The 67012-nt window shown below is 41.2% G+C and overlaps 1 long non-coding RNA gene across 1 annotated transcript; it reads right to left on the bottom strand.

The window, feature by feature from the left end:
• Positions 1-32739: 32739 nt before the first annotated feature.
• LOC103356000 (uncharacterized) lies at positions 32740-49975 on the bottom strand. Its single transcript, XR_520117.1, has 4 exons — positions 49895-49975; positions 39723-39825; positions 33053-33119; positions 32740-32892 (listed from the first exon to the last, which is right to left on the bottom strand). It is a non-coding gene; the product is annotated as an uncharacterized LOC103356000 (long non-coding RNA).
• Positions 49976-67012: the final 17037 nt, after the last annotated feature.

The raw sequence follows: 67012 nt of genomic DNA, 5'->3' as shown, positions 1-67012 counted from the left end.
ATCAGAAAATATTTTGAGAAGCATAGTAGAATGGAAGTGGAGCGCTGGATTCATTTAGTGGACAGTCAAACAGTCCTGGGGGCCATCCAAAGAGAGAGTTATGGGTACCAAAGCTTTTTCGCAAACCGCGTTGGTGAGATCCAGAAGGCTGGACCAGTGGAAGACTGGTGGTGGATTCCTGGAGAACTAAATATTGCTGACATCATAACAAGAGGAAGCTCTCTTGAAGAACTCAGAGGAGATTCCACATGCAAAATGGGCCAGAGCTTCTGAGGTGGCCACTGGAAGAGTGGCCCATGAAGTCAGGTGGAGAGATTGCAGCACTGGCCAGAGATGGTGTGAACAAACTTCAGAGAAAAGCCTTCACAGCAGCAGTAACCAGAGCTCAAGCAAAGCAAAGAGAGAAGAACAGTGACCTGCAGGCCTCACAGGAAGGTTTGGAGGGGGAGATTAAAAAGGGAGTGAACTCAACCTGTATTGCTGAAACAACACCACCTGCTGGCTGGAGCAAGAACCTCGTACAGGTAGAAAGATTCAGTAGCCTGTCCAGACTGATAAACGTCATTGCCTGGGTGCATCGAGCTGCCAAGAAGTGGCTGGAGATGAAAAAACATGGCCAAAGGCAGGTGAAAGGCAAGCTAACTGTCTTGACAGTGAAGGAACGGGAAGATGCCCTCAACGACCTCTTTCTTGCTACACAAGAAGGTGTCACCTTTCCAGACACAGCTTTAAACAGGCTTGTAGTGTACAAAGATGTTTCATCTGGACTCTTAGTCTGTGGTGGCAGGATCCAACTGTTTAATGAACACAAAACCGCTGTTCCAATTATACCATACAAAGCTTGGGTGTCAACACTGATAGCACGAGAAGCCCATAAAGCTAACCATAAAGGTGTAGCAGGAACCCTTCTCAGGATGAGGAACAGAGTGGTCTTGGAAATTCCATCCTGCAGGGTCACCCCATAGATATGGGGCAGCAGAAGCAGCAGTCAAGCTTGTGAAGCGAGCCCTAAGCAACCTTGGCTATTAGGCCTCTGTGACTGAAGAGCCTCTCCACTGGTGCACTGGTGGCGGGAACAGCGAGCACTCTCATAGCCACAAGATAGATCCTCGCGAAGACTTTGGAATGCCTCTTCCAGACACCTAGGCAGTCGGTCATTTCAATGCAACCGCCTGTAAAATGACATCTCCAAATTAAAATGAATGCTGTTATTGACTCTTATGGAGTGTATATAAAGGTTGACTTTTGTTGTAAAGATAACACCCTCCAGTTTTAGCCAGAGCAATCAAAATCATTCCAGGTGCTACCAGTAAAAAGTTATTCTATTTCAATCATCACAGAATTTTATTTTATTTTTTTTTGATCCTCGCCTACGTTTTTTCTTGAAAATAAAGGAGCATAAAGCAGCATTAGGTGGTGGGAGCTAAAACACACTGTGTGCCAATAGAAAAACTTGTATTGCACTCATACTTCAAATTTGAAAACAATATCTGTAAACTGATAATCTGACACCAGGTTTTATGCTGGTATGTCCATGCGTTTTATTGAGGGACTTCTGTTTTATCCACATCTATCCAAATTGGACACCACTGAACATGTCAGGAAAAAGTGCAATATCTTTTGAATGCTTGAACCTTCAGATATCAGTGAGGGTTCTATTGAAAGCTTATACCCAGAGGAATCCATATCTGGACACAGAGTCACACTATTAGTTATAGAAATTCATATTTCATCATAAAAACTAAATAAAATGTATGTTTTTCATAAAAAGCTATAATAAGACCATATCGAAACAAGTGTTATGGGCCAGTTTAAATATATATTTACAATTCACACTAACAACAAATACTGCAAACTGTATATTTACTGTATAACTCAAACTGTACACATATTCTCAGCACTACGAGACTCACTTGTCTGAGCCGCTCGTTATAACGGCCTCTGTTTGAAGAAAACACACAGATATGCTGCTGTCTCGACTTGTGCAGCCTCCACGACTTCCCCTGTTGTGTATTTTCTCTTTTCTGTACGTGTTACCGTTTTTTTTTTTTTTTTTGCTCCAAAGCTATCCCAAAACAAAGAAGACAGAGGACTGCAGCATTTCGCACACTGTCTGCCCAACTTGTTATGAGCCACTTCTCGCGTATCCCACAGCCGACACACACAAGGAATCCTGCCTTCCGACACATCCACGTGTTCGTCTGCTCATTGGCTACAAGTTTACAGTGTCAGAGAATGTCTGCAACCCGACTGGTCGAATCTACAAGGGTGGAACTTGTCCGTACCGGGTTGACTGCCTGAGACACTCCATTGGCTCTTCAGGCTGTCACTCACCCCCCAAAGCCCTCGTATTGGCCAAACTAGGTGTCAATCAAAAGCTAATACCTCCGCTAGCTGCCTGTAGCACTTTCAGTGCGACCTAAAATAGATTCTGCCTGATTTTGCCAGAAGAAATGAATAAAACAGCCAGAGCTGATCTCAAGCTGGGAAGACATTACTGCAGAATTTGTGCCCTTGAGGCTCTAATCCGTGTTACGGACCAAATTATTTTACTGGATTATGTTCACTGGTTCTGTCCGGACAGAATGAGACCAAGCTGGTGAAGAATGACTGATGTTTGAGCTGCAGAGAGCCTTCAAAAGTAAGAAAAGTCGAATTTTAATATTTTGCTTTTCTGTACAAAAAGCTCTTTGTGTCAATGCTGTGGTTGCTGCATGTCAGAAACGTTTATATCATTGGAAAGAGGAGACTCTGAGCTTTCATTTGATGTGTATATTGTTGGGAAACGTGATTGTGAATCGTGCACAAATGGCTGTAATGTTTTTGGAAAGTGGTCACGTCCCACCGGAGGGACTTAGGAATGGTAAGGGGTTTTAAGGTCGTCAGACATTTGAGAGTTTTCCCAATGTTGATATGCCAAAATAAAAAAGAACGAAAAGAAAGGAAAGGAAAAAAGAAAACATAATGATTGTTCACGAGTCCCAAAACATGAGTCCGAGTCGAGTCTGAAGTCTTTTGAGCAGGAGTCCAAATCAAGTAGTCTCTCGGTGTGCGACTTACCCGAGTCCCCATCTGTGGTCAGAGGAGAGCTCACTCCTCACAACTTTCATTACCCCATTTGGGCGATATGCATTGAATTGCCTGCCGTTCAGGATTTGCTCAGCTCCAGAGCATTGCCAGTGTCGGATGTCACAGATGCTGGAGGGTTGCGAGGGGGTCGTGTGTCATGCTGATGACATACTCGTGTATGGAGTGGATACGCAGCAACACAGCGAGAGACTGCATCGGTTCCTGAACAGGCTGAGAGAAGAGGAGCTGATGCTGAATGAGAAATGTGAGTTTGCCAAAGAGGACATCATATTTGTGGGGCATCGGGTCACAGCCGACAGGGTAACACCGGATCCAGGCAAGGTCAAAGCGATCATGGAAATGCCTGAACCAACCGGTGCTGAAGGAGTGAGGAGAGTGATGGGAATGGCCAACTTCTTGGGCAAGTTTTTACCCCACTTTGCCTCATGCACCTGCCCAATAAAAGATCTGCTCAGTGAAAAGACCAAGTGGTGCTGGGAAGCACCACAGAAAGAGGCATTTTAAATGCTGAAAGGTGAACTGAGCTCACCACGAGTGCTGGCCCTATACTCACCAACAGCTGAGCCATGTGTATCGGCTGATGCCTCTTCTTGTGGGCTAGGAGGAGTCCTGAGCCAACAACAGACAGATAGATTGTGTTAATCTCTAGAGGGATGTGGGAGGCCGAAAAATATTACGCACAGATAGAGAAAGAGGCTTTGGCAGCCACGTGGGCTTGTGAACACCTGTCACCATAACTGCTGGGACTGAAGTTCAAGTTAGAGACGGACCACAAGCCTCTGGTGCCACTGCTGAGCACGAAAGCACTGGATGAGCTCCCGCCGCGAGTATTAAGGTTCCGGTTGAGGCTGATGAAGTTCACATTCAACATTGTGCCTGTGCCTGGAAAACAACTGGTAACAGCAGACACATTATCAAGAGCTCCTGTGAAACACACATTTACACAGGAGGACAGAGACAATGAGGCAGAGGTCAAAGTGTTTGTGGACGCAGTCATTCAAAGCCTTCCTTCGACTGAAACAAGATTGAAAGTGGTTCAAGAAAAGCAAAAAGCCAACCCTGTCTGTGCAAAGCTCATCAAATACTGTCAAAGTGAGTGACCGGAGAGACATGCACTGCTGCCAGATCTTGCCCCGTACTGGCCAGAAAGAGAAATCTTGACAGTGGCAGGTAAGCTGCTTCTCAGAGGCCAGAGAATAGTGATTCCCCACTGCATGAGACAAGAAATCCTGCACAACCTTCACAATAGCCACCAGGGCGTTGTTAAGTGCAGAGCAAGGGCACGCCAGTCTGTCTGGTGGCCAGGACTGTGTGTCCATATCAGCCAGCTCGTGGAGAATTGTCCACATGTTCACAGCACTGGGCAGAGCACAGAGAGCCTCTGCTGACCACACCGGTACAAGAGAGACCCTGGCAAAGAGGGGGCACTGATTTGTTCTTCTGGGATAAAAAGACTTATCTTCTCACAGTGAACTATTTCTCTCGCTACATTGAAGTAGCCCATCTAAACATAGCCTCTGCCAACACAGTCATCGCGGCTCTGAAAGATGTATTCAGCCGCCACGGAATACCAGAAACAGTCGTGTCAGATAACGGACCACAGTACAGCTGTGAACTCTTCAAAGACTTTGCCACAGAGTACAGGTTCACACATATTACCAGTAGCCCAAGATACCGTCAAGCGAATGACGAAGCTGAGCATGCGGTGGCTACGATAAAAGGACTGTGGAAAGGGGGAGGTGAGAAACTAAAGGCTTTGATGACATACCGAGCCACACCACTGGAAAGTTGGTTCTCTCCTGCACAACTCCTCATGGGGAGACAGCTGTGAACCATGCCGCAGCTCCCGACAACCTTTCTCCCCCGATGGCCGAATATCAGAGGTTTCAGGAAGTCTGAAAAGAGGGCAAAAGAGAACCAACAACATAAATACAACCTGAGATACAGAGCCCGTCTCTTACCACCACTGCAGTCCGGCCAAAATGTGTGGCTCCCAAGAGAGGAGAAACAAGGGACTGTCATTCTACAGGCCACAACACCCAGGTCCTACATTATACACACTGATGAAGGTCAACTAAGGAGAAACTGCGCACACATGCGCACACTACACCAGCCACAACCTCAGACAACTCCAGAGATACCTGTAGCAACCTCAGAACCAGGTAACACTGAAACACACACTCGTGTCACTAGAGAAACAAATATCCAAAAATATACTGACACAACCAACACGCCATATGTGACAACTTCAGGTAGAGTATTACGCCCTCCACATCGTCTGAACTTGTAAAAAGAGACTGTTCTGGGAAAAAGAAAAAAGAGACTGTTCGAAGAAAAGAAAATGCAACCTATGAATGTTCTGTGATATATTCTGTTCATTAATATGATACAGGTCAATTTGAGTTACCCCTGAGAGGGTTTGATAAGATATAATTTGAGTTGTTTAGTTAGTAGAGGAGGTTTTACTTAAAAGGGAAAGTGTTCTGTAAAACGGAATATACCTGAGCACTAGTGTAGGTTTCGACCAGACCTGTTTGTATGTAACACACTTCCTGTTTCTGGAGTAAACCTGCTTGCAGCGCACTGGCTTGTCTCCCGTCTCATCTTTGTTAACATTGAGTCTGAGTGATAACCTAACAATAACCTGCATGAGAGATCTGTGATGAGGAGGTGACAGTTGCCATGATGGTCGGCTCTTGGGAGGCTGATGTAGCAGCGTGAAGCGGCACAAGACAGGAATGAACGCTGCCTCGGTTATAAAACAGCTCAGCGGGTGGGCTGGACTGAAGGAGGGGATGATTGGACAGAAAAGGAGCCTTATGACTGACTCCATGTCTGTCTGAACTAATGCAAAAGCTCCGTGAAATATAACGGTACATTTTTGTATGGCTTCATAAAGTATGCAAAAGTTCATGTACATAAAAAATATATATATTAAAAAAAATCTGATTCTGAGGGTTCAGGTAAATTTTTATTTATTTTGTTTATTTATTTTTAACATATTTTGGCGATTTAGGGACATTATGTTCCATTTCTACCAATAGATCATCACCCTAAATCTTAGACAGTAGACCTGTAAATATTATTATAAGCATATAGCGAATGTGAATGTTTTCTGCTTTCCCTGTTTTCTAGAACATTTTGTTATTATATATTTTTAAGTAAAGTAATTATAATATGTTAACTTAGGCTTCAGGGACTAATATTGGGCACATTTCAATATTTTCTAACATTTTATGTTTTACCATTTGATCTAATCTTATGATTCGTTTCAACCTATTATTGAAATTTTCATATATATTGATAATGAAAATAATTGTTGGTTGTAGTTGTACAGTACGTTTTGAATATGACATGGCCCAAGAGCTTCTGTGTTTTAGTTATTTGACACAAAAAAAGACTAAAACTAGACTTTGAGATGGGTTCAAGACTGTGAGCCCAGTATGGAGGAAGGATAAGGAAAGTTAATATTCTATTTCAAAGGTACAAATTTCTAACACGTTTGTATTTACTGAACTTAAAGAGAAATAAAGACAAAACAAAACATTTTTCCCTGTCTGGTCTGAATGCAGGATCCAGCATGATTCACCGCTCACAGCTTTTCTGAAGACTCAGTGGATGGTAGCGAGCCCTGGCTGTAGGCAGTCTGGGGAGAAGACCTCAGTCTGGCACAGTTCGCCAGCCATCAGCCAGAGGGCAGCAGGCCACAGCTAGTGTTGGACCCACAGACAGAGTTTGACTTGACAAGTCCGTCCACTTTGCGCACCTCTGCTCAAACTGCAGACACATAGTAGAGATAATGATTAACATCTGAGGGGGAGTGCCAAAAATTTGCAGCATTCATCTTCTTAAATGTGCAAATTTGCTGCTTTTCCTCATCTTACATGATGGAACTTTGATCTTTTGACAGTTTTCAGACCTCATGTCAACCAAATAATCGGTTAATGGAAATGAAAATTAAATGAAATACTAGTTGCAGCTTATGTTACTTTATATTACATGATCTGCTTATTACTGCAAATACATTTCCATAAAAGCTGCATTTTAATGTTGCAGCTGGTTGAAAAGAAGCAAGTTTTAACAGATTTACATTTGGTGGCTGATCAGTTGGTCAGCAACGTAAAAGCCATCATCTGATGAAGTTGTTATTTATTTATTTATTTATTTATTTATTTATTTATTTATTATTTTTTACTTAAAATGTAATATTTCCCTGTGAAAGTAGATTGTAGTTGTATGCATGTGTTGGTGGGTGATGTATGTGTTAGGTATGCACTGTAATAATGTGTGTACATGAAGGTATTCAGGAAAATTTTGTGGAAGGAGAATGCATGAAAAAGTATTTAATGGGCATGAATAAGTATAACAATTAAAGGACAGATAATCACAGTAAAACTGGGTTTCTGTGGAATTGCCTAAAAGTTGTCAAGTCTAATCACATACAGTCTGGACAATAAATATTTGGACACTTTCTGTGCCCTGGTCAAGCTCTGTGCTTCATCACAGTTAGTTTAAAATAAAAATATTAGATATTTATGCTTTGCATATCTGTCCAATTACTTGCCAATCTATAAAATTTAAGGACGACGTATTAAATTAAGAGTTATTTCCCCCACTGGTGTTTTTATACTGACGACAATCTACTAAAATTCTGAAGCAGAGATTCACAGGAGCAAAAACTTGTCCAACTGTCTAAATACTTTGGTATGATTTAAGTGCAAACCAACAGCAGAATCAATGCTACAAAAAACAAAACACAAAGAAATATATTCTGTGCAATACAACACATTATAAGTGCTTAATGCTACAAATCATATATATATCTATATCTATATATATATATAATGTAAAATGTAATGTGTGATTATTTCTTTTACAATTTTGTAAAATAATTTTACATGAAAGATAGATAATAGTTTTGGTTGCTATAGGTGCTTTCTGAATGTTAGAGAACCTTTGTCATCATGTTTTCAGTAATTAACACTTGGGTCAAGTCTTGGTTAAAAGAAACATTGCTGACTAGTAGGCTTTGCTAAAATGACTGTTGTTGTCCTACACCACCACTAGAGGTCACTTAACACACTAACATTACTGCTGGTCAAAATAAACTGTTTGCACACAGGACCCATGGCTTCTATTTATGGAAGGACAGTGTTGAAACTAAAATCCAGATGCCTGGTCAACAGCCTGAACCACAACACTTTCGTCATCATCTTAAATTCTAGGTAGCAGCTATTTCAGCTTGATCAAATGTCAATCAGAAAGGCTGATTCTGTACATCAGCTACGCAAAAACCATCAAGAATAACAAAATACAGTGGATAGGAATTGGTAATTTCAGCAAGAACCCAAAAGCAGTGTTGACATTTAAAGATCCTCTCCTGTGACAACAGCAAAGAAAGAAGTCAGATGGTGTACTAATAGAGAATCAGTATCAACTTAGGGAGGAGGATGAGTTGATTTTAACCAAATCCATCTTTCCTGAAGTTTTTGTTTGTACCCAACTTGAACTAAACTCTTACCAATGCATTGTCACATCAATAAACATATTCATTTATCCAACAATGGTCGGAAAAGACAATTGACGTCAGGGATTGAATCTGAAAACACTTGTATGTGTCATACGAGAGGGTATTGGCAACCACACCGAATGTCAAATAACTGTTAAAACTTAAAAAAAAAAAAAAAAAAAGAAGTAGGAAACCAAATGTAGAAATTCAAAAATAAGACACAAAATAGCACCAGTTAAACTCTGTAAACTTGAAGTTTTTCACGGTAGTTGACGGGTAGATTGTTCCAGACATCCATCAGCAGCCAGTCTGTCTCAGTGTCTCTTCATGTGATCCCAGACTCCCCATGATGTTGAGATCACAGCTCAGTGGGGGCCAGATCACCTGTGACAGAACTCCTTGTTCTCCTTCTGGCTGAAGGTGGTTCCTTGTGATTCTGGCTGTGTGTTTTAGACTTACTGTAGCCCAAACCTGCATGAAACCAGGCTTCACAGATCAGGCTTCACTGTCACCAGTAGACGGTCGTCTTGGCAGGGTTTTGTCCGCTCTCTGGAAACAAAAGCTTCTGTCTTTCTGCCTTCTGTTAGAGTCAGATATGTTAAACTTGGACTCATCAGTTCTGAACGCCTGCTTCCATCTTCCTGCACCCTAGTTGTTGTGTTTTTGTGCAAAGCTGGTGTTAGGATTCAGCCTCTAGGGTCAGCTGGATGCAACAAAAGCCAGGTGTACTTGGTGGAGGTACAGCAATTTATTGCTCAGTGACGTAATTAAACACATCCCCCCTCCCAGTGATAACACAAAAAAAAAACAAGGCTGGTGGATGTTGTGTTGTTTCTTAAGTAACGATGATGTGAAGATGATGATGAAGAAACTCTCCGCTGATACCATCTTGTTGTTATATAAAAAGGTTTATTGAAACAAGTATAATATCTCAGACACCATGACTTGCCTGTGAGAGGATTCGAAGCCAAATATATAATATCCCTTCAGACCAACCCTAACCACTGACTTACATAGGGGAGTTGTTCATGTAAAACTAAGAACAGTCAAAGGCAGGGGTTGGCCATTCTCTAAACAGTTGGTGACTCTCCTTCAGCAACCTTTAACCTGGTCGCTCCAATCATAAATCTTCAAGACCCATAATTCCAAACCAGGTGCAACCGTTGACCAGGTGACCATTTCAAAACCCATGATGTGGAATACCAGATACCACAGTTGCTAAAATCAATGAACCAAATAAAACCAAACAAAGGCTAACAGCGTTAAAGAAACTAGCTAAACAAAAACAACTAAACTCCTTAGCCAAACTTAAAAATGATAGCAACACCCATAACCAACAGAAGAAACTTGCTTGGCTTTGTTTCCACATTGGAGGAGTGCGCAATATGGCCCTTTTCCAACCAGACTGCTCTGGGTTGTATTTCCACTGGTTTCCATGAGCTCTGAGCTAATGCTGTTGTCGGACATCTTTATATTGTGAGGGGAACTGCTACCAACCATTGCGTTCCCTGTCTTCAACCTTATCTCGTCTTCATTCGTCTGTTTGTGCTGCTGGCAAATGTGAATAGAAATGCATATTATTTTAGAGCTTCTTTGAGATGAAAGACTAGTAGAAGGCATCAGATTCATTTCCCTGAAAATGAAAAAAGGAGCCATAAAAGTATGGGTGCAAATAAGATTAATGATATGTTTTGAATGGGCCTGCAAACTCAGGAGAAAAACAGCAAAAGAATAACTGTGTTAGTAACCGGTCAACAGGATGAGAACAGCCTTCTCTTTTGTGCAGGCCTGGGCCAAAGTGTAATTAAACCTGCCTCAAAAGCTCACCTTGTGCTTTATGTAGTCCCTTTGCTATACCAATATACATATGTGTTTGTGCGAAGATAAGAGTGTGTGTGTGTGTGGTCTTATTGTACCTGTAAGTCCACAGTAAGCTACTTCATTTGTCCTGTAAGAATCTGGAGTCTGGTTAACCATGATTAATACCCACTGAACAGTTATCTGTGGTTTGGGCTGTGAGGCGCCAGGTCTACTGTTGTGAACCAGCACGGTATCTTCATTAATCAAAGCGGGAGCTGCTGTCTAGTTAGCATTCATCATGGGCTGTATTATGATATTCAGATGATTCAGTGAGGAAGAGTTGTGTGTGCTGAGCTGGCCTGGACGGAGAGGGAGGGAGGGAAGGCTGAAAGGGCCGGAGAAATCAATGTGTGCGGGGAAAGGCTGTTCTCAGCAGTAAGAGGTCCGGAGCTCAGTAATCGAGTCTCTCTCTGCAGAGTTAATGAGAGGGCTCTTCATAGCGTGAGGGCCGCGGAGATCTGTCGACTTCCACCCCAACACTGGCCTAACAATGGAGGTACCGGTGGTGTCGGGCCGAGCGCACGATAAAGACCAGACAAAAGAAACAGAGGAGCACGACGCAGCTCGCACAAGCATGCATGAAACAGGCACAGAGAAAGCCTGAATCAAACACTCATCTGCATAAAACAGGCCTGCAGCACGGACGGCTTGTGTGACCAGCTGGGCACAGACATGCAGGAGACCCCAACTTTAAGACATTTACTTCCTTTTTTGTGTCTCTTTTTAGTCGTTTGTCTTTTTGTTGCAGCTTGTGAATTTCAGATGGTCAGGCATGTTACGGTGCTGCTGGAGCAGATGGGGGATAAGGGCCTCGCTCAAGGGCCCAGCAGTGTTAGATTAGCGGAGCCGGTAGCGCCGGTGCTGCCAGACCCCCCCAACCTCCTGATCAGCAGCCCAGAGCCTTCCAGCTCAGTCCCCACACCCCCCTGACTTCCTATGTAGTTATGTTGCGTCTCTTTGTAGGCACTTTGTGTCTCTTTGTAGCTGTTTATTACTGTGTTTCTCTGGTCATGTCATGTTTGTTAGTGGTCATTTTGCGTTCCAGTGCAGATATTTACTTGGTCGTTTTTTTGTTGTTGTTTGTTTGTTTTTGTATCACTTCGTAGTCATTCGTTTGTGGCTATTTGTTGTGTCTTTGTGATCACTTCATTTATGTTTTTGGCAATGTTGTGTTTCACTGCAGATACTTTCTCGCTTTGTCGTTGTTTTGTATGTCTTAATAGTCATTTTATGTGACTTTGTAGTTGCTTTTTTGTGTTTGTCTCTCTCTGCGTCATTTCATGTTTGAATTCATGTTGTGTTCCAATGCAGCTATTTACTCTACTTGTTGTTTTGGCAGTTTTTTGTGTCTTTGTGATCATTTCATGTATGTTTGCGGCAATGTTGTGTTTCACTGCAGATACTGTCTCTTTGTAGTTGTTTTTCTTTTCTGTCTAGCTGTTTTGTGTGTGTGTGTGTGTGTGTGTGTGTGTGTTTCTCTGGTCATTTCATGTATATTTGTGGTAATTTTGTGTTCCAATGCAGGTATTTACTCTACTTTGTTTTTCTTTTCTTTTTTGTATCTCTTTGTAGTCATCCATTTTTGGCAGTTTTTTGTGTTTCTGGTGTCATTTCATGTATGTTTGTGGCAATTTTGTGTTTCACTGCAGATACTTTCTCTCTCTTTGTAGATGTTTTGTGTGTCTTTATAGTCATTTTGTGTCTCTTTGCATTTGCTTTTCTTTTCTTTCTAGCAGTTGTTTTGTGTGTGTGTTTCTCTGGTCATTTCATATGTTTGTGGCCATTTTGTGTTCCAATGCAGATATTTACTCTCAAAGTCATTGTTTTGTGTCTCTTTGAATTTGTGTTGCGTCTGTATATTGTTGTCCATGCCTCTTTGTAGCTGTTTTTTTTTTTTTTGTGTGTCTTTTTCATTTTATTTTTGTTTATAGTCATTTTGTGTTTCTGTAGGGCTGCAAGGTGGCGTAGTTGGTAGCACTGTTGTCTCGCAGCAAGAAGGTCACCGGTTCGCCTTTGTGTGTGGAGTCTGCATGTTCTCCCCGTGCAGCGTGGGTTCTCTCCAGCTTCCTCCCACAAGTCCAAAAACATGTTGAGGTTAATTGGTGATTCTGAATCAGGGATCGGCAACCCGCGGCTCTTTCATACCTCTGCTGGAAAATAAATGAGCATTTAATTTAATTTTTTTTTTTTTTCAGTTTGTTCGTTTTTAAAATGCAATTCTGAATTTGAAGATTATAGTGATCTTGTAACATTAAAACAAAATGTGTTTAATTTTTTTGTCGCTCAAAACCTGCGTTGCACTTGCCGATGTGCGACACCCGCTGGCACGCGCAGTGTTGCCAACTTGGTGACTTTCTCACTAAATCTAGCAACTGTCCAAATCCTCTTGGCGACTTTTTTTTGTCAAAAGTGACTAGCGACAAAGCTAGAGACTCTTTCTGGTGTTAATGGAGACTTTTCTGGTGTTTTGGAGACTCTGATGTGAAAACACATATTTTTCTGCAGTTAGTCCTCAGCCACCAGTGGTGCTGCTGTGAGCTCCTCCCATCCCAAAGCGCTCACAGGCGGTCAGGAGTCTGGTCAGCAGTCCCAGCTGCAGTCAGCAGGACAACCAGACGTCATTTTTACTTTTCTGCAGGTGGATTATTTAAGTTCGGCTATCTATTTCATAAATATGAGGAGGATTCAAATAGACATTCAGTATTGTTTTTGAAAGTAACGTTCAACCCAGTGTCTTAATTTTTCAGAGTTCAGATGTTTTTGTTCCATGCAGAAATTAAATTTTGTTTTCTCTGTAGCAGTTCGTTAATTTTATAAATGCAATTCACTATAGTTTTTTATACATTGCATTGACGTTAAAACGATATATGCTATCTGTATTATCTTAATTTTAGATGTCAAAAGGGTTTTGTGGCTCCCAGCGTTTTCTTTTCTGTGGGAAACGGGTCCAAATGGCTCTTTGGTTGCCAACCGCTGTTATAAATTGTCCATAGGTGTGAATATGAGCATGCTTGGTTGTCTGTCTCTAAGTGTAGCCCTGTGATAAACTGGCGACCTGTCCAGGGTGTCCCCTGCCTTCACCCTAAGTTGGCTGGGATAGACTCCAGCCCCCTTTGTGAGGATTAAACAATGTATAGCTAATGGATGGATGGATGTGTTTCTGTATAGCTGTTTCCTCTCTTGTTTTACGAGTCTTTTATCGTCATTTTGCATCTCTTTGTAGTTGTTTGTATTTCTTTTTGGGTATGTTTTGTATCTATGTGATAATTGTATGTTTGTTTGTTGTCACTCTGGGTGTCATTTGTGTCTCACTGTGGTCATTTTTTTTGCATTGCTATCGTGAAGTCACATGTGTTTGCTGTCATTTTAGGTGTCCTTGCAGACATTTACGATCTTTGTAGTCATTTTGTGTCTCTTTGTAGTCATGTGCGTGTGTTAGTGTCATTTGATTGACTTCAAATGTTGATAATGTCTTCAAAGAAATGTTATATCCAGAATCAGACTTTTAGATGTCTCACTTTACTATCAAAATTATACAACAAAAATGTTATTTGAGATTGAAAAAAAATAGAAAAATCGAGGTGAAAATGAAACTGTAGTGTTGCCCTCCAGCAAGTTGAGCTAAACTTGGCTTACCCAATGACTTTAAATGAATGCTAATGCTGCTATGCTTCTGAAAAATTTCCCTATGTTAACTGAAAAGACTTTTGCTTGCAAGGATATGAATGCTTCTTCCCCCGCAGCAGGCAAGCAGACACACACACACACACACACACACACACACACAGTTCCTGGTAATCAGTCATCACAGTATGGAATAAAGCCCCTCTCTCTTTACTGCTTCAGCTTTATTGTAACAGTTGGAAGTCCACTCAGGTTATTGCTCTGTCTGTGTAAAGAGGAGCTGAGGAGGCCGGGGGAAACTTAAGTGGTGGGCTTACTACAATATTTTTTATGAGAAGCAGGCACTCATGTGCATTACATGGCGTGGATAATGCACCGTGTAAAAGTGAAGAATTGCTTACAGTTGAGTGATGTAATGCTCCACAAATAATCCTGTTGGGTCTTGATGAATATCACAGTCTGAATCCATCCCAGGCATCCATCAGCTTTATTGGGCAGCTGTTGGTACAGTAGAGCAGCGTGATAATATTTACAGTATGAAAAGTGAGGAGCAGTATTTTTGAAGGCAAAGTAGAAGAAGAAGAAGAAGAAGAAGAAAGCCATGTTTACAGGATGACTTGTCCTCTCGGTCCTGATTGCGTTTGATGTCCGGGCATCTTTCATTTTAAGGAGCTGTTGAAGGAAGCTCACCAAAGGTTGGGTCACTTCTCCATGGCGAACACTAGAGGGCCCACTCTGCTCTCTCTACTGTCCTCTCCTCACTCCGTCACCCCCAGTATGAGATATTAGTTGTCCCCCTGAAAATTGCCAACGATTTCTCCCTGTTCTTAGTAATTAAAAGGCTATTACTCAGAGGAAACAGAGGATGCAGTATGTATTTGTGCGGGCTGTTTGTATCACTGCTATACACACTTCTTGACTGTTAACTGGGGGTGAGTATTATTGCTTTTACATTGATCTCAGTGACAGATAACAGCAATAGAATTGTAAATGGAGAAAGGAAGCGGAGACAATTAGCTGAGCTTGTTATGGCTTCGAGAAGTACAAAGGATGAACAGACTTTTAAACTAGAAACATGCAAAGTTGCACACTTGCCTCTGTCTGTGTCTGACTCATGCTGTATCAAACACCTGCACGACTGTCGTACTGACGCTAATTTAAGTGAGAAGGATTTCTTTAAAGTGCTCTTTTCAAAACAAATATTTCACACAGATGAAGTTTCAGTCAAAACTCTCGGTCATGTAATAATCAAATTTGTGATATTTGACAAAGCTGGAGCAGCAGGAGTAAACGTAATTGCTCAAGGTTTTTGATGTGAATAGAGCAATCCAGAAGAGTCAAATGTGACATCTACTCTTAGAGTATTACGAGTGGTCATGGAGTATTACAGAGGAAAAAAGATCTGAGATACCTGGCTTCTAAAAGAGACGAGGCAGCGCTTTAGAGCAGCAGTGTAAATATAATAAAATGACACCTTAAAAAGCCCACTGGTGCCATATAAATGGAGAAAAACCATATATAAAATGTTCCAAAGATAAATAGAACATAAATTATTGTTATCTTATTATTTTACAGGTTATTTTCTGTAAATACGAAAAAAAGAGATTAATGCATGTAGTCATCCCCAAAAAGGCACAATTAATCTATCTGAGAGTATTTGCATCAGTACAGTTTACTTATTCCAAATTTCAGACGTGCTACCAACTATAGTGACATCCACTAAAAAGCCATGAAAAAAACAGTAGCATGAGCAACTAAAATATTAAAGAGATCATTTGCTCTTGCTCACCAACAATTTGTTGAGCCTGAGAGGTGATGTGATGCCCACTTACAGGCTCCACTAAAGGGACATAGAGGACACTTTGAGGTCAGTGTGGCAGTCAGAGTAAATACACAAACCACATTGACGTGTACTTCCAGTGTATTTTGACTTGTGATTCTGTGTCTGAACATAAACTTTCTGAGTTTTCTAGTGCACCAGAAACTCCACTTCGCTCCTGTAGCCTGCTCCATCTCTGTCACCGTGGTTACTCCTCTCCTCAGCTTCGACGCACCAATAGTCAGTTAAAAAGCTCCGCACGGCTTTTGTTATATACAGCACATTTAGAACAGCAAAAAAGTTAAGATGTGATTTTACCTGAATAATCTACTTATTAGGGATTAAAAGCTGAAAAATAATTATTGTTATTAACTAATTACGGAGATTAATCTGACTAATTTTGAACTAAGGTTGTGACCACAAAAATATACATGAAAACCCAACAAATCCAAGGATTTCCTGGATGAGCAAGCTTTTTTAAAAATTGTTTCTTTTTAAATTTTATGTGGATTGCTTTGTAGCGTTTTATTATTTTGCTTTTCTTTATTGTATACTCATCTTTAATTTAATTTAATTTAATTTCTTTTTTATTGATTTCTTGTTTGCTCCCATAGACCACCTCTGGTATACTGCAAAGCACAGAGATTTATGCTGAGCTTTTTAGGCTTAATCAGCATTGCTCTCTAAATGTCTGCTTCAGTCCAGTATGTGAATAAATGTACTTAGTTACTTTCCACTACTGATTTGCGTATTTAAGCGCGTCAAACACTGCACATCCACAGCACCCTTCAGATCATCCACATGGCCTGGCTTATTAATCCAGCCGCTCTCCTTTGTTTCCCCTTCACCTCCTCTCCCCTCTGGCCGTCTCTCTTTGGTCCAGCATGGAGGTGGGACTCTCCATGACCTCCCCCAGCCTCGGCAGACACTCACCACCAGACGGTCGGTCACACAGCACAGGCTGCGCGAGGGGTCCAGCTTCGCATGGCTGCAGCCCACAACTCTGACAGTGACCCGGTGAAAAGGGAAAAGGAGGCCACAGAAAGATTATACAGGTTTGATCTTCAAACTAGCACATCAGCATCCATCTTGAAGCATTCCTTCGCAAGTGAGACACTCCTTCCAACGGCGTCAGCCAACTTCCTTAGATGTAAAATGTAAGCTATTTGACAGCCAGGTATCAGAGTGATGGATCAGACGTTTAACCGGCTTTATTGTCGGCGCACTGAGAGGGAGATCTGGCAACAGACTCCTAATGAAGACGTCCTGGGATGAATCCGCTGAGACAGAGCCCACAGAGAGGACATTGATCAGAACCACCAGACTGAAGAGACACATTTACAGAGACTGGAAAAGGCAAGAGAATAGAATGGAGGAATTCAATCGGTTGATTCAGTTCGATGACTTCTTTCAGTTTGCACAATATCTGTGCGTGTGATCTGTCCCTCCCCTCTCTGTCTGGTTCTGTGTGTGTGCAGCAGGAAGGTGGAGGTTATCCTTAAACTTATTAGAGCAGGTGCAGTGCATTGAAAATCCATTCAGTGTTGCTGTCACAGCGATTCTTTTCCATTGAATTAAGAGGGGTCAATCCCACAAATCAAGAGATTACGCTGCAGGGAGATAGAGGACTAACTGCTCTGTAGTGTACATACAACAGACACACTCTCTGTAGTGTAGGTCTGTGCATGTGTGTGTGTGTGTGTGTGTGTGTGTGTGTGTGTGTGTGTGTGTGTGTGTGTGTTTGTGTGAAGGACAGAGACAAAAAAAGAGACTCTATGTGCATGATGTTATTGCCAGTATTCAACTAGATTTTTTTTTCAACTAAAATTTAAAACTAAATGAGAAAATAAAATGGCTAAAGACTTTCATACTAGGCTCACTTGGTTACACAGTCTTTCAAGCACACACACACACACACACACACACACACACACACACACACAGCATGTCTTGTGCAGCCATGCGGCGGTTGCTCTCTTGCAGTGCTGCCAGGAGGAGACGGGGTTGTGATTGTGCTGAGTGGAAGGATCTTGATTTTGGGGACCTTTGCATTCATCACACACGCACACACATACGCTGCAGTAGCCCTGCGGCTCAACCCGCTTTAATTATTACACGGCCAGCTAATCAATAGCAAAGAGGCTAATCCTATTTCATCCCTTCATATTCATTTATGCTGGTGTCAGATTTAAACTACCGGCGCCGTGATTCCCATCATGCTGTGTAGTACGCAACCGTGTGTGTTTTTTTTTATGCATATGCACGTGTAATGCTGCGGGTGTGCATAATAGCTGTCACAAAGGTGCGTTTCTGTCTTCAACCTGCTTTTTCAAGCACAGTTAAATTGTGCTCAACAAAAAATCACATTGGAAGTGTTAAACATTTGAAAAGGAAAATACAGCAAAAAAGTTCTTGCATGGCTGAAGTGGAAGAATTATAGTTTTTTTTTTTAAATTAATGGATGCAGACAAAAATTAGCAGCAGTTGAAACCAGCAGATCTGTTTGAACTGATGAGGAGACAGTGACTTTCTACAAAGTAGTGCTAACAGAAATTCCATATTTCCACCATGTTCTTTGAATTTGTTCTCATTCTGATCTCACGGTGTCCTCTTCATATATGGTTATGGTTTGACGGCTGTTTCTCTAAATAAATCAGCTCAATACCCGTACTATCATACCACAGTATGACAGAAAAAGATATCTTCCAATACATAGTATGTCAAATCAAATCTATCTATCTAATCTGAGTAAACTAAATGTTGACTTCTTCTTCAGCCACTAGAGCCCGAGGCTATTTTCAGAAATTAGCACTCTACAGCTCCACAGCTGCCAGACCAAAATGAACAGCCTTGGGCTTTATTGATAAAAGACACTTGGGGCAAGTTTAAAATACAATAAGTGTCTTTGTCCTATTCACCAGGCCAAAGCAAGATTTGGAAAACTACATCACAAATTTTTACTTCCTCTAGTCTAAAGTGTACATCAGATATTAATAACAGTGTTGTGATAATAAGGCTGTGACACTGAAAATGCTACATCCATTTTATTCTTAGTAGTACCATTAAATGTGACACACAGTATTTTATCAAATGCATCATTGGAGCTTTAATCTTGGAAATACACATGCTCTACTTCTTCACTGGGAGTCCCAGAGTCCCATGAGGACCAAGTTCTGTCCATGTTTTCAGCGGTGCAGCTAATGAGCAGGATATTAAAAGTTCTTACTTAGGACTTTTCGTCAGCCTTACAGTGTGGTCGAATTACTTTTTTGACCAGGTTCATTAACATTAGTGTCACCTAATCATTGTTATAAGGCTGCTTTTACCCTCCATTTTACAGTTTGGATTTGGAGGAGAAAAAAATGTCCATTTCTGCAGGATATTTCAAATGTTAAGCGTTCAAACATTTACTAAGAGTCTCATACACTGAGCCCTAAGTTTTTTTTATTCTGACCTTCTAGCTGTGGAGCTGTCACTGACTGAATCTGGGGATGTTTGGAGCCTCGACTTTACACAGGCATCACCAAATGGCGGACCTCGGTCCGCATCCGGACCGAGTGGTGCTTCTGTCTGGACCTGTGACCAATCTCTGATAAAATCACGAGAATAGATTTTCATGGAGCATTTTTTTCCGATGGTAATGGCTGTAGACATCACCGCTGCTACTCCAGGTAATACGGAAATAGCTCCACGCAGTCGAGCCAATCAAATCGTTTGGTTACCCTGCATGGCCACAGCTTGCTGCCACGGCCACTTTGCGCTTGCCTATACATCAGAGCAGAAAGGAAGAGACAGTGATGACAGCATGGCTTCAAAAGAAGAAAGGTTGATGAGGAAAACCGCTGCTTTGAAGATGAGTGGACGGAGAAATGTATGTTAATTCTTCTCTCAGGCAGTTCACAACCAGTGTGCCTCATATGCTCTGAAAACGTGGCATTAATTAAAAGTAGCAACGTGAAGCGCCACTACGAAACAAAGCACAACTCTTTTGAGCAAAGTTATCCACTGAAGTCCGAGCTGAGGGCACGCAAAATAACCGAGCTGCAAGCCCTGTATGACAGATCTAGCCGACTCATCACGCACATTTACAGCCCAGGAACGTACAAACCAAACCGTAAATTTAAGAGATAAAAGGGTTATTTGGCTCTGTTTGCACTTTTAAAATGTATTTTATTCTGACGTTTTTGTTTTCTCTAATCTGAAATAAATGCCTAATTTTTATTTATTTATTTTTTTGCCTGGGACTACTTACATATACGGTAAAAGAGCTAGCTGCGCACTCCATTAAACATAGCCTGCACTCAAATTTGACAATAAGTATTGTTGAACCCATGAAAATGTGGCCATAGGGGAAGGCTATAAGACACCAACTGGACTTCAGTCGGACCTTCTACTTGGAGGAAATTTTATGAACTGGACCTCAGTGACTTTTAATTGAATAACCCTGGTATACAGTGTAAATGAGTGCTCATTTGTTTCATTTCTGGGTATTTTGCAGTGCTCATACAGGGTACTTGTTTTTATGGATGCAATTGATATTTTGCATATCTATCTATTTGAGCTGATATAAGATTTTCACTTGGAAAAAAGTATGTCAAATTGATCTTTTACTTTGTTTATTACTTTCAAAAAAGGAGCAGGTGGAGAGTCTGTAGCTGTACTGTAGGTTGAAGTGTCAACCAGATAGTTACTGGTGCTGGATTATTTGATATTGTCATATGTGTGTTATTAACATATGACATAACATATCAGTATTTAATTATTTTAATTAGGAATGCGCGATATATCGACGACCACATCGGTATCGGCCGATATTAGTGTTTACAAATTTACGCGATGTGAAAAACTGATGATTGTCTAACATCAGCGCCTTCATCTCTACATTGGATATTGTTGCTGTTTCACAGATGTTTTCACTTAAATGGTCCTGGACTTGAACGTTAAATATGTTTAAATATGTTTTAGTTTTGTTACGTAATATAGAAGACTATGTGGTCTAAGTTGGTATGGGCTTCCTTTGAATAGTTTTCATGTTCTCACAGTGCTTACTTATGCTCATTTTTCGGTGTGAATAAAAATTGAATATCGACATTGGTAATATATATCAGAAATCTAATATCAGATATCGATATCAGCCAGAAATTTTAATATCGTGCATCACTAGTTTTAATATCATGATTTCATCAATACCAGTACATCACGATAGCTGTACTTTTTAAGAAAACTCAGTTGAAATAAATAGATGCTTGCTCATGCATTTTTAAAGAAGTTTAAAGTGAACCATTTTTGTTGCATTTGTGTCAGTTTCTGTTGCTATAAATGAATCATGGTAATTTACAACAAAAGAAACATTATACTTTACAGTTCTTAGCCATTACATATATAGGACAGATGTATGTTGCTGTACACAGGCTGGGACAACAGTGTCCCAGCCTGTGTACAGCACTGTTGGTCCAGATGTACTGTACATACTGTATTATATCCCCCCCCCTCCTCACACTCTCCTCGGTTCACTCAGCAATTGAACTCAATTACAGAATGCAGCCACTCTTCCAGACTGCAGCATCTCACAGGACTTCAGCACCGTCTGTCTCAGCACCGCGCACTTCCCAGAATATTCCAGCAGCTACGTCTGATGCATTCAGGGTTTCAATTTACTGTACAGGACTGACCCCGCCAATGTAATGAAATACAGTGCTCAGCTGTCAACACAGAAATTTTAATCTCAAACAGCTTTGTCATAGATTTTCTCTGTGGGTTTTCAGTACAAAATTGAATTGCTGTCTTTACCGCAGACAGAGTTTCTAAATACAGAGGGAGTAATGAATGTTTAAACCACTTCTCACTCTCCTTTCACTCAGTGCGTTTGTTGTCTATTGTATGTGATAATGTCTGTGTTTGCTGACAGCCAGTGATTACATACTTGATCCTCGGTATGCTTTCCTATAATTCCGCAAAGTTATTCTAGTGTTTGTTGGACAATGCTCAGCGGTAAATTGTAGGACCAAGGGGGAAATCATACCATACAAGCACCACATCAGCAGAACACATGCACTGTATCATTCAAGTTTCCTGGGTTTGACCTATGGCTCATCACTTCATATCACCTCGTGGAGTGCGGGAGGCCTTTCCAGTGAAAGAGTAACTGCACGGTGTGTTGGCAAGTACATATAAGAGACGACAATTTGCAGTGGTGTTGACGACTTACACATTTAAGTGCAAACATCAGAGCAGCTATGATTTTCCTGCTTCTGAAATCTAAAATTAATTTACTGTAAATAGTAACTATACTAGGAAAATGTTATTTTGAGCAGTAAACTTTACTTTCTTAATAATTGCACATGGCATCGTACTGGTTATTTAATCACATGTCAAGTCAATTTTATTTGTATAGCGCAGTTTACAACATATAATATTCTATTAAAGTAGTAAAAAGATTGTTTCTGTCTGCTTAGTCGAACCTGTGTTGTCATAATATAGATTACCACAGAAGTTGAAAAGGGCTTCTTTTATTTAATTTAATTTTTTTTATTGATTATCCACACTACCTTGGCACAACATAACTAATGCTCTCAAATGTACAGTGGCCGATGGGGACAAATGGTGTGCATATACACAAACAAGTTGCATATACATAAATGTGTTGCATAAACAGAAACACGCTGCAAAAAGCAAATGCTGCATATCCAGTCACACAGCGGAAGTGTCACAGGCCTCTAGGGGCAGTAGTTAGCTTTTCACCTCAGAGGCAGACAACAGTGAGCGAGACAAGTCATATTAGTTTAGGGAAAAGCTGTATGAAAAGGTATGTATTCTCCTGTCTCCATGGATAAACATAAATAACAGAGAGAACACAGGGAGATGGTAGTAAAACACCACTTCAGCACCCATATAATCACAGTGACTGAAGAGCTAAAGACTTAAAAACTGCCCCTAGAGGCCTGTGGCACTTCCGTTGTGTGCCGGGATATACAGCGTTTTCTTTTTGTATTTGTTTTCATTTATGCAGCCTGTCTGTATATGCAGTGTTTTCCTTTTGCAGTGTGTTTCCGTGTTTGCAGCATTTTCTATTTGCAGAGACTTTCAGTTTATGCGACGCATTCATGTATATGCAACTCGTCTGTGTATATGCACGTCATTTGCCCCTGTCGGCCACCTTATAAAGGCATTAAAATGGCAAGAAAAGAAGAAAAATCCATCAGTTGCCTTGAACAACATCCTTGGTGATGGCCATCAAAGTGTACTTAAATTGTTTTCATGTAAATCTGTTTGAGTTAAAACTAGAGATGTTAGTGATTAATTGTCAATCAACTGATTTCTAATAATTTAAACAATTAAAATATAGAACATGCATGTCAGAAAATGTGTTGTGGATTAGTTGTAGTACCTGGTTGTGCCTATCACTATTTAATGAGATGGAAGAGTGCAGTTTGTTGTGTTTAAAGCTATATTAACTCAGGAGGCTGTCAATTCGATTGCAGGCAGCTCCGTTCTGGCAGAACAAAGAAACAATGCTAAGGTTTCAATCCAAATGAATGAGAGGTTTGTGATTGTTTTTTCAGTTGTGACGCGTTTGAATTTTGACGGTTATGGACTGGCTAGGTAGTTTTCAGTGTTTGTGTGGTCGAGAGTGTTGTAGCGGTTTAGGTAGCAACAGGCCACCATGACAGTAACTTCTGTTGCGGCTAATGGCTTCGAGCCAGCACTTACATGCTGAGAGTGAACTCAACTTAACCTGTAAGTTGTTTGAGGAAATTCAATATTGAACTTAGCATTTCAAGCAAGAGAAAACATTTCTGTAAGTGTAACTTGGCTGCCTTAAAAATATAAGAATAAGATGCTAAGTTGAGGATACATTTCCTATTATGTTTAAGACTAAATGTGACTTACTTCAACACTACACTTACGTCAAACAACTGTTATTTTAGTGTTTTTATAACTCAAGATATCAGAATCAGAAATACTTTTCTGATCCCCTAGTTGAAATTGCTTTTAGTTGCAGATGCTCCCAGTCAAAAGTCGTAAAGAAGTGAAGATATATCATAAAATAAAAAGTAGGGCTGTCAAATTATCCCGTTAATTAATTACAGACATATTTAGCGCGTTACATTTTTAAGTTGCGTTAATCTAATTTTTAATCTCTAACTTTAATGTTTCTGTATGCGAGTTGCCTTTTTAAAAAAATCAATTTTTATGCGTTTGCCTTCTTGTGCTTAAGTTGTTGGGGGTGGAAAAACACTGGTCAGTCACACCCTGAAGTAGACATTGATTGGCTGTCATTGTGTTTGGGCTTGTTTGGGAGGCCAAGGTGAGGAGCGGAGAGGAGACGTGAAAATGGAGGAGCATGTGAGAGTGGTCGGTCCAATGAATAGGAAATTTACATTTCAAAAACGCCCCGACGGCACCATTGACAAAGGCAGAGTGACATGCCTTCTTTGTAAGGAGTTTGCTTACCACCGAAGCAGCTCAAGTTTAGCCTACCACATCAATGCAAAGCACCCAGTCGCGAGTGCAGCCTCAGCTAACGTTAGCAGCAAAGATGTTATCAGTTTACCGTGCCATAGCAAAGCTCTTCGCCAAACTAAACTCGAGAACACCCCACATATGACCAAGTCTGTGACCGACAGGCTGACGAATGTTCTTGCCAAGTGGATAGTGATGAACTGCAGGCCGATAAACATAGTGGAAGACGAGGGGTTAACTGAGGTGTTGCAGACTGTGTCCAGTGACCCATCATACAAGCCACCGTGCAGGAATACAGTGATGACCAAAATCAGCAAGATGTACGACGGCGAAAAGAAAAACAAACTTGAGATTTTGGTGGAGGATTCGCCCAACTATGTAGCTATAACCGGATATCACTGGACCTCAGCTGGCAACCACAGCTGTTGGGGGTGATCGGACACTTTATTGATGGTGAGTGGAACCTCAACTTATTTGCACTGACCGTCATGAAAACAGAAACCAGGCACTTTGCTGATAAATGCGCCGAACACTGGTTCCTCAAGGTGACAAATGACTGGGGAATTGAAAACAAGATATCCACCATCGGTACAGACAGTGCAGCAAACATACTGACTGCTATGAAAGCCCTTCCATACGAGCACATCGCCTGCAATGCTCACATTCTCCAGAGGACCATTATGGTCTGCCTCGATAGCAGTGGGTTTGCCAGTGTACTGGCAAAGTGCCGCAAGATTGCTGGCAATTTAAACAAAGCCCTGCGAGTACCACAGAACTTGTCTAGCAACAAGTGGCACTTGGAAAAAAGAGCGAGCAACTTATACAAGATGTACCGACCAGGTGGAATTCGACACTCGCAATGGTTTCACACCTGTTATGGAACCGAGAGGCTGTCCAGGCTACTTTGGACCAACAGAACAACCACAGATTGGTCATGGCAACTGAAGCTGAGTGGGGAAAACTGCAGAGGCTGGAGGTCCTGCTTGAACCATGCAGGTAAGCCCAAATAAACACCTGTCCATTTTAATGAAATAAACTACTGTCACATTTGTAATCAAAAAATGAACGAACATTAGGTAGTTACTTTTAATGACAATCAAATTGGAAATCAGTTGCACTTTAATTTCAATATCCAGCTAAGTTTATTTTGCAAACCTATCCACCTCTGCAGGTATGTGACTGAGCTGCTGGGTGGTATGTCTCTTGATCTGTCGTGCTGCCTGCTTTTCGCCATCTGGACCGTGTCATGGACATCACTGATGATGATCCAGCCTACGTAGTAAAGTTCAAGAATGCTTTCCAGAGGGACCTGGCAACACGGCGAGCTGATGCCAATGAGACATGGTCCACAGCACTGGATCCACGTTTTAATGATTTGAAATGTCTTCCAGGAGAAAAGAGGGAACAGGTAAAGACAATAGGGATAAGCTGGACTAATGAGTCCAATTTATCAAATCAAACTTTATTTATATAGCACTTTTCACACATAAAAAATGCAACACAAAGTGCTTCACAAAATATAATAAAATGAAAATAAAATAAAATGGCCTACTACATTTAGTATTAATGACGATCATTCAATCATCCACCTGTCCATTCATTCGTTTGTTTGTTTGTTTGTTCGTTCGTTCGTTCGTTCGTTCGTTCGTTCGTTCAGGTGTGGACCAGTCTGGAGAACATGCTCCAAGCAGCAGAGCCCAGAAGAGCAGCTACTCTTCAGCCCTCCACAGAGGATGATGAACCAGCTCAGAAGAAGAGGAGGAGCACTCTCCTGCTGGGGTCTGACTCTGACTCAGAAGAAGATGGAATGGAGTCTGGAGCTGCAGCGCTACAGAGCAGAGCCCAGCATCAGTACTGATGACTGTCCCCTGCAATGGTGGTATGCTCACTCAGGAGCCTATGAAAAGTTGTCAACCCTTGCACGCAGGTACCTGGCCTCCCCGGCAACCTCCGTATCTTGTGAGAGACTGTTTAGCCTCGCAGGCCACATAGTGCAAAAGAAAAGGGCAGCCTTGCTCCCAGAAAATGTGACCAAGCAAGTCTGTCTCAGCGACTGGCTGAGGAAGAAGAAATAAGAGGCATGAGGTCAGCATAGCTACTATGTCCTCTGTAGCCAACTAAAAGTGATTGCTTGATGTTATTTCAGCACTTTATTTTATGATGATGAACAATGTTATTTTTGATGTGCTAACTTACAGCACTGCTATTGATGGATCTGTTTTATTTATTTCATATTATCTGGGGCTGCAAGGTGGCGCAGTTGGTAGCACTCGCAGCAAGAAGGTTGCCGGTTCACGTCCCGGTGGGGGAACCGGAATCTTTCTGTGTGGAGTTTGCATGTTCTCTCCGTGCAGCGTGGGTTCTCTCCAGGTTCTCTAGCTTCCTCCCACACAGTCCAAAAACATGTTGAGGTTAATTGGTAATTCTAAATTGTCCGTAGGTGTGAATGTGAGTGTGCTTGGTTGTCTGTCTCTAAGTGTGGCCCTGTGATAGACTGGCGACCTGTCCAGGGTGTCCCCTGCCTTCGCCCTAATTCAGCTGGGATAGGCTCCAACCCCCCCCCCGCGACCCTAGTGAGGATTAAGCGGTGTATAGAAAATGGATGGATGGATGGATGGATATTATCTGAAGCAGAGGAATAGCAACAAGTTCGGTGTTCAATACTTGTATTGCTCAGAAAAATTCTTGCTGTTTTTTCATGTATGAACTTTCAGCACTTTATAGGGACCTGATGTTTTATTTTATTTTTATTTTCTAATTATTTGGAGATTGACAAAAGAACACAGCAAAATTCCCCCCAGTTGTTGAAGCTATAGGTTGCAGGCAGCACTTGGGACTAGTCTCAAGTACAGCAGAATATAAGTGGCTAGGACTGCATCTGTTCAAGTCTGTTAAAAACAATAAATGACTTTTCAAAGCCACTTTTTTTTTTGTTATATATCAATCTTTTGATCTGCCACAATAATATAATGAATTTAAATGAAAATACTTCATGTTGAGGGCTTTTCTCAGCAATTTTTAGGTGAGATTAAAATAGATTAATTAGATCAATTAATTACAGATCATAGTTAATTAATCTCTCTTTTTTTAATCTCTTGACAGCACTAATAAAAAGTATTAACATGAAAATAAAATAAAAAATAAAAATAGAACAAAATAAATATACATTTTTGCCGTTATAAATGTATAGAAAATGTAATAATAATAGTACTACTATTTGAGTTATTACACACAGAATGGTAATTGCACAATATTAAAGAGTCAAAAGTCCACGATAAACCTTTTCACTCAGAGTGTCGAGTTGTACAGTCTGATGGCCACAGGCAGGAATGATTTTCTGTCGTGCTCTGTGGTGCATCTTGGTGCAGTAAGTCTTGCACTGAAAGTACTCCTGTAGCTGATCATGGAGTGAGTGTGACGCATTGTCCAAGATGACATGCAGCTTGGACAACGTCCTCCTCTCCGACACCTCCGTCAGAGAGTCCAGCTTCACTCCCACAACATCACCGGCCTTGCAAATCAGTCTGTTAAGTCTGTTGGTGTCAGCTACCCTCAGCCTGCTGCCACAGCACACCACAGCATACAGGATAGCACTAGCTACCACAGACTCATAGAACATCCCAAGCATAATCCGGCAGATGTTGAAGGACCTCAGTTGCCTCAGAAAATAGAGACGACTCTGGCCCTTCCTGTAGAGTGCATCAGTGTTCTTTGCCCAGTCCAGTTTATTTTCACTGTGGACCCCCAGATACTTGTAATCCTCCACAATGTCCACACTGACCTCCTGGATGGAGACAGGGGTCACCGGCACCTTAGTCCTCCTCAGATCCACAATCAGTTCCTTGGTCTTTGTCACATTGAGCTGCAGGTGGTTCAACCCACACCATGTGACAAAGTTTTCCACAACAGCCCTGTGCTCAGCCTCATCACCCTCGCTGGTACATCCAACCACTGATGGGTCATTCGAGAACTTCTGGAGATGACAGGTCTCTGTGCAGTAGCTGAAGTCCATGGTATAGAGGGTGAAGAGGAAGGGAGAGAGGACAGTCCTCTGTGGGCCCCGGTGTTGCTGACAATTCTGTCTGACACACAGTGTTGTAGGCGCACAAACTGTGGTCTGCCAGTCAGGGAGTCCACAAACCAGGAAACGAGGGGGGAATCCACCTGCATCACTGTCAGCTTCTCACCCAGTAGGGCCGGCCGGATGGTATTGAACGCACTGGAGAAGTCAAAAAACATGACTCTCACAGTGCTCATCGGCTGGTCTAGGTGGGTGTAGACACGGTTGAGCAGGTAGATGATGACATCATTAACTCCTAGTTGGGACTGGTAGGCGAACTGTAGGGGGTCCAAGTGTGGTTTGACCATGGGCCAGAGCTGCTCCAAGACGCATCTCTCCAGGGTCTTCATTATGTGGGACGTTAGCGCCACCGGTCTGTAGTCCTTGGAGCCACAGGGGCGCAGCGTCTTCAGCACAGAAACGAGGCAGGACGTCTTCCACATCACAGGGACCCTCCGCAGGCTCAGGCTCAAGTTGAAGACATGTTGGAGTACTCCGCAGAGCTGGGTGGCACAGGCTTTAAGAACCCTGGGGCTCACACCATCAGGTCCTGCAGCCTTGCCCAAGTGGAGTCTCACCACCTGTCTCCTCACATTGTCAGCTGTGATGTTCACCATAGAGGTGAGCGGCAGGTGGGAGTGGGGAGGGGTAGAGTCGCTCGGTTGTGGATTGCGGTGTGTCTGGGAACCAGGAAAGTGTCACGGGATAACTAGGCTGGTTGACCCAAATGCAGAAATGACACTCAGGAGAGATGGAATCAAAAAATAAGGTTTATTGTAGAAACTGATGTTGTAAAGATGAGAAAGAAAACGAGGCGGGGGTGTTACCAGTTGTGCGGTGATAGTCCTGGGAGCAATGGAGAAGACTTGGGTTCGATGCAGGTGGGAAGCACAAAACGTGGATCGGGAACACAGGGAAAAAGTCCTCAATGAAGATGAGGCAGGAGCAGAAGCTCGGAAAGAGGCACGAAGGGAGGCTTGGGGGGAAAATACTCGGGTGCTGGCTAGAAGTCGCCATGTAGGGCAACACTCAGGCAAAGAGTGAATTGTGAAAGCTCCTCTTATACAAGTGGTGATGACCCAAATGAATTGCAGGTGTGTAGCTCACACACCTGCAGGGAATCAGTCAATCAGAATTCCTCCAGGACGCCCTCTGGTGGACGCCTGGAGGAGAACAAAAACACAGGGCCAAAAATTACCATTCCCTGACAGAAAGGAAGTGTGAAGGTAGCTCTCATAGGAGGATGAAGGGCTTTATATCAATAGAAATTTGTTTCTTTATGCTGTCTCAGGTAGAATTTTGGTTTGTACAACTTAAAATATTTTTATATTATTAAAAAACAAAACAAAACAAAAAAACAACCAATAAATATAAACTATACCATTGAGAACTGTTGGGACAATTTCACCAGCTTCATCTTTTTCAACCGAACTATTTATTCTAGGTTAAGGAACTCACAAAAATGTGGAATAAACTGAAATGCCTTAGCTTGCCTGACTAAAGACAAGTTATTTAAAGTTGAACATACATGGTTTTTTGATGTTTTTTTTGCAGCATGGTAACTGTCTATCAGCCTCATTTCATGGCTATAATTAGTCAGGGTCCCTCTCTCCCTTCATCCCAACATCATCATATACTTGGCAGCCATGAAGCCACACGTCTCTCTTTAGTTTCTTTTTGTTTTTCCATTTTTTTGGAATGTTGGGTTCCAGCAGAATGCCAGGGCAATCTTACTATTGAAGTAAGTGCACAATAACTTTCGAACGAAGGCTGTTGCAAGTGAGTTAACCCGAGTCTGTTAACAACCAGTCACTTTGAAAAATGGATATGTGTTTAATAAAAACGTAGGTTGGCTCAGGTAGAGGCTGTGACCTGACATCAGTAAAGCCAGCCGTGCAACAGTTGTGCTGAGTGAGCTCATAGCTGTTAAGAGTGTCTGGCTCAAATGTGCTTCGACTACTGATGATTTGGCTGATTGCATCATTCTGCCCCTGCTTCAAAAAAAATGTGCAATTTCTTTGCACAGGTTTTTCTTCATCAGGCGTGGACTTGTTTTTGGTGGCGGGTGTTTCTAATGAATTGATCGAACCGCGACGCAGTGAGTAACAAAGAGGTTAAAGCAAAGTTATGAAGGCCTTGTTCACAGATGTACAGAATCCAAATAGAGACAGGAGAGGAGTGGGACTGATGAGGAGCGATGTGGACCGCTGCCAAATGGTCTGGCTCTTTAAGTGTTTCCAAGATTAGAAACCAGCTACTCATTTTTGCCCTCAGAATACTCAGTCTCCTCTGGTTCATTTCCATGTCATCACACACACACACACACACACACACACACACACACACACACACACACACACACACACACACACACACACAGGGCTGCCTTCTCTGTAGTGATTTGCACACAGATTCAACTGTACACAAAAATGAAGTCAAGACAAACTACTTGTCGTCCCTCAAACACACGCCACTGATTTTACCATAATTGCTTCCGAGTGTGCTTTGCAAATCATGTGAAATATTGCAAACCAAAACAGCTATTTTGCTCTGATCTATAGTAGCAAACACAGAGCACAGTAAATAATGGCTCAGAAAGGCCTCGGAATGACTCGCTTTGCCCCGGGTGGTTTACAACGCTGCCCAATGCCAAAACACACTGTTAAACACTTGAAGACAAAGGGCAGGGAGCTATATATGTAGATTATATTTATCTAAAGAGAGCAGTTTTTCTTTGCTTAGTGGTTTATAGTTAAGTGGCCACAGAGGGGATAGACCTGAATGAAGAAAGATGACCATGCCGCAATGAACAAACTAATTCACCAGTGCCATGTTCTTATATGGCATTTTGACTCTGTGTATGGGACCTGCAGGCAGCCAGTGGTGTGCACAGCAGATAACAGCCCGACCGGTAGTTGAGGAATTAAAGATAGTGTCCAACCCTGAGGGCCTTTAAATAGACCACACTCATCACTGACCGTATCTGCACCAGCCTCTTTACACAGTGTGACCCCCTGGTCTGTAAAATTCAACCCCACACCCTGCCCCGCTCCCCCCTTTGTGCACAAGGTGATAAGTGGAGACTGCAGGCTGCGGCTATACCATTAACTACCATGTATTTTATAGTGGAGGTTATTCAACTTTTCAGCCCGTGACCCAAATAAGAAAATTATCGTCTGGCCCCAGGTCTCAGGCTCATTAAAATATATTGGTTTTCATGACATCGAGGGACCCGCCGCCCGCTATAGGCCTGTGACCTGTTTTGGTTCCTGATGTAAAGTTTCAGAAATTAAGTTTAACGAGATACTTGACTGGCTATTATTGCTGTATACAGTACATTATCATGCAATAAATTTTTATTTTATTAGATCATCAGGTCAGATCAGAATGAGAACGAAGCAGAAATGTTGCTTGGAGCTGTGTGTCACTGAGAAGGGCTTTTAAATCAACGCTGATGGAGTTCTTTCTGTCATCAAGCTTATGTAGGATACAACATGAAAGTGATGTGACAAACATAGCTCTGCTTCATGCAAAGAACACTTTACAACAATTTACTTAGAAAATTTTACATGAACACTGAGGTCCAAAATTGCCACCACAGATCGGTTTCATGATAAAGAACTTTGGAAACAAGAAGAATTTAAGGATTGAGAAATGTGTAAGTGCTTTAAGGTACCATGTGGTGATTTTTTTTGTGTGTTTTGTGGTTGTGTAACATAAATGCTGTTAAGATATGAAAAGATTTACTTCGTCCTTTCCTCAAGTCCACTTCAACCAACCAACTGAGGAACCAATAGTCGTTGAGCTAGAAAAATCCCGCCCCTCACTGCTCTCTGCTTGTGAAGATAGCTGTTCAGAATGAGTAGCTGCCTCATAGTCGGCAAGGTTTATTTACTTTTCAGAGCTGCTTCTGCTATTTCTAAAATGTTTCAGCCATGAGGAAAGCACACAAAGTGAGTGAACACAAGAGTCTTCATGCACTTCCAGCATCCGAGGAACTGAAGAACCAGTAGATTGCCTTTATTCATGATGGTAACGTCCGCGCATGAAAAGAAAAATGCTTAGTTTTAGTGTGTTGTGCAACTAACATAGCTTACATCGTTAGTTTTGATCACATTCCCACAGGTCAGAGCGTTGTGGAAACTGTAATGATGAGGGACATTTAGAGATAGTGGAAAGTTTAAGAGCAATTTTAATGAGTTTTCTTGTCACTTGTTTTGCTTTAGTGAAACCTAAGTTTGGCCAGTGTTTAGATCGGTGTGCTTAACTCCTGCTCTCTGTGCTCACATATTCTTCATTTCATTTTGCTTTAAATTCTGAGATATCGCCATGGCAAATGATCACTGAGAGAAAGTGGTAGAGAAGTGCAAGAAAGTTCTGGTTTCACATTCATGTCTTAGTGAGCTGTCCTGTGTTCAACTGTTTTGCTCTGTGCTGTCAGTTACAGACTCAGAGAGAGTCTTCTTCCTGAAGGAGCCAAAAAAAAAAAGTAGCAGGTTAAAGGTACAGATACTGAAACAACCCATTTAGAATAGGAATAAAACCAGGGATAGCACATTCTGGGACCATGTGAGACTTTCATTAATTTGCAGAAAAGGGGCACAATATGGGAATTTTAAAAACTCACTGGAGCACTGTGTGGCAAAGCAGCGCAGATGATGACTCACTCATCCATGTTTTCCTCTTGAGGCCTCCTGTTAAAAAATGGTTTGTATCTTAGAAGGATTGTAAAAGATGACTGGATTTATTTCACATCTAGTCTGTTCACCATGCACTCTTGTAGCTGGTGCACCAAACCTTATTCTACTTACCAAAGTACTGTAAGATTCAAACTTCCAAGCACTAAAGTATTTAACTAGAGTTGGAACATCATCACTGTTTTCATCAGTCTGAAGCAATGCTGAACACAAAGTGCAACTGGGGCTACTTTTAGTCCCACTGTTTCCAAAGAAATCCAAGGGAATCTTTGGCTTTATTGTTGTCTGAATTGGGTTCCATTCTTTTAGAAAGTTTCGGGTCCTAAACCAAAGAGTTAAACTTAAAAGACCCGACGATGGTCAAATATCAGGAATGGCTTCATCGTGGGCAACTGTATGTTCCCCTTCTCCCCTTTTGAACCTGCATATTCAGTGTGGGTTAGACAAGGTGTGATCTGGCATTGTTAAAAATCTTTAGTGTAATGTATTTTTGCTTTTTGCAAAAGTTTTATAAGATCTGGCTCAGTTTGCTACTTTATTTTCAAGCTTGGACATTGCCATTTGACAATGTGGAAACATATTTTCCAGTAAGGTCACCATTTTGAATGATACATCAAGTAGGAGTCAAAGCATTTCACTCTCAAGCACAAATGTCAACCTGGTTGAAACACTATGGCCTCCAGAGAGCCAGCCTATGTCCACTGTAGTGGACATTTGTTTTTGAGCTATATCTTTTGATTCATTTGGGCTACCCTACTAATGGAGGACATCCTGGCCTTTCCAATGATGTGTCATGTGTTTGGGTGGGATCAGGGAAACTATGTTTGCATGCTGAGATAAAATGGAGACTGCAGCAAAACACACTTTTTTCCATGGTTCTTGGGAGGCTAGGGTTCATTTGTGATCATCAGAGTTTTTCAAAGGCAATCTAACAATAGTGACCAATATTTATCGGGATTGGGACCAGTCAAAGCATTGGTACAAACCTTGGCCCAATTGTGTCATTGCCTCTGCTGTCACACAGGTGTTGTGATGGGAGACCACAACTTGTGGCAGGACATTGGAGGCGCAAATTTAATCAATTAGCTGCAGCATCATTAGTCAGTAATCAATTAATTGTTAACACAAATTGAACACAGTGGACATTTGTCCCCTGCTGATGTTGCTGTTTCAGTTGATGGACAAGTCATTTGGGTTACACATGCCACTAGGATAAAGGAATGCTGTACAATACATTTTCTGACATGCATGTAAAGCACGCAGGTTGCTACCATCTTCTGGAGCTTGTGGAGCCATGCTACACCCAACACTCTCGACACTATATTTCAGACAGTACCTTCCCAAAGCTTCACAACAAGGTTTAAGACCCTCTAAATAACATTAAGGAACAGCTTAGATGCAGAAATGCACTTTTTTTCTTAATGCATTACAGAGCTGTTCAGATGTCAAACATATACAGTTGATTGATTCTGTTAACTTTTATGTACTTGAAGTATGTATTATCTAGAAAAATTGTCTCAGATTTGGACTTGAGGTAAAAAAAAAATTTAAAAAATTGATTCGGACATCTTTAATATTTATTTCTGGACCCAAGTGTCCAGACATTACAATCCGTACAGAGATGCTGCCAGCATAGAGAAAAGAAGCGTAATTTATCTGCCTGCAAACACACCAAACCTGCTTTCCAAAGCATTTGTGAACAGGAAGTGCATAAAGTTGTTCCGCAGTGACTTTGAGAATAATGTGCTGGCATCGTTAGACGAGTGCTAATACAGAGGGGGACGGTGCCGAGCTATTGAGTGCTGCATAATTTATTAGATTTCACGATGGTGATTATTTCAGATTGAAATAGATGTGATCCTCAATTGTTCTGCTCCGTTGCTTGGTGTGAAATGAGTAATGAGCCTGTAGACTGGGGGTGGAGCAGGCCGGACAGACGGACCAGCGATATAAAGCCAAGGAGCCGTAGCATATAGAGACACTGGTGCGTTGAATATGTGCTTTAACTTGGCATCAAAAGTGCTGAAAATTGAGATATTTTCGAGTGAAGTTCTCAATCACAAATCAGCTTTTGTATAGGCCTACATTTGGCACCCTTCCATTCTCAAAAGAAAAAAAGAAAATTAAGAAGGGTTGGACTTGGAGTTGGAAGAATGTGTCTTCACATTTATAAAAGCTGCAGTCATGTCAGACTAAGACTAGAAAGTGAAATAAAAGGAAAGTAGAAATGGTCCTTGTTCTCAGTTCTTCCCTGTGCCTTGAGGCTGCACATGTGTGCTCCTTGTGCAAACACACTCAGCTCTTCTATAAATGAGTGGATGTGAGCGGGACAGATGTGCGGCTCGCCGCTGCTGCAGTCTTGTCACAGACACACAGGGAGAACGAAGGGAAACAGGGAAAGTAATGGGCACAGATTCTTCAATTTAACTCCCTATCGATTTCTCTTGTCTCCACCTCGCTGGTGTCCCGGTCCATCTGCTGCAACAAACCTGACAGACAGAGAGGAACTGTGTCTCAGCTGTAGCATCGAGAGGAAGGAGTTAGTAAGAGACAGAAAGTCTGTGTCAGCTTGTGTGCCGGCCTTTAGCCTTCTGCTGGCTGGTTGCCATAACATTACAAGAAGTAGTTTAAAACGTAACTGAAGAAAAACAGAAAAATAATGTAAATGTTGTTTTATTATGTTGTTGAATTTTAATCTTTCCTCCTTACAGCTGTATCTCATATAGTCACAAAAAATATACTGAACATGGTTCACTCATTATGTCTTGGTGACATTCTCCAGGTGGTAAAAACAATTATAGACAGGAGAATGGTAAATGGTCTGCACTTGTATAGCGCTTTTCTACCTTAGCAGCACTCAAAGCAATGTTTACAATGTTTTCTCATTCACCCATTCACACACACATTCACACACCAATGGTGACAGAGCTGCCATGCAAGGTGTTGCCTGCCATTGGGAGCAACTTCGGGTTCAGTGTCTTGCCCAAGGACACTTCGACTGTGGAGGGGGTGGGAATTGAACTGCCAACCTTACGATCAGAGGACAACCGCTCTATCACCTGAGCCACAGCTGCCTTGTGAGAAGAGAAACACAATTTTAAACTTTTTGCCATTTCAACCTGCATACTGGCACTAAATGCATCGTTATCTTGGATTTTGTTAATTGATTGATTACTCTTTATTTGTCCATCTCCATCCAGACTGAAAGGCAGATCAATCCAGAACAGTAATAAATACACTGTTAGTGATGTTGAATAAACAGAACACCTAGCAGTACGTAATTCACAGCGACCCTGTTCCCAAATGAATGCAATTTAAACACGGCCTTTATCCTATTGTTGACATTGTTGTCATGGTGACATTGTTACCTGCTGGAAAGTGTGCTGCTCGTTGTTGCTTACAAGCTCACGTTGTACCATTACAACAGATAATTAACTCTCAGCTCCTAAATCACAGATACAAAGTGTATCTCCAGTACACAGTTTCTACAGCAAGTGTAAATGTAAGAATATGTCAAAAATTAATACGTATGAGTTAAAATAAATATAGACAAACTGCCTGAGCTGTCTCTGCCTCAGTTTGGCACAAGAGATGTGACATTTATGGTGTAATCACGCATCAGAGTTCAGGGGTCACACTAACGCAACTGATTTCAGGCAAACAGCCTTTCCCCCATAAACTCAATTTATTTTGATTATGTTGACTGTCTTGAGCATAAATTTGCGCTCCTTAAAAAACATAAATAAGTTGATTTATTATTGTTGGTAATCGTTTCAGACCTCCAGATAAAAGCCAGATGGAGTGCCTGATTAAGACGTTTGAGAATCTCTGATCTAGAAGCTCGGTGACATGGTGACTACTTGCAGGGTTTGTTGGGAAACTCGTGTAATTGGTGAGCGAATGGTTATTGTGCCAGAAACATGCTAGCACTATTCAGTCATTTCCCAAGCTCCTTTCTGTCCTCTCTGTACTATTTCTCAGGACTGGACATCTCTAATTCAATAGTTATTGAAGAGTAGTGTGCTTGCCAAAGGTTCACACAGTTCAGTATTCATAGGCGTACAGCATTTGTACCATTGACTTCTGTCCCATAACTGTCTTCAAAGCAGTCCTCTTTTGTGGAGCAGTTTACACTACAACAGAGGAGGGTTAAGTTGGGCAAACACTTTGTGTTTTTATTGATCTTGTACATTGTGTTTACTCACTACACATTTTAATTTGCCTTTCTCTTCTGCAAGAAGCGGTGACTTTTATACTCACTGTATAGATCAATTGCCTGGCCATGACATGGGTGTTCAGACGGGATGTAAGCACAGAACCTCCAGTTAATTTTTTCCATTAACAATTCCAATAAAATGTGTTCAGAGAACAAGTCCAGGTCCTAAATAATGCAGACATAAACTGTTATGAACAGAAGACGCAAATGGTATGCTCTGTAAAGTTAAAATTTATATCACAGCAGTGTCTGAGTCAAGACTACAGTCGCAATATGTAAACTACCAGTCCAGCATTGTAAAAATAAGCATACTACAGTTTATGATGGATCCTGTGACAGCAGCCATTTAGGAATTTGGACACGAGAACAGCTCAAACTGTTTAACGATTGCAGTCATCAAGCATTGTGACCTCCCTCAAACTGTTCACCTAGAGACAATCAATCTGGTTGATTCCAAAATTAGTCAGGGGCAACTTAATCCAGAGTAAAATCAGGACTATCAAGACAGTTTGCTGTTGGTCAGCACTTAAAATTTGCATGTGGGTTGGCCAAAAAGTTGACCTCAATTTACTTCATCTTCCCACACGCTGATTGTGATGGTTTCATTCAGAGCGAGATGCTGAACTGACTACTGACTTGGAAACGCAGAGCAAGAGTAAAGTTTAGTTCTCCTCCCCTTCAGATGTGTAGCCAGCTATGCAGACTGGATGTCTCCCTCACTGTCTTTGTGTTGTGATGCCAGGTCGATGTTTCACCTGCTGCTGTGGGACAGGTGTCGGGAAACAGAAGCCACAGTGGGAAGTCTTGGCATTGACCAGCAGATTTACCCTGAGAGTTGGCAGCGGGCAAACGCTCATCAGCTGCACAGCAATGCTCTGCCAACTGTGGAATACCTCATGATCCTTTTTCCATTTGCTCCACCTTCCTCTCTCTTACTCCTGCTCTCAATCATTTGAACACTCTGCATCTGTAGCGAGGAGGTTTTCTAACTGTTGGTCTTTGCTGATGTATCCAGAGATAACCATAAAAAGTGTCAGCATGCATAAAAAGACCCCAATAAACAGACCTTTTTTGCCTGAATACATATTTGTTTAAAAAAAAAAAAAAAAAAACTACTAAAATGTGCAATATAAAAAACAGGGACTTTACTTACTGTTCTGCATTCCACCTCTTCGCTTAGGAAGGAATTGACATTGATGTTTATAATGTTGACTCAGAGCAAGATGATAGGTTTCGGTAAATACCTGCTGGGCTCCTCCTACATACCTATGCAAGTGGTCAACTGTTTAAATACATATTTAAGAGCCACATAATTCTGACCACCTTTTTAATAGCCTGTTGATTCCTTGCATGCAGACAAAACAGCTCTGCTGGATTCTGCAAGAGCTGTGTAGGTGTCCTGTGGCGTTGTGCACCGAGATTCTATAATTCAACAATTTTATTTACATACATCTGAGAGTCGATCGGATGTAGTCAGGAGAAAACAACCTAGATGAGTGCCATAGAACAAGTTCAAGTGTGATGGGACATGGTGCCTAAAGAAAGTGCAGAGGTTTTAGGAATTTCTTTCGAAAGAGCTGGAACTTTGGTCTTTTCTGAGACTGAGAAGGAGAGTTTGGCAACTCCACCACCGGGGAACCACAGAGGAGAAGAGTCTAGCTATCAACCTTGGGCCCTGTTTCGGTGGTTGTATCAGACAGCTTTTGTTGGCCGAGTGTAGTGAGCGGCAGGGAGCGTAGACCTGAATTAGAGAGTTCAGGTTGGAGAGAGCTGTTTTTATTGTAATTTTGGAGGCAAGTGTCAGAGTTTTGAATTTGATGCGAGAAGCAAGTGATCTAAATAGCAGGGTGACATGCTGTTTTTGGCTGGCTGAAAACTAACTGTGCTGCTGCATTCTGGATCATCTGCAGATGTTTGAACGTGCATACGGGAAAGCCTGCTAGTAAGGAGTTGTAGTAGTTGATGCGTGACATAATGAGAGCCAGTACCAGGAGTTGTGCTGCATGATCAGACAGGGAGGGTCTGGTCTTCCTAATGTTGTACCGCGTGAATTGACATGACCGAACAACAGAGGCCATATGAGCCTTGAAGATTAGTTGGTCACCAATCATGACACCCAAGTGTCTGGCAGACTTTGTGGGTTTCAGTTGGGTTGATTCAAGCTGGATGTTGAGATGTTAGTTGAAGTAGAAGGTGTTAGGAAGAAATCCTTTAAGTCTTTGAGTAAATATGAGCAGTAGCTGTGGTGGATCAGATTGTTCCAGCATGGCCCAACCCTGCACCAATTAATCCTGACCACTCTCAGCCAACGCTGTCTACACCACTTACACCACTAGAGCAGCTATAGCTCAGGTGGTAGAGCAGGTGGTCAAGGATTTTCTTACCTGTAGTATCATAGGAAAGCTGTCCACTTTCAAAGAGGTGGGGAAAGGTGGAGGCATAAGTCAGTGAGCAACCTTTCATCCAGGAGACCACAGCTGGCATACCCTGAGAAAGGAGGGATCCTCAGTTGCAGATTTCATTTTTATTTCATTGTTTCGCATAGTTTTTACTTGCTTTCTGGTTAAATTTACAAACAAAAATACATTGTTAGGTTCGGGAAAATATCACGCTTTGGTAGACACAATAACTACATGTTATGCTTAATTAAGTTTAGGCACCAAAATTACTTGATTAGAATTAGATGAAAAAAAAAAAATCATGATTCAAGGTAAAATACGATCCTTTTACAACATGCAACATGTTTGAAGCTTCTCTTCCATTTTTCGGGTTACAAGGGTTATGACTTTTGCATTTCGAATATGTGATTAGTTGGCTGAAAAGACCCACTCATCTGAACATAAAGATTTGACTCCTTTCAAACTCACTCTGATCTTCGCATCTACCCATTTCTACCACATTCTACAAGCTTACTGGAAGATTCTGCATAAATATATTTGTTTTCAAACGTTTCCCAGACCTTCACATGCACCATTGTTGTAAGGTAATTTTATTGGGGTGAAGACAACAATCCCAGAGATGGATAATTCAGTTTTGCTGGGCAAACACAACCAAAATCGGGGTTTGAGTCACACTGGCAGAATGCTTAGTAAGGGGAACAAGGGTGAGCCAAGCCACTCTGTCAAGAAAACCCATTTTTGCCACTTGTGTCCTCGGGACAATGTTAATGTGCCGGAAAATGGGGGATTGCTACCTTGGGTCAGGGCTGAACCACTGGCCCGAGTGATGGAGTTCATGTATCTCCAGATCATGTTCACAAGTGAGGTTCAGATGGAACACAAGTTCAGGATGCCAAGGGAGCTCAGCTTAAAGTTGAAGCTCTCAATTTACTATTCCAACCATCGTCTGTGGTCATGGCCTTTGGCTAAAAGCCAAAAGACTATACAAAGTGTGAGTAACATTTTATTCCTTAGTTACGCTTCTTTCAAAATGAAGTGGTAGTCTGATCACCCCAACACTTTCTCTGTCTCACTAATTTCCCACCATCCTTGTTGAGGCTTTGCCCACCAATCAGCTCTGTTAATTGCAGTGCAGCAGTTAAGGACCCCGGATGGCTCACATTATCTTTATTTACCGGCCTAATTGTCACACTGATGGCAGCCTTGAATGGAGCTATGCAGCACTGAAGACTGATGACTCACTCAACTGAAACACAAGACACCAGGGACACATATAGAATGACGTACAGGGGTGTAAGGAGAGAGTAAAGGGAAGAGAAAAGTGTAGAGAATAACAGAAAAGTTTATGGACTAAAATTAAGAGTTTAGTGAGATGATTAAAAAGAATGGAGCAGGAGGAGAAGAAGAAACAACAAAAGTTGCTGGTGCTGATTTTGCTAATGATGCTGTGGAAAAAAAGAAGACAAAGAATTAGGAGTTGCTGAGGTACTGCAGTAGTAAAACTTACAAGACATCAGGATTATGGACTGGAGTCCGCCAGTGCACATGGAGATGTGGTGTGGCGCCGAAATAGACATGAGGAGACGAAAGAAATGAGAGTGGGAGCAGCAGACAAAGAGGAAAAGGCAGTCGGCAGCCACCACTAAAGGCTTAAATATTAATCTTCCCCAGCAGGAGTAGTGAGGTGGCTATGCATATTAGCCAGTGAACAGCAGAACGACAGGCCTATGGTTCCTTATAGTACCACACATACAAGTGCTTAAACACACTCACAAGCATGTACTCATACAGTTTAAGTACCATTGATTCCAATCCTTCTTCCCACTGCTAATTTCAAGGCACTTTGTCTTCTTCTCCATGCTGATTAGTGTGTGCAACAGTGCAGCATTGGGACACTCATAGAACTATACCACGAGTTTAATTCTTCTGACGGACCACCCAGCTGCACACTGAGGTAACAAGAAGAAGAGGGCCTGTAGGTCAGTGTGTGTTAGCATGTGTCAGTGCGGAGCCTATGCCAGCCATCTTAGGGCGAAGGCAGGGGACACCCTGGACAGGTCGCCAGTCCATCACAGGGCCACACTTAGAGACAGACAACCAAGCACACTCACATTCACACCTACGGACAATTTAGAATTACCAATTCTCAACATGTCTTTGGACTGTGTGGGAGAGAATCCACCCTGCAAGGGGAGAAAATGCAAACTCCACGCAGAAAGATCCCGGTGCCCCCACCGGGACGCGAACCGGCGACCTTCTAGCTGCGAGGCAACAGTGCTAACCAACTGCGCCACCCTGCTGCCGTTTTTAAACATGTACATGACAATTTACCTGCTGTGTCGCTAATAACCTATGTTGAAGTGTACAGAGCATAACTGCTGCTGTTTTAAAGGCTCGACCTTTAACGCACTACAACTGCTTGACACTTGCTTGCTCGGAAAGTTGACCAATAAGTCTGCCCCTTGATTGCTTCCTTTCAACACCCTCAGTCTGACAGAGATCGAAGAAGCACTCAGATCTTAAAGTTAGATGACAATTTAAAGGGTAAATGTACACACAAAAAAAAGTAAAACAATTTTTAAAGTACCAAAGTGTTTAAAATATCCTCAAAGTATCAAAAGTAAAAGTAATTTTTATTTTATATTATTGGATTATTTGAAATTTAAATTCTGCCCTTTCATGGGGTTCAATAAAGTTTCATTTTAATCTAATAATAACGACTTTCCATAAATAATGGGCTACATCAAAACTTATTTGTTGATTATATTTTGTATTATTAATTTAAATATGCAATTTAAAAAAAGGACAATATTTGCCTCTAAATTGTTGAGAAGTAGAAGTATAAGGCAGCAGACAATGGAAATACAGCAAAGTACAAGTACCTCCAAATTATACTTAAGAACACTACTTGAGTTAACTGATTTCACTGAGCATACTCAATGATGTTGATAACAACCTCTTCATAATCTAAGAACTGACATTCATTAAATGCTGCTTTGTCATCGTTGTCTCTCCGTGTTTTATGAGCTGCTTTTTGAAAGGTTAAGTTAGAGTTTTTCACTTTACCTTGAAGGTGGTACCTTTGGTCACTGTTAACCAGCTGTGGGATCTCCGCCATATTGGATAGAAAATATCATAGCAGTAGTTGAGTCAATAGCTGCAATAACCAATCAAATAATTGCTGTTATCGGCCACTGTTCTACTTCCAAAGGCTCAAAAGTCAACTTGACAGTGTAGAGAAAAGTGGAGCTCATGCTTGTCACATTGCACATGAATGCACCTGGCTTTACTGTGCTCACGTTTTGAGAGTAATTAAAAGCCACAAATATAGTTCAAAATTTCTTATATTTGGAGCAGGACCTCTTCGGTGTGGTCACCTTTTTTTATTTTTTGCCCCTTGCCTATATGCAAGTCTGTACAAAGCTTGTCTATAGGAAAAGCAAAAGCTACTTTGAGTTGAGTTCTTGAACATGTGCTTTCTATAGTTAAAATTATGAACTTGTTTGCAAAATTTTTACGTGTCACAAGCATTCCAAAGTCCAACATTCACTCACCTGTAGCTCAGTTTTAGTTCTCCACCAGCTCATGGAAGTATAGCTGCTTTACTGACTGCATGCACCTTTGACATAGCACATTTTGATTACCATTTCATACAAAATATTAATTATACAAACTGTAAGTTGAAATGCTTTGAGTGACTGAGAATGTTTCACACACTCTGCGCTGTGCACTTGCTCACACCCCGAACAATTACATAGTTATGTCACTCGTTCCATCTCTCTACAGCTACCTTCCTTAGTTGTCTCTGCATATCTCTGCCTGTCTTGTAACAAGCTGCGTGAGCAACTGAGTGCCCATTACTCTGCTAACTGCCTCCTCAGAAGCCCAGCACAGCAGACACATGCTGGTAGTTTATACCACTCTGCCAGCCGTGGTGTGTGTGTGTGTGTGTGTGTGTGTGTGTGTGTGCGAGCGAGCGAGTGCACGTTTGTGAGTTATTGCAACCCTGACTGAAAGGCTGCTGTTCCGTTGTGACACCGCCGACTCTCCCATGTGCCCCACTAACGTCCTCTTTACCAGCAGCAGAAAAATCCTCTTTGCACTTTCTTTTTTTCCTCTCCTCCTCTCCTTCTCTCCTCTCTTCTCTCCTCCTCTGTCCTCTGTGTCCTTGCTAAATGCACCTATGAGCATTACTGTTGTTGTGGCTTTCTTGAAGGTGGATGTTTTCCTTTGGTTTGAGTGTCAGAAACAGTGACAACCACTCTGGGGGTTTTCACACTTATGAAAACACACACACACACACACACACAATCTGATGCGCGCACACACTCGCGCACATCATAGTGTGTGTGATGGAGCTGTCTGCTCCCTCCTGTCGCCTCATTTGTTTCTGCATCAGGCTGCTCTCAGAGGAGGCCTCGCTTCTGCCCTTGTCAGCAAACATCAGCCTGCTCTTTCTACTCTTTCAGTCTCCCTCCTCCTCCTCCTTTCGTCTCTTCTACTTTCTTCTCCTTCTTTATTTCCCCCACTTTCCATCTTTCCGCTGTTCCAATACGGTAAATCTCGTCTTTATTAATCTCCTCTCGCCTGCTATCTTTCCTCCTGTGCTCCTGCCTTTTGTGTTTGAGGGTGTCAAAGTCGGTGACAGACAAAGATTTGGGCAGTGCGTCTGAGAGGGGCATCGCAGATTTTTCTTTTCCGAGTAAATGACAGAAACACACCACTGGTTGTGATTCTGTCTGAGCGCTGCGGTGTGTGTTGTCTGTGTTTGAATGAGTGCTGTAGGTTCTTTTTCCACCACAGAACAGTTCAAGTGTGAAGGAGGGTCAAGCCGGAGCAGAGCAGCTAGTAAGGTATGAGTGAGTGTGAGTAGGTGTGTGTGTTTGTGTGTGTGTGTGTGTGTGTGTGTGTGTGTGTGTGTGTGTGAGTGTGTTTAGGATGGGCCGATCGCTCGGGGAAACATGCGGGCAAGAAGGAGAAGTGAAATTTACCGCTTCATCAAGTCGTTCAGACTACACTCCACATGCTATCCCTCACACACACATACATACGACTCACTCACAGGAAAACATACACTACCTGCCCAAGCTGTTCACCAAAGTACTTTATAGCTTTTTCCTAAGAGTACTGCTCCTACACATTTCCAGCCCTCCTTAGTTTTCCTGCTCTGCCATGCAGAGGGAAAGTAAAGGCCAGCCGTATCTCTTTTCCTCAAAGAACTTGCATGTCATCGTTAAAGTTGATTTACCGTCAAAACCAATGTTTGTACCAGCTTGTCACCAGAGGCAGAACAGCTGGCATTCGCTCCAAGTGTTTTTTTAAAAAATGTATTTATTAATTCTGTTTTAATTTCTAAAAAGAGAAGAAAAAAGTTGAAATTATAAAATTTCTTGGCAGCAGAAGCTATAAAAAGAGACAATAATTGGATGTTCAACTTTCTGACAGTCATTGAACTACTCGTATGTGACATGCTGCTCATTCAGGAAATTTAACCAAAGCATAAAATTGTAATATTTCCCAAAAAGAGCCCTTAATTTTGCAAATATAATTTAAAAATTCTTTACAAGGAGCCGGTAACAAATAACTAACTTTATACTGCAGTAATAAATAAGCCCATGGTGATTAAAAATGTTTCAGTTTAAATGAAGATTGAGATAAAAGAGAATGTTTGAAAATGATCAGGGAGGGAGGTATACATCGCATGTACACAGGAAGTGACAGAGAAGCTCTGTCTCTGTTTGCACATGAGGCATTCAGGGACACTATGGAATCATCAGTGCATAACACGCAATCACTTTATCTATGAGCACAAACCTGGAGCACTGATTAACTCTTTCCATCCAGCATCATTCATTCAGGACATAAGCTCCCTGGTACTATCCATCCATCCATTATCTATACACCGCTTAATCCTTACTTGGGTCGTGGGGGGCTGCAGCCTATCCCAGCTGACTTAGGGCGAAGGCAGGGGACACCCTGGACAGGTCACCAGTCTATCGCAGGGCCACACTTAGAGACAGACAACCAAGCACACTCACATTCACACCTACGGACAATTTAGAATCACCAATTAACCTCAACATGTGGGAGGAAGCCGGAGAACCCGGAGAGAACCCACGCTGCACGGGGAGAACATGCAACCTCCATGCAGAAAGATTCCGGTGCCCCCACTGGGACGCGAACCGGCAACCTTGTTGCTGCGAGGCAACAGTGTTACCAACTGCGCCACCCTGCAGCTCCCTGGTACTATTATATTTAAAATGGATTAAGTGTTGTTGTGTTTCATTCCTGGTGCATCAACTTTGGTGGTGTTGAGACATCAGTGCTTATTGACTCACTGTTATGATGCTGTTATTTACTCTGCCTCTTAGGAGGTTCTTTCAAAATTCTTCCTACTCTCTCTTATCCACAGAGCCCAGTGTTTTTTATTTTGGTTTACAGCTGTGGAGCCATAACCTAGGGGTTGTTTTTTCAGTCATTAATATAAAAACATAGCCAAGATCTTCAGGAGTTATGTTAACATGTACTCATTAGAATAAGTATGTACAGTTGTATATAAGTGAATGAAATGTTGCCCTGACAATGTAAGTGAGTCCTAATTTACTTTATTTCTATTCATTTTACAATGATCATACAGGGCACTGTTGTTTATGGCTCTTATTGATATTTTTCATACACAGCTGTGACAATATCAGATTTTCACCACTAAAAACTATACTGTGTGTTGTTTTTCTTTTGGAGTGTCACTAGACAGTCTGTATAAAGAATAAAAAAATAAAGTTTAAAAAAGGTGGAATAATATTTCTGCAAATATCTGCAAAATAATTCTATTTTTAACTGTTTTCAATAGAATAAAGCAGTGTAATTTTATGTTCACACTTTGTAAAAGAATACATTACCATTTGTAAAAATATAGATTTTATAGTTCAGGCTTTTTTTTTTTTTTTTTTAAATCAATACCTTTTCTTTTCTTTTGCTAGTAAATATTTGCAATTTAACAAAACAAATTTTGAAAATAACAGTAAATGGCTCAAAAGTACATTTAAAAACTGTTTAAAAAAAACATAATTTTTATTATGTGCATTATGATATTAATATTCATTTTTTTCTCAATATGACCGTTATACAGGTATATCGCAACATTTAATTAAAATCAATTAGAATAATACAGTAATAAATGCCCACAAATACATGGCTTACAGTGTATCAACTATTTATTGTTTTTATATGACGCTTTTAAAATGATAATAATAATGATAACCAGTGTTGTTTCAGTTGTGCCTGTTTTTGTGGCTCAGAAATTAAAAATGGTAACTCAAAATGAAAGATCTACTCATTTAAAGGTAGAGTCTCCAACGCTATTCAAGTGCAGTTTTTGTCATATTTAGTTCATATCGCCTCTACTAGATGTCAAGTCTGTGTGTGAAGGAAAACATGATGTTCATACACAGTCCTGCCTCGGTAGAAGTTAAACTTAGACTGAGCCACAAGGTTCCTGCATGTCCCATTTATGTTCACCCTGTGCACTTGACTCAGAGAAAAGGATTAAAAGGTAAGGTGGGGGTGAATGTGGCACTTGCAACTATCTAAACATGCTTTCTCCACAGACTCTCCCTTTAAAACTACTTTACTGAGTAAAGTGGATGAAAGTAAACCAGTTATTCCTGTGATGTTGCTCGCTGGTCATTAATAGATGGTTTGTAAAAGAGATGATTCAGAATTGTACCTGGAAGAAGGTTGTGCACCAGGGCCTTGTGAGCAGAGGCTGAAGTGGAGCTGTGAGATTTTCCCTGGAGCATGGTTTGCCTTTCTTTTTTTTTTTTGCAAGCTGGAATGTTGGTCATCTCTGCTGCTGAATTTCCATTTTTTGCTGTGTTTCTATGAATTTGAATGTGTTTTGCTTTCCTTACAGTTACAGGACTCTTGTGCTGGTGTGCATTATAGATGAGATTAGCGAGAAAGAAAACGAAATCGCATATTGCTTACATATGCTTATTTATTTATTTTAAGCACATGATGAAGTGAGAATAAATGATGAAGGCGGACATCTGGAATGCCCTGCTTAGCCTGCTGTCGGCCCAAGAGTGGAAGAAAGTAGCTGGAGGATGAAGTGAAAACATGAAATAAGTTTCAAAATGATGTGCTCCAGTATTTTTCTGTTTTAAGGCCTTCAGGTCAATGTACACTGCTCTATATTCAGTACACTTAAAGGAATTGTTCAAGATACTGGACAATGATTACATCTCAAAACCTAGAAAGTCCCTTTAACATCATGTTTGTGGTTCCAGTAACTGGATGGGGACCTCTTTGAGTTTGCCTGCAGTACTGATGAGTAAAGAGCTCTGTATTTATGAATGAACCTCACCTGAAGGAAAGACATGCAGTGAAGCGAGTGTGTGAGATGTGATGTGCATGAGACTGTGTGTGTGTGTGTGTGTGTGTGTGTGTGTGTGTGTGTGTGTGTGTGTGTGTGTGTGTTTGCGTCCACTATACTGCCAGCTGTCTTGATATCCAGTTTCAGCAGATTTAGTTAAGTATCAGACTGTGCTCCTGGCAACATTAAACACATCTTGAGGCAGCACCAGTAACAGCCTGTGAAATTCTCCCCCCTTTGTGACAATTTCTTTTCTCCTCACCTGTAAGAGAATCAGTGTCGCTGCGGGGAGGCATTTTGTTTGGAGATGCAAATCTCTACAAGGCACAAAAAAAGCACATTGGACTCAGTGGGCAAGGTTGTGTTGTGTGATCTGTCTTTGTGTGTGTGTGTGTGTGTGTGTGTGTGTGGTTGTTTTAAAAAAAAAGTATGTTCACACTTCTCATGATTGTTGCCGTAATGTTATTCCAGCATAATTTAGATATAAGTGATCAAGCAATATAAGCCTCCTAAAGCTTTCAAAAATAAATGTACACACTTGCAATCAAAAATAGTCTGAAACAATGATGCTAACTGCATAACAGTCTGATTGATAACATGTAGACTGCGTGTCAAAGCCTGCCATTTCAGTGGACTTTGCCCTCTTCTTGCACTATCTACATCAAATCAAATCAAAATCTAATCAAGTTTATTGTTATTTTGCTGTACATACACAGTGGTACAGGCAAGATGAGAGAGCGTTTCTTCAGGACTATTCAACCAGCAAGTTTTGCGAAATGCACGTCTTGGATAAGACACTAAACATTCACTGTTGCTGCCTCCTGAAGGGGCCGCTGCATCCATGCGCACCGCCGTTCTTGAACATGGTAAACCTCTTCAGGTCCTGGTAGGTCTTCAGCGACACAAAGACACAGACGATGGTGTGACGATGGTGAAGCCGCAGGTGCTGCCCAGAGCTAGCTGTCTGTCTGTCCGCCCGGAATAATGTCGTCCCTTCCAGCTCTATGTCCGTCTGGGGTGTTGTCATGGAGCCATGTTTCTGTTGAAGCAAACACAACAGTCTCTCTACTCTCTGTGGGTTTCTCTCAGCAAACAAAACTCGTCCAGCTTGTTGTCGAGGGGGCAGACATTGGAGAGTAGGAGCGATGGTCATGCTGGTCTGGAGGGGTTAGCTTGTAGCATGAATCCTGGCTCTCTTCCTCCTCCTTTGTTTTCGTTCGTACTGTTTGCACTTCCTTCTCTCTCGGGCAACTGCCGGTGTAGTCTCCGATTGGACTCTGTGTTGGTGTAGTATGTCCAAATCACAACCGATTGCTGCAATTCCAGCGCCGTTCACTGTCCTGACGCCCAGCAAAGTCTCCCGGCTGCAAGTTTTGTGGAATGAATGTCTGGGATAGACAAGACACTCAAAACATTCACTTTCGTTGTCTCCTGAAGGGGCCGCTGTGTCTATGCGCGCCACCGTCACCATGGCAACATGTTACCCATTTCAAAGCCAACTTTTGCTACGGGAAGCAACGACAGCCTCTGAGCTAGCAACCTACAAGACTGAGAATTTTGAGTTTGGCTGAGGTTTTAGAATGTGCAGTAAGGAAAAAATATGCAGCCAGACCATCGTGTACTGCAGAACTGACTGCCTAAGTGAGACTAACTCAATAGCGATCTAACCAAGTTAGCTGGCCAGCAACCTACTATTCGTCAGTATTAGTAGCAAACGTTTTTATGTCCTGCCACCATGGCATAGTGCATGCAGTGATCAGTCCATCCATTTTCTTCCACATACCTGGGGTTTGGCAGTAGGCTGAGCGGGGCATTCCAGTCATCCTCCTCCCCAGCAACGTTTTCTAGCTCAACCTGGGGTTTCCCAAGGTGTGAACTCCCAGGCCAGATGAGATGCGTAATCTTTCCAGCGAGTTCTGGGTCTACCCTGAGGTCTCCTCCAAGGTGAGCGCGCCTGGAAAACCTCCAAAGGAAGGCAGGAAACAACCTCAACATGAAGGAGCAGCAGGGACATTATGTAACACGTTGGTGGCATCAGTTACTCTGTAACATTGTAGGTGTTTAGAACAGCTTGTTGCCACCTGGACATCTCCCAAGGGAGGTATTTCGTGGGCGTCCAACTGGGAGGAGATCTGGTTACAGACCCAGATTACCCTGGAAGAGTTAATGATCCCTTCCTGCCTGGTAACATGTACGGATTCTGGACCTGGAGGAAGTGGCTAGGGTTTTGGGACACATATAGGCTACTGCCTCTGCCATTCAGTTCTGGGTAAGTGGTGGCAGGTAACAACACTTTGATAATGTATGTAATTATGAGGAAAAATAGTAGGACTGGACCCAAATAGCCGAATATTCGTTCGCTGTGCTGGAATCGGGATACCAATTTTGATCTCCGAATAGTTGTTCTGGATCTCCCAACTAGTTAGTCAGAACTGATGAAGCCTCTTGGATGAGAGGTGAAACGTCTTCAACAAACTCAAGCAAGTCCAGTTGCTACTATTCATCTATGAGAATAGTCTTAGTAGCTAAATGGGGTCTTCCAACCCATCGGATCCTACGCCGTGCACCATGCCCCCCACCCCCTGTCCCACCCGCCACCACTGTGTGGCACCCCCAAATATTCGGGATATTTGCCATTAATTGGGGCCGGATATCCGGAGAACAGAAATTGCTATTCGGACCAGTCCTAGAAAATTGTTTTATTCATTACCATGATATCCCAGAAATAATCTTAGTCAAAGCTTCATACTTAGATCAAAAATTCTCTATATGCCTTAGTCTTTCTTTCTTCCATTTCTTGTAGCTTCTCGTCCATGTGTTCTCAAAGCGAATTGGTATTTTTTGTCATCTAATGATTTTTAAGAATGATGTGTGCAAACCTCAACACACATCCTCACACATGCAAACACAACCAGCGTGTAGCTAGCTTTGTTAGCCAGCAAACTGTCCCAGGAGTAGGGAGTAGAGTACTATAGGGGGATAATTTCTGATTTATACAAAATTTAAATGTTTCAGTTAATCTGTGACTGCATGCCTCAACATGCCTTGTTTTGTCTTAGTTGCTTTTCTCAAAGCTGTAAAATGTGTGCAAAGTCAGCATCACTAATGAATGCTACAGTAACAGAAATCTTCATCTACGTTTTCACTTCTGTCCTTTACTTCAAGATATATATATATATATATATAATTTTCTCTTTTTTTGTGCATTTTTGTATCTTTTGGACAGAGTTGAGGCCATTCAACCATTATCCCTGTCACTGCCAGACCGGCCAGACCGCTACTACCAATCTCCTTCCTTTCTTACCGTTTATGATTGCTGTATCGTTTTAATATCAATCGATCACGAGTGGAGATGACACCTGCCGTGCCCGATTTCCCCCGCGTCCCGTTCCCCCGCTGCATGCCCGGTGGAGGTGCTGAGCGGACTTTGAGCCATGTGAAGGTCACAGTCTGGATATATGGAGGATGGATGTCAGGGCCAGTGCAGCAGACGGTCAGTGAGTTCAGTCCCATATGTATGTGAATGTGTGTGGGTAAGCAGGAAATAGAGAGGGAGGCGATGGGAGGGGAAGGGGAAGAGAGCGGCCACGAAGAGGGGGGGAAGGCTGGTGTCGTTCCATAGTGCCACATTGTGTGAGAGAGTACTGTATAGCCTCTCTCTTTCTGCCTGTCTTTCTCTGTGGCTCTCACTCTCCAGGATAGATAGAGGGCATTCATTATCTGCAGGCCCGCTGGGACTTCCCTCCTCTTTAGGATGCATCCAGCAGTTTAAACCAGGCCAATCACAGTAGTGGGGGAGGATAGGGTTAGAGCAGGAGGAGGTGTGTGTGCGGTATGTGCGTTGGGGTTGGACCGCACATATTTAACCTGCCATCCGGTCCATCCACTGTAACCATAGCAATCTCCTCACATGATGGGATGGCACAGTGGCGCACTGTATTTAGGTTTCTGCTTCTGTTCAACGTGGACGCATTGCAGGGGTGAGGCAAGCTGGAACAACGCACAGCAGCCAGTTTATGGACAGTTAGTGGAGCTCTTTGGCCAGACTTTTAAGAAAAGTTACCTCCAGTAAAATTGTGGCCTGTTTTCTGTTGTTGGCTGTAATATAATTATTTCTGGACTTTCTTTTCAAAGCTTTTACCTTTTCTACCTGTGGCACACCTATGTAATCCTCCAGTGTGCAGATAGGCGATAAAATAAAAAAATCACTGTACAGTGGGGGCTGTCAGAACAGTTTCAATGCTGCTTTCAACAATCTCTACCGAAGTTGTCAATATTCTCTCAGGTGGGGTTTTGATAATTTCACGCTGGCCCAGAATCTCCTAAAGATGTTCAATGAGTAAAGATTTGGTGCCTGTGAAGGCCATAGCCCATCACTCACACATTTTCCATACTCATCAAACCATTCAGTTACCCCTTGTGCCAAGAATGGAACCATTTGCATGTTTTTTTTTTTATTTCTTTGCTCATTTATCCAGATTTTGTCTTTAAATGTGTTGCAGTGATTTAGTATTAGCATTTTCACCTATTTGTTAAGAGACAAGGTCAACATCAAAAGAACACAGGCTGATCTGTCCTGACTTTTAGTCTCTAGTTTGAGTTGGACTCTAAAATCACTTTGTCCTACATTCCCCATAATGCAATTTGACACCTTACCTGTCATAGTTCCTTCCTGCTATTGTAAATGCCCACTTCTTTTAAATTACTCACCCCCATTTTGTAACTCTGGCTTTTGTTCAAGGAATAATTTAGCATCATTGGAAATGCATGGGTTTATTTTTTACACTAAGAGTTTAGACATTATAAGATTGATTCCACTCATTTTATATATTAAATATACAGCTAAAGCCAGTAGCATAAAGAGTGGAAATGGGAAAACAGCTGGCCTACCTCCTTCCAAAGGTAATAATATCCACATACTCCAAAGCACATCAGCTGATGTGTTTTATGGCCACTGTTTGTAGGAAGTCAGTACCAAACCAAAAGCATCGCTAACACCTAAGTGACAGATTTTTTTTTTTTTTAAAAAGGGCTGTCTCATTTGATGCGAAAGAAATCAACATTCTGACCTTTTATCCATAATAGGTCAAGCTCAGAAACCCCTGAATCCTACATTTCCCATAATGCAACTCTTATTGATTCTGTGAAAAAGGTGTATATTATCATGACTGACAGCTGCTCTGAACAAACAGTTCCAGCATCACCTGCAGACCTCTGATCAGGAATTGTGCACAAGAACACAAAACATGTGACTTATTTTTGAGTTCTTCTGCAGTAAACTGTCGTAACTGATGTTGTTAAACCAACTGTTTTTTTCAATAAGGTAATGTTATGTTTTGATTGCTAACTTAAAAAGTTAATGCTAGTGTCAGAGCAAGCTAAGATTACAAGTAATTCATGGGGAAAAAAGTCGTCATGTAGCTAGCTAGCTGGACAGCTATTAATTGTTGCTATCCAGATATATGTACAGTGAGCATCCGTGGCAGTATAATACTGTTAAAGGTCCAATACTGTGCCCTATTACAGCAAATCAATGAAAATCTTGTGTAGTCAGACTGTGCCTTTTTTTTACAGCTCAAAATACAGTAAAGCTTGTTCATTGTACTGTGACTATAATTCCTAGTTTAAGGCCTGTTCAAAATGAACTGTTTCACTATCTGAAGCTTTAAATGCAGAAAGAAGACTCTCTCTGCTTCTGTATTTGACAGCGCAGATCAAAACAGTTGACTGTACAGCTGACTGTGAATGAGTGTGAGACACTGAGACCAGGACTTCCTATCACTTTTAACTTTTTCCTGAGCAATCATTTTACATGGAAATATGGCAGAATCCACAGCACAGCTGCTGTTTTTAATTCATGTATATGGTGAGTTTGTCAGAAAACACTGTGGTTACAAATAAAGTAGTTTGGCAGTGCAGAGCAGCAGCTTGGAAATGGATTTCAGTCAGTATTTCATAATTGTTCCATCATTTGGCAGAAATTAAAAAAATATGTCAATGAAACCAGCTTTATTGAGAATTTGGTTGGATTAAAATGCAGGGTATACAAGCACAGAGAGCAGGACAGAAGTAAACAGATGTGTTTTGGTTACACTGTATCACAACAGGCAATATGGTTTTAAATCCCTCCTAAAGTTTCCACCTCCTCTTGAATGTCTCTTAGTTTTACAGTCTCCACGGAGCTCTGATCTGTGGACATATGATTAAAGCTAAAGGTAATGTTAGCCACATAAACGGCACAAAATGCTAACACAAAAAAAACTTCATAGCTGTGGGGGTATTGCCATCAAAAATGAAAGTAATCCACTGGATCTTCAGTTCCTCTGATGCTGGGACTGCATGAAGACTCTTGTGTTTACTCTTGCAACCAAGAGCAGAACATTTTGTGAACTTAGCTTGTTGCAGAGACACATGAGCAGCGTCAGTAGAAGCAGCTCTAGAAAGTGAATAAACCAGACATACTACAAGGAAGCTGTTTATTCTGAATGACTCATCTCAGAAGCAACGGGCAGTGGAGGGGCAGACAACAGTAATGAATACAAAGTTAGATGTTTTTTGTTTTTTATACAACTTTGGAAGGGTCCATTTAAATCCAAAGAATACATTGGTCAGTTACTTACATAGTCAACGTAAGACTTCTTGTCAACAGTAAACTGTAAGAACAGTTTTTGGTATATTATTTCCATCACATTCTACACACATTACTTCATGTCATATGTTTTAATTGTAATGATAATAAAGATGTTCACACACAATAAATTAAACATGACAAAACTATAGATTTAACTCGGGAGCTACTAAACAGACACACACACAGCAGCCTCTAATCACTCATTTGTCCGACTACAGCTCCCAACTGAATACAACATTTCACAGAGAGTCCCTCGCCACATGTACTATATGTGTGATTGTGAGTATGTGTGTGTGTGTGTGTGTGCACGCGCGCGTATGCATTCCCAGTGTCACATCCGTGTTAACAACACATTTATTCTGATTGTACACAGTAATGACTGATTAATTATTCCCAGCTCCAATTATCACTCCATTACTGCTGCACATACACACACACAGACACACACACACTAACACAAATGTAAAAAAAACAAAAAAAAAACACTTCCATGTCATGAGAAATAAGTGCCAGCAGTGGTTCTATGCCACTTTCTGAGGCTAATTGAGGTTAATGAATGTAAATGGTAAGTAAAAACACATTCAACTCGAATAACTAAGAGTACCATTGGTGTTAACATAACTTCATTGGAAACACCGCAAGAAATTACACTATCAAATATGATTTCCTCCTGCTCTGTCACAGACTGAAATATGTGTCTTAATTGAGAATTTTATCTTGGGCCATAAGAATGAAGCACCTTTTAGTTTATCTATTTATCTATTTGTTTTAGCGCCTGACCTGATAATTGTAGGCTGTGTCACCGAGTGGTGGGGGTGACCGAGACCGGGTGCAACATCACCGTTTCTGTTGAGGAGCCGCAACACCAGACAAATACTAGGGGAGGATTTACGGTATAAAAATAATCCTTTATTACAAAAGTCTTTAAAAAAATAGATAAAAGATACTGCGGGAAATTGGTCTAAAAAGGAAAGTCCAACAGTCCGTCCACGGCCTTCCCAAGCAAATCCTCCTCCAGTTGGTTCCTGTTCAATGGAGGGCCAATCACTTTAAAAAAAAAAAAGATTCACAATAGATATCTGTCAGGGTAATCAATGCTCTATCAGTATCCAGTTGTTGAAGCCAAATCATGAGCAAACAATAATTGTGGATGGGTAAACTAAATAAAAACACAGCAAAGAAAAAGTCCAACGCAAAAAGAACTGAAATAAACAAATAAATCACTCAAAAATTAAATCCACTGCAAACGAAAGCAAATAAACCCAATCCAAAAATTCCTGTAATTGTCCGTATAATAACTGATGGCAGAGATACCCAAGCTGTAGCTTCCTTAATTGATTGGATAAAAAATTACGATAATACAATTTGGCCACAGCAGGTTAACCGGAGATATCATGTCCAGTATGTGCTATAGCGTAAGTAGAGGGGTACTCATCTGAAGGAAGGATGGAACGCATCCCCACTCTTCCACTTTTGCCCAAAGCTTCCCCCTCTTGTACCGCGTGTCTCCGTTGCCTCTCTGGCACGTGGCAACCTGTTCCACCGGGCAGCAGCAGCTCCTTCAGTCCAGGCAGGCTGGTACGCACATCCTCTGTCTGCGGCGCTCCTCTCGCGCTGTCCCCCGCACTTACGACATGATGCCTGGTGCTGTCACAGCCATGCGACCAGCGCTTCTCCACCGCGGTTCTCATGTGCGTCCGCTGCCGTCAGCTCAGCTGCTCTCTTCCTTTTTCATGCCCCTTTTCTGTCACCTAAAAAGCGCAAGAGACGCAGTGTCCCAAACTGCCCACACGTGACCTAACCATACACACAGATGCATCCTGCAAGAGCGTGTTATTTAGTCGCAGCCAGGCAAACACACACACTATACTCGTCACCCTGTGACAACTGTCTTGGCAGACAATGAGCAGACCGTTTCAGGTGGATGGATAAAGAGATGGATGGAAACACAAAACTGGAGCACAGGAGACGTGCAGTCAAAAGTTAAATAAACAGAAAGGAGGCAGGTTAGCGAGGGGGAATCCTGCGTATCATCCTGCATGAGGAATCCCAAACTTGGTGCTGACACACTGCATCTCAGACTTGGTGACACACTGAGAAAGATAGAGGAGGCTGACATCAAATCCATTCAGATAGGCGAGCGCTGGGGGAGATAATAAACTAATCTGGTGAGATAGACTCGTCTCCTCAGATCAACGCGATCCCTGAGGAGGGAGAACCTGGAAAGAGATGGAGACATTTCCGCTTACGTTTGACTGCAATTTGAATTCTCAAAGACCTATCAAATTTACAAATGAAAAGGGAGATTGTTACCTGAATTTGGTACACTGAAAGGAAACTCTAGTCATGCGCTCTTTCTTGTCAAATCGCCTTTGCTTCTGCTGTCTCGCTAAAGGGCACCCATCCACTTATAGCCCTCTAAAAGAGTTTTTTCTCTCCCCAGCTCCTCTAGTAAGCATGAGGAGCTCCATGGGAAGCTAACTAGGGACATTAAAAAGTAAGCTTCCTTACAATGGCAACTTCTCTTTCAAAGCCAAAGTTTTAAATTAATCTGGATCTGTTTTATTAAGTGAGATCTGGTAATGTATATACTATATTATTACAGGACAGTTTTGTTTGGATAAGAGGCCACCGTCACACAAAACTAAGGCCCAATCTGTTAGAACTAGTTCTTAAGACATGTCGATCAAATCGAAATGTAATGTGTGATATTGTTTAAAAATACAGACACAGTGCCGTATGTTTTTAGACAATCTTCCCTCAATGGAAAGGAGCTAAAGCCTGCTCTGAAAGTCTACATTGTGTCATAGGCTGATTAGCACCTTTAAGATGTTATTGTGTGTTGTTTGCATTCTTCTTACAGTCGACCAGTGACAGCCCTTGACATCTGTGTGCTTCTCTCGTATCATCATCATGCCCATGAATGCCGTCAGAGATGTAGGGCACCAACAAAGGATTGCCACTCCTGTCTGTTCTGGGCCAGCTTCTGAATGGTTCACCAGGTGTGCTGTAGGGTCCAGAGCTCTCCTTCCACAGTCCACCGCCAGGTGTTCTTGGGACGTCCCTGCTTGTGTTTTCCTTCTGGTGTCCAATGTAGGGCTGTGCTGGTGATGCTGCCCTGCTCTCTGCGAGTGACATGTCCGATCCATCCCCAACACCTTCACATGATGATGGTCTCCGTGCTCTCTTGGCTACAGTGGGCGAGAAGTTTGTTGGAGATGGTTTCAGGCCAGAGTATATGCAGGATCCTTCTTAGGTTCTTTGTATGGAAGGTGTGACTTGTTCAGGTCACACTCCATCATCCTCCAGCATTCCGAGACATACAGTAGGGTGGAAAGTGCACAGCTCTGGTGCAGTTTTAGTTTGGTGCTGGTGCTGTACTGGGATGAGCTGCAAACGTTCATTATTCTGAAGGTGTGTCTGGCCTTGCTGAGGCGATTCTTGATGTCGCTGCCTGCTCCGCCATCATGCCTGACAATGCTGCCAAAGTAGGTGAACTCCTCGGTTGTTGGAAGATCTTCTCTGTTCACTTTGACTGGTGCGGGATGTTGTACATTCAGCATCACAACGGTATGCGTGCTCACGTATACTGGTTTTCTTTTCAGCTGAATTTCCAGCAAAGCTGTTCTCTTTCACATATTTTTCTTTTTTCAGACAATGGAACAAGTAAGAAGTAGTGACTGAAACACAGCCCATTAAGACTATGTTTCAGAACCATTTCACAACACTGTCTGCACATATGTGTCGGCTGCCATGCAGTCAACTGAATGTGCTGCTTCGCTCTGCCGCTCAAACAACAGAGTAGATGCAGAAAGATGTGACTGCGATGAGAAAGTAAGATCTTTCACTTGTGGACAGTACTGGCAGCTTTCTTCCAGCTAAGGCTTGTCCAAAAAAAATTGCTACATTTTATTGCAAGGTGCTTTATTGAGGGAGGAAAAAAGTTGCTAAAAGGTTCTGAAAAATCTAGTGACAACATGGCTTAGTCTGCAACAATATAGTTTAGTAACAAAAGAAAAATGAATATTATCTCACGCTAGTAACAACATGAAGAGGCATTAACGTCTGTTATCTGACAGTGGAAAAGTTTGGGTGGAGGGGCTTCCAACGCTATCTGGCCATTTCACATGCAGTTCAGACAGAATATAAATGCTCATAAATAAATCTAGACTCTCCAGCTTAGACTGTATTTAAAAGACAGCCGAAGCCTGCAGGTCTGTTAAATAAAGCCACTGCAGAAGTGGCTGAAAGCTGCATTTATTTTAACAGCCAGCAGAGGGTGACTCCTCTGGTTGAAAAAAAGAGGTCTGATGGTTTAGAAGCACAGGTGAAGAGTTGCTGGAGGACTTTGTCACTTTTTTCACCGAAAGGAAAAAAGTAATTTTTACAGTTTGCAATAATTCTGTTGAAAATGACGGGTTTTTTTAGCACTAGAATATTCAACTAAAACATTTATTAAGCAAGAGCATCAGTAAAAACCAATGACCAAAGTTGTGAGTGGATTGCCTGCACGAAAGCAATCCACCTTAAAAGTTACGGGTGGCTGCATTTTGACTTTCGAAAGCACTATTAATTGAACTATTTCGAACAAAATTAGCTTGCAACGATGAACTGTGGTGCTAGCTGCAACCACAGTAAAGAACGCACTCGTTCACGCAATTATGTATATTATTGTGTTATAATGCATCCATGTGGTATACTTTAGCTCAGCCTTGGTCTATTAATCAGCAACCACAAAAGGGCTATCACTGCTCAGTTAGCTATGAAATAGCAAAAAGTAGCAGAAAAATCTATGAAAACCTCCCACAGCCTAACGTGAAAACTGTTAACAACTTAATATAATGTACACAAAAGAAAAGCAACAAAAGCTTACATCGGTGAATGAATCAGATGTTTGCTTAAATTCCATTTCGTGGTATTGATGAGATCTCTAAGAACTACTCTCTGATCATCAACTCTACAGCTTTGTTTCCTCCAATGTGTTCAGATCTATGAATATGCAAATTAATCCTAATTTCTTTCTTCATCCATCTCTACGCCGCTCGACTGCAGGTCAAGCTCACCAGCTCACCAGTTTATCAGCTACAGTTAAATAATCGGTCACAGCTAGATATTATTCAATTGCTATGGTCTGAGCTGTTAACTAAATGTCGTGAATTTTACTGACATTTTTTAGTTTTACAGCAAAAATATTTGCAGCAGTGACATTATGTTTTATGGAAAGTGACTTCTCTAATCCTTAAAGTAACAACGAAAATAGGCAATGGGGAGCCTAGTCATAATTAAAACCCATTTTATTGTGCCATGTCTGGCTGTATTTAGATTTTTTAGATGATTTCTCATTGCACAAAGATGGAATTTCCATTACTGAAATCACAAACTTTGCATGTTTTGCCTATACATAAACATTTTACTCTTACATAAACCGCAATACGTTCTTGTAGGTTATTTTTAATGAAAGTTAACATGGTACCTGTATTAATCTATGCACATAAGATAATTAGTTACACTGACTGCAAAATAAGATCTATATCAGTGTGCCATTTCTTAACTCTCATATTGACAATATTCCTGAAATTCAGCTGCAGCTTTTGGTTTTGTGTGACACCCCTAGAATTTCATTGGCTCCATCTGGCCACCCCTATAAAACAGTTCTGGAGGGGCCCATGATTGGTACACTGCACTTCCAAGGTGAAAACGCTCAATCATGGTGTGGACTACTTATTTTGCTTATGATGTGTCTTCCAGCAAATAAAAGGACGCTGTATTGACAAGTTACTAAGGTAAAAAAAAATATAATTAAATAAAACAAAACAAAACAAAAAAAAGCATGATTTCCATTGGAAGTCGTTTGTAAAAACAAATTTAAAAAAAGTTGCAGATCAGATTGACGAACCAATCTGATAATCTACCGAATGTCGCAGCTGTAGTCAGAGTTCAGCAAACAAAAATCCTGGATTGGATCACGGTTGTCAGAGCTTTATTCTCTCTGCACACGTCTGCTCTTCAGAACTGGTTTATAAATACTGTGATCATCTGTAAAAGTCTGTAGGGATTTCGCACTGTACAATAATTTGTCAGAAAAGGGCTACAACATCGCTCCATTAATGCTCTCTTTATGCTGTAAATCTAACTAGGGCTATATTTAGACTGCTTTTTACTTGTCATGGATATAAAAACAACACTGTATATTGGGTCAGCAGACTGTACAGGAACCATTACTTGAATTGATCAACATATTTGTCCCTGTAGGCGTGTGTGTGTTTGCTTTTGTATTTGTGGATTTTTGTGTGTGTGTGTGTGTGTGTGTGTGTGTGAGGCCTCCCAGCTGCTCTTCCATTGACTTTCACTTTGGCTGATACAGGATGTCAGTTTATCAGTCGATTGAATATCTACCAGCCCTTTATTTATGACACGCTGGATGAAGTGTTGCTGCTCACTTTTTCTTCTTCTCTGAAGAGGTATGGAGGGAGACAAGGAAGTGTGTGTGTGTGTGTGTGTGGAGGAGAGGGGTTGTGGTGGTGGTGGGGGGGGTTGGAGAGGACAAGAGAGAGGCAGAAATCAATATATTTTTACTGAAAGCCCTTGTGTAGCAGGAGCAGAGACAGGAAGGAAGGAGGAGGAGGGCAGAAAAAGGAGGGGAAGGAGTTCAGGGTGAGGGGAGAAGTCGGAAAGGATGGAGGGGAGGAAAGCAGAAAGAGCTGTTTTTCATGTCGTCTCTCAGCTGCCTTGCTATTGAGGAATACACTGTACTGGTGTCTGCATGGACTGCAGTGGTTCTGCTGTAGTTTTACATAGTGAGGCTTACACTGCAAAAAAACAAAATCCCCACGACAAACAGAAAAACGCTGCCAATGAGATAGAAATTTGTCGCTTGACATCCCCAATTATTCAGATTGTGTTTTTTGCTTTTTAAACGGAAATGTTTCTCTTATAATTGTGTTTTCAGAAAACTCAGGTTGAAACACTGACAATTTTACATCGTAACACACCTCCATCGTTCAGCACCATGAGGAGCATCCTACAGTGGCCCAGAAGTGTCACAACAAAACAAAAGCCACAACACAACACAATTAGCCACAACACAACACAATAAGCCACAACACAACCAAAAGCCACAACACAACACAATAAGTCACAGCACAACCAAAAGCCACAACACAACACAATAAGCCACAACACAACCAAAAGCCACAACACAACACAACGGCTGCAACGGAAGTTGTTTTTTTTAAACCCGGATGTTATACTGTGAAGTGCGCGACCACACGAAGTAGGCAGAAGCCGGAGATTGTTGGAAACAACTCCAAAGTAAGTAAAATACTGATAGTAAATAATGTTTACTAATAGCGCATACCGAGATTAATGGATTAATGTGTTGTGGCTTATTGTGTTGTGTTGTGGCTTTTGTTTTGTTGTGGCACTTCTGGTACCGTAGCACGGAACCACACACGCTCAGTTGAACATGATGATGACATGAAACATATCTGACACTGAGAAATGTGGTTCTACATATCAATATGTACAGCAAAAGTCAAAATCTGGACACACCATTCAGAGGTTTCTCGTTTTTTAATGAATTTTGTAGAATAACGCAGTGTTTTAAATGTTTTAATTAATTAGATTTCTTATTGTTTTTGCTATTATTATTATTAATATGTGATGATGTCATGTTATTTTTTTATTCCTTTTGTTCTGTAAAACAGTGTTAGATTTCACTTCTATGGAAAATGCTATAGAAATAAAGTCTTGATTGATCAAAACAATAAATTAAAAAACAAAAAACATGTGCATTAAAGCACAAAACCCAAAAAAGTATAAACAAGAAAGACATGTTTTAAATTCTAGGTTCCTTCAGAATTGTTTTCCTGTAATAGAAGCTTTAACAGTAATTTGAGCAACCATCTTCAAGAGGTTGGAACCAGACTTTTTTTTTTTAATGTTTGTGCTGTCTTTGAAGTTGATGTGTGTAAGTTGATTAAAAACACAAGTTAAATAAGTTAGTTAAAAAGTAGGATTTTAGGATTGTATTTGGTTTTTGAATTTGCGGCAGAGTGAGCCATCTGACCAATCCATTGTGAACTATCATTGATTCTCCGTCGTCTCTTGTAGCCGCTATCAGTAGCACACTGGAGCTTCACGGCATCGCTCAATTGTTCATAATGCTTTTGCCTTGGAAAATATTTGCCTTTAGGCAAAAGTGTGCACAAGCATGAAATACACTACATACGTGTTTTAGAGCTGTCGTTTTCTGTTTCTGTCACTAAGAGCCATTAGCAGCGAACCCATGTAGCTAACTTTAGCTAAAGGTTTATTAGCTGTGGTTGAATGTCGTTCGTGTTCATGCTACATGGCAGCTATATGTTTTGTTTCATGTTTATGTTGTGTGATTGTGTATTTATTTTATTTTCTCTGTATTATCAGTTTTACAAGACGTTTGAAAGCTATCAAAAGGACAGTAAATGCCAAGGAAAGCAAGCCTTGTGTGTTTATTGAACATAGCTGGAACATGTTAACTGGCTGTCTAGCAGTGCCAAGCTGACGCGGTGTGAGAGCAGCACAATGTTAGTGGAGTTCTCTCAGATGCTAAACACTTGCATGTTGCTTTTTTTTTACTTTGCAATTCAGCTCACCACAAACCATCTCAGCTGGGTTTAGGTGTGTGATTGTGGAGGTCAGGTCATCTGATGCAACACCGCACCACTCAAACAGCCCTTACAGTCACTGGAGGTCAGTTTTACTCATTGTCCAGCTGAAGCTATTCATGTTTTCACTGAGGTTAAGCCAGTTGTGGCTGGAATCACAAATCTTGTGGACTCATCAGGTCTAAAATCCATTTCTTCTGTTTCTTGGTCCAAGTTCCTTGCTTCCTCTTCTTGGTCTCACTCAGTCCTTGCAGCAGTTTCACCATGAAGAGGTGATTCTCACAGTCCCCTTGTAACATGATGCTGAAATGTGTGCTTTAACTCTGGGAGGTACTGACGTGGGCTGTATTCCAGAGGCGCTGTAGTTGTAGATTCCTGAGGCTTTAATAAACTTTTCCTTTTCAGGCAAAGTTCTTTTTTTGTGAGTTGAAGAAAGTTTTTGAAATTTTCTGGACTGACCTTGATTTAAGTTGAGCATTTCTTTTATGTGTTTATTTATTTATTTATTGTTTATTTGATGTGGACATCACAATTACATTGGACAAACCAGATGCATTGTTTGAGTGTTTTAGCACATGTGCTAATTCGCAACACTTTTCCACAGGAGGCTTTTGAAATGATAAAAAGTAGAAAGAGTAAAAACAAAAAAACAAAAGATAAACAATTAAACAAACATTGTAACATTAATTACTACAGTAGCTGAATAGGCCTGTTTGCTGTGCACCAACATTCCCTCAACTCAGCACTGATGGGCTCACCGGTTAACTGAAGACTAAGCCAGGTGACGCCTCATGAAGCTGGTTAATCTGTCATCTGTGATGTTTTGAGGAAAACCGACTTTCTGATGGAATACCTCTGTTTCTGGCACATCTCAATACATTTCTAATCAACTTATCTTTGCCATTTTTTTTTTGCTGTACTGTCACTTTGTTTCAGCCAACGAATCATATATTAGATGAGGTGAGACTCTGGTAACCAGAAATTGGATGTGAAAAGGTTGTGTATTTTAACCCAAACAGTGATATTTTCCTAAACCTAACCAAGTAATGTTGGTGCCTAAACTTAACCAAACTTCTAACATGTAGCTGTAATGAAAGTTTCCCCCAAAGCTGTTTTTTTTTTTTTAGACTGAAGAATAATGGTCCTACATGGGATACAAACCTGAGTCCTCAGTGAAAGTCCAGACACTGACCTCTCCCTCCACACTCCCGTCCGACCACTTATGAGTCTTCATGGCTCTTTCAAAGTGGAACCCTTTCCTACAACGTCACAAAATGTGCTTGTTTCAGAAACTGTTTTTTTCGAAGCATAAATGAGAATGCAGTCCAGTTGTACAGGAATGTAGTTTTAAGGGAAAAAGTGGGCACTTTGAGGAGTCTAGGTTCAATCCATATTTCTTATTTTAAAAAAAAACCCAGAAACTAACAGTTTAGGATGCGTAGAACATAAAATATCAGAGTGTTTGATGGTGATAATCTAAACTCAAATTTCACTTACTGGAACTGGAACTTTCATCTGTGTCTTGAGCCAGCAGTAAGTGCCCCTCTGAAAGCTGCCAGTAAGTGGACCTTTGCGCTTACATTGTCACCATCAATTTCTTTTTTTTTTTTTTTTCAAAGGTAAAGAAAGAACAGCCACAACGTTATTCAAAGACACAAAGTACTACTATATGTTATTATCCATAGCGATGTCACTTGCTATGTTTGCAATCAGAAGAGCTCGAACTCCTCTTAAAGACTTTCTATAGAAGTATTATTAATAATCATTAAATGTTTCTGATTTGTAGAGTTAGTGTTGTGTAAATGCTACAGTCATAACTGACCTCAAATGTGGAGCAGATGAACAAACTTCTTTACATCTCAAATCATGTCCACAGTCCAAGATCTTGTTATTTAAAATATCTTTGAAATACCAAGCTTGTAAAATATATTTTTTTAATTCTTTGTAAGCTGTTATGGGCCCTGGTGTCATCACACATTACAGCATGTAAATCTTAAAATGGTCAAATTGAGATGGTGTGATGCTCAAAAGTGTATACTGTTGCTACAGGGTGAGCACTTATGTGGTTAAAACAAAATGCTGGCAGACAAATATCAAGGAAGGACAACAGAGGCATTGAAACTATGTGTTTGTGTGAGCTCACACTAAGCTTAACAAAGTTCATATGGACGCAGCTCCAGTGTGTTTGTGTGCTGCAGGATGTTGCTGCACCTTGAGATGTTGCTCAAGTGTAAAAAACTATCAGATTCACTTCATTAAAATTCAGATGGAATTCAGATGTTGATCATATGTCTAATCTTACAGCATAATGTGCAGAGTGCAGGCGCATGCAAGGATTTTTCTGCTGTTCTAGAGCAGTCAGTAATTTGCCACAGCATGTGTTTTCTGCTCATACGAGTGTTGTGCAGCTCTGCAGGTTCTGTGTTCCACGACAACCGCTCCCATAAACACACACACATTTGCACTGAGCGCGCATTTGGCCTGACGCTTATTCCAGTGCATCACAACAAACTACTTTACTGAATTCTCTTGTATTATTGAATGAAAGTATATTACTGTCATCTTTCATTTGCAGGGGAACGCAATCCACAGTAAAAAGTTCCTTTCCCATTAATTTCCCTTTGCAGAATCTGCTCTTCTTCCCCTTCTCTCCCCCCCACCCCCGACAAATGGGACAATAAGGCCGATAAACAATTTAGACAGATGCTCCATCAGCACATAGCCAAGGAAGTTCTGCTCCTTATTCAGATCAGTTTTTTGCTTGCAACACTGTAAAAGAAAATTGTCATTTTACAGAAAAAACACTTTTTTTTTTTTTTTTTAACAGATTTTTCTCATTTTCTGACGAAACAAGTAAAGGCCTATGGATTTTTATAATTTTTCTGTAATTTTAAGTTTTGCTTCTAAAATGACCATGAATTAACCATAATTTAGGATTACATATATAGTTAGTTTTTTTTTTAAATAGACAATTCATTGTGTTTCTACATATTTAACGATAATTTTACATACAATTTTCTGTATTTTTATACAGCTTTGTCACTGTTTTCCAAAAGAGAATGCAATAATTGTTGATTAACAGATATTTTCTGTAATTTAAAGAGTAACCCTGAAAATTACAACTAATAGCCATTATATTAGATTTCATTATTATTATGTAGGCAATTTAATGAATTTTTTCATATATACATTTACGTTTACTCAACATGTGATGTAATTTTACAGATTTTTCCCAATAATTACACTGACACTATGTGTATAAAATGACAGAAATTTGTGGTCATTAGGCCTGTGTGATAAAAGGGATCTTTATTTTTAAGAGGAAATTAGTAGTATTTATATGGACACAAAAGTAATCTAAAGTACATTACTGTAAAAATAATGTAGAATATTTTACAGACAGTGCACTTTAAATAATGTAATTTTACAGAAAGTATTCTGTATTCTTATTGGTTATTGCTTTTCAAAAAATGATAAAATCCCATTAGGTTTGGATGTATTGGGAGCAACCTACATTTTTACCATTCAATTCCAGATTATTTATCATGATTCAAGATTAGGTTAATAAGTTTTTTAATGTTCTGTTTTGGGCTGCAGGGTGGCGCAGTTGGTAGCACTGTTGCCT

The sequence above is a fragment of the Stegastes partitus genome, unplaced genomic scaffold (assembly GCF_000690725.1).
Source record: "Stegastes partitus isolate 25-593 unplaced genomic scaffold, Stegastes_partitus-1.0.2 Scaffold179, whole genome shotgun sequence".
Taxonomy (NCBI): Eukaryota; Metazoa; Chordata; class Actinopteri; family Pomacentridae; genus Stegastes; species Stegastes partitus.
Note: the sequence above shows the minus strand (reverse complement) of the source record. Positions and strands in the feature narration are given on the sequence as shown.